Source organism: Cygnus atratus, chromosome Z, assembly GCF_013377495.2.
Source record: "Cygnus atratus isolate AKBS03 ecotype Queensland, Australia chromosome Z, CAtr_DNAZoo_HiC_assembly, whole genome shotgun sequence".
Classification (NCBI taxonomy): domain Eukaryota; kingdom Metazoa; phylum Chordata; class Aves; order Anseriformes; family Anatidae; genus Cygnus; species Cygnus atratus.
The window spans coordinates 51,475,292-51,547,380 of NC_066396.1; the positions used below are offsets into that span (position 1 = coordinate 51,475,292).

The window sequence follows — 72,089 nt, forward strand, 5'->3', positions numbered from 1 at the left end:
CATTACTAGGGCATAGTAAGGCTTATTAAGGCATAATAAGGCATTCTAAAGACACCACAAACTGCAGTAGTGCAGCAACACAAACTACAGCACCAGTGTCTTCAAACCAAAATCTGAATACAAAGAACAAGGCACAATTCTACCTATGCACTCATCAAACCTATTTTTTTTTTCTTGCTAAAGTAGCTTCCAACAATGTATTTCTTGGTTGCTCTTTTTTGTTTCTTCCTAGGTCACGTCAAAAAGGACATCCAGCCTGTGTTCCACCAAGAGCCAGCATTAGAAGTAACTAGATCATGTAACCTCTACTAACATGTGCTCGCAACGCTTTCATGAGGAAAACTTCACAAAAGGACACTTTTTTTAAACACAAACTTGAGTAGCAGGATTTTTCTCCTAGCTAACCTGCTGTGATTAAAGAGGATCCATGACTAGTGCTTTGGAAGCAATTTGCCTTCTCTTCCCTCAAACTGTACTCTGCAAACTCTAAAAACACCACCTTATCTCTCCCACTTGATGGCATGAACACAAGATACACTGTCTCAAATGCATGAATTCAATTGAACCATAGAAATGTAAAGTGAGGCTGGAGTACTGTGACTCTTTCCAAAAAAAAAAAAAAAGGCTAAGCTCTTAACACATCATGAAGAAGTCAGTGACCTTCTCAATTCTCCTCACTTGCATTCTCAGCTTTCAATTAGAATCCCCTTTAAGCAGTGTAGGATATACAACTCAACTGATGAAGCTGACTCTTCGGTAAGCTTGCAAAGCAACATATCCTTTCCAACAGCTTTGGAGTGCAGCAACTTCTAAACAGAATTCAGAAATACAGGTTAAGCCTCATTGCTAGCAGCAGCATACAAAGACACTATTAAATGTTATTTATGTTCCTCTCTTACAGATTGTCATACCGAACAGTTGTATCCAGCAATTTCATCCCCCCATTCAGCTATCCTGCAAGTGAGTGAAGTCATCACTCTTGTTCAAGGCCAACTAAGGTTACACGTTTACAGATGTCAATTAGTCACTGATTTTGAACAGTAACTTAGACACTGCACGCACTCTTTAAACAGGTGTAAAAAAGATCTTTCATTTATTTTACCTTGTTAGTATTTGTGAACCAGTGAGCCAGTTGCTTCCAATTCTGAGAAATGAGGAAGAAAAACCAATATAGCTATGTCCTCATTTAACAACAATTCATTTTCTTACAGCAGTTGTAAAAAATGATATGGCCCTCTTGATTTATAACCCTTTTTCATATACCCTGATAGCTTCTCATCTTGACCTTGCTGCTCTGCTGAGATTCAGTATTCCGAGTTTCTGCTGCAACTTCCTACAATTTAACACATGTACTGGTGGATCGTGAATTACATTCACACTTTCATGGCGTAATCCCATCAGAATTAGTTGTCCAAATGAACTTTGCAGCACTGGTCCATTGGTATGCTACATAATCCTACCCTTTACCAACAGGAAATTTGATATCTTATGAGGAGGTTGTGGTGGTTTTTCTCAGGTGGGCAGCTGAGCTCCTGTCACTCTCCCTCCTCAAAGGGAATGGGGGAGAAAATATGATGCAAAGGGCTCAAGGTTTGACATAAGGACGGGGAGATCATTCAGCAATTATCGTGACAGGAAAAACAGACTCAGCATAGGGAGATTAATATAATTTATTGCCTATCACTAGTAGACTACAGCATTTAGAACTAAAAATAAACTAAAAACACCCTCTTCTACCTCCTCCCACCAAGCAGTGCAGGGGAATGGGAAATGGGGGCTGCAGTCAGTCTCTGTCGCTCCCTCACGGCCCCTCCCTGCCCCTGCTCCACGCGGGGTCCCTCCCACGGGATGCCGTCCTTCCCGAACTGAGCCTGCGGGGGCTGCCCGCGGGCAGCAGCTCTTCAAGACCTGCTCCCACACGGCTCCGTACCGCGGGGTCCATCCATCCCCCAGGAGCAAACTGCTCCAGCACGGGTCCCCCACGGGTGGGCGGCAGCTCCCCCCAGACCCCCTGCTCCTGCTGCGTGGGCTCCTCTCCACGGGCTGCAGCTCCGGCCCGGGGCCTGCTCCTGCGGGGGCTCTCCATGGGCCGCAGCCTCCTCCAGGCCACATCCACCTGCTCCAGCGGGGGCTCCTCCACGGGGGGGCTGCAGCGTGGAGATCTGCTCCGTGTGGGACCCGTGTGGGACCCGTGGGCTGCAGGGGGACAGCCTGCTCCACCAGGGGCCTCTCCCTGCACAGGCTGCAGGGGAACTGCTGCTGCCTGCCTGGAGCACCTCCTGCCCTCCTGCTGCACTCACCTGGGGGGCTGCAGCGCTGGTTCTCTCACACTGTCTCACTCCTCTCTCCCAGCTGCTGCTGCACAGCAGGTTTATTTCTTCCCTTCCTTAAATCTGCTCTCACAGAGGTGCAAACAACAACTCTTACTGGCCTGGCTCTGGCCGGCAGCAGGCCCCTTATCTGACACAGGGCAGCTGCTGAGCTCTGCTCATAGAGGCCACCCCTGCAGCCCCCCACTACCACAGCCTTGCCACATACACCCACTACAGAGGTACACATAAACCAAACAGTAATCTTACTGTGAAATGTACCGTTTAGGTGGATCACCCATTTCTCTCATCTTGAGCAACAAAAGCTTCTGAAGAGACCCAAAGAGCACATCAGATCATAATAACGTAATATGTAGCTAGTAATAAAAATCATATTACTACTTTTTTCTGCAGCTTTAACCAAGAGCACCTCAGTGGGGTTGGACTGTCCAAGACTGTATGTTGGCAGAGTTCTCACAAACATGTAAACTGATTTGCTTCCCTTTATTGAACTCTTTCTTTTGTAACCTCTTTATCACCTCTCAGAACCAGCTTTAGAAGCAACCTGTTAGACGAAGAGCTAGCAGCCAAAAAGGAGCCTTTCATTTCTTTGCCTCTGATGTCTCCTTGAACAAGTTAATTCCCTTCCTGCTTTCTCTATCAATCTGAATATTCCTTATTTATATATACACGCAGAGTCCCATCAAAAGTTCACTCGTTAGCTGACTCTCCACTCAGTACTGCTGCATCACGCCACTCCTCTCAACCTTCAATACACTTTTTAACTCTTCCAGGAATGCCCTTTCACAAACACTACTGCTCTCCAACCAGATGCAGGCTCTACTCTTCAGCCTAACCTCTCTACAGAGAAAACCTCTACTGTCCAAGCGATTCAGTATTCACTGTTTTGTTTAATATGCAACTCAGAACGAAGACTGACCATTTCCTTATCCAACTCCTTAACCTCTGCTTCTGAATTTTTCTTCTTCCATTCTCTAACATGAGCTGACGGCATCTCCTTTGCAGCTCACGTTTTCTCCAATAGGGAAGAGAGAATTTTAAGAGAGAGATTTAGGGTAAAGACATGGGTGCATGAACGGAAGGGGGATGCAAGTTTAATTCAAAGATATCACTAAAAATATATAACTGATTTTAAAAGATTCTTTGCCAATTCTACAGAAACGGACACACAAGAACTTTGAAGATGCTGCCCCATTTTTTCAACTTTGTCTGCTGCACATTTTAAGAGTTAAATGCTTCACATTACAAGGGTAGCTGTGAAACCATCCCCTGGGATAGCAAACAGCTGCCTGCTGTAACATGTGGTTATTCCTGGTCTACCACATCTCAAATCCCTATCTCAGGCAACAAGAATCTCAAGGATGTTGCTCCTTGCCCTTTGTGTCATACAGTATTTGCATTAATGCTTCGAGCCTTATCAAAATAGAAAGGTACCTATTTTGCAAGCAGAAGAAACTTTTCATTCTAGGTCTCTAGACACAGCTGCAGAAGTATATACAACAGTATAACTATCCCAAATGCCTAAGAGATCTTCAGTGAACAAGCTGAAAAGCACTCCATGTAGACAATTCCTGGCAGTCATTGGTAAGAAGCAGGGAGCAGTGTGCTCACACAGCTTGTTCAGGTCACACTTACCTTCTCAACGCTGTAAGTTCCATATATTCTTCCTTTTCAGCTGCAGCTAGAGATACTGGTTCTCCTTGGCAAGTGTTCCAGTATTCATAGAACCATATCATAGAACAGCTTGGGTTGGAAAGGACCTTAAAGCTCACCTAGTTCCACCCCCCAACCCCATCCCATGGGCAGGAACACCTCCCAGTAAACCAGGTTGCCCAAAATCCCATCCAACCTGGCCTTGAACACTTCCAGGGAGGGGGAATCCACAGCTTCTCGAGTGCCTTACCACCCTCTAAGTGAAGAATTTCCTCCTTATATCTAATCTAAATCTCCCTTCTTTTAGCTTAAAACCATTCCCCCTTGTCCTGTCATTGTCTGCCCAGGCAAAAAGTCACTCTATCTTTTTGTAAGCCCCCTTTAAGTATTGAAAAGCTGCAATAAGGTCACCCTTGAGCCATCCCCCTTCTGGCTGAACATCCCCAGCTCCCTCAGCCCTTCTTCATAGGAGAGGTGCTCCAACCCTCTTATCAACTCTGTAGCCCTCCCACGGACCCTTTCCGACAGAAAAACATCCTTCTTGTGCTGGGGGTCCCACAGAACAGGTACATTTTTTGCTAGCGTATAAAAATCAGACAACGGGTCATCAGAAGTTGTATGAACACCATTCCACTTCTGGAAAATGGGAACATAACTACTAGTAAGGCTTCAATCATAGCCACTACAAACCCATCAGTCAGTCTGCATACAGAGTTACAAATGACCAGCTCCTTTACAAAGACAAAGCTGAACAGTCTTTAATTCAAATGCTTTTATGAGTCAGCATTTCAGAATCGTAACTGAAGGGAGCAGACTGACACACCCACAGACATTCTTCATTTCCTCTCCATCTTCCTGAGAAGGAATGGTTATTTCTGATAGCAAACAATTTCATCAGTACAAAAGACTCCCACAAACTAAAAGCTTTTCTTTTATTTATGTATCAGCTATGTAGTAAAGTACATTCAGGAAATACTTGAATCTATCTGGCATTTTTCAAGCATCTGGCAGCTGCTCCTTTTACAGATAACAATTATCCCCTTTTTAACGGCAGAGTGTTACATCATTAAAATCAACCTCTTGAAATCCATAAATATACTGATATTTCTGCCTAGTTAAAACCTACTGGATGATTCAGGTCTTAATGTTAACTTCTGCAAAATGAAGCATTATGAAAGATTTATTTTCTGTTTAGCAGTATCACTTCTACCGATACAATTTTGGTTGCATCACCGATAAACAATATGCACCTATGAAGTCTTAAAAGAATAAAATCTGAATAACTACCATACACACTATCTGGAAAAATATCACAGATGTTTAAGGATAAAAAGAAAAAGGTTTTAATACATTTAATTATTTGATTCAGATAATTATTTACAGACTATGGCCAAGCAACGAGGAAACAAAATACAAATGCTTCAGTGTTTCTTGCACCTTTTTCCTCAGACACTTGACTTGTATTTTTAGCTTAAGTAGTTGTTAAACCCACTGCTATGCAATCTAAGCAGAAAATCCTTCTTTGGTTATACCACTAAATCATTAATACCATTAGTGGTACAACAGCTCACTGCTGTACCACTAATGATACTAATATCTTCTTGGTTACTATAGAGATAAATTTGTAATCCAGCTAATTGGAGTACAACAGTAAAAAGTCAAAAGATCCCCAAGTTGTGATCACACATAAAGAATGAACAAAATAACTTTAGTTAAAAATGGTATTTGTTTTCACCACTAGTACTGCAATGATGGGCAAAATTGTCTCTAAAAGTCAATGTATGTTAAAAGAAGACATTACATTTTGTGATGACTAAATGAAGTAAATGGTAAGTAGGTACAAGAAGTAAAATTCAAAACTATATAATCAGAGCTTATTTTCAATATAAAGGAAGTTATGTCTGCAGACTCTTTCTGGACTGCAGTAACTTGATTGTTTGCTTGACAACGCAAGTTCTAAACTCTTTTCCTCATAAAGTAAATGCATCCAAAAAAAAGTCCTTACTGGTCAGAAATAGCTTGATCATTACAATCTACTCAAGATCAGATTGCCAGTATCTTCAGATGCTTACAACTGTATTTTTATTTTCTTTTGTAAAAGTTGGTCCAACAAAAGTATGAAAGTGAAATTTGATTTGATGGTAAATGAAGTCTCTCTGCTGCGGACAAAACTGAAGCTTGCATTTTGTTTGTTGGCAGAAAAAGAATATTCAATTCACAGGAGCGCATATAACAAAACCAAACATGCAATCTATTGCTTTTAAAACCTTTACAGCAACATAACATTAAAGTGAACAGTAATTAGTTATCTATCAATTCTCCCCAAAAGAAAAGTTGTAAACAGAAGAATAATTTTACCTGTCTGTATATAGCTTCTCAGATTATGGGGGGGGTGGAGGGATTTCTCAATTAATGATCAAGATGATTAACTGAAATAGGTTTTCATTTGAAGAAAACCTTTTTTAATCCAGCATTAAACAAAATTAACGGGCTTCTTGCATTAATTGAGCTAATCTGAAACAGGAAAATAACTACCCATATTTTGGCATTCATGTTTACATTTGCCCAGATCGTTTAGATTTTGCAAAGCTGCTATCCAGTGTTGCCATGAAATACAGATTGTAGAATCTAGGTAGTATAGGCTATTTCCAATACCAATATTAAGTAGAAAGGAGCACGAAGTAGGGCATTACACTACATTTCTGGAACTAACACAGTAAGAATGAAACCCTAGGAAAAAAAAAAAGTTAAACTACAGTTTATAGAAGGAACTAAATACCTGCAGAAGCTGATTTTTGGTTGAATATTATTTTACATTGTGTAATTTGCTGCATCTGCTAATTTAAAGCAGACATACTTACTTACTTACTTTTCTCTTTGTTTCCTACATTTTCTTCTCCCCCACCCTTATACCATACACCAAGCATTATGAATATAAGCCCAAATATCCCAGACAATCCAGTGAACAAAGTTAGTGTAATGCACTGGTGTGAGGTGTGAGATTTAAAAAAAAAAAAGAAAAGTCTCTCAATCTTCATCAAAGTTCTGTTGTAGAAGAAAATTGGCAGCCAAGTTTTCATTCTTCTCACAAGCAAAATATGCTTGTATCACAAGTCCTTCAGGAAATCCTAATGCCTTTAACTGAAGAAAAGAAACATGTTTAGAAAGCACAGTTTGTACAATAAGCTTCTTTGTATGTCTAGTATCTTCAGATGCCACTTAAGCAATTAATGCTTTACTTAAACAACACTGCTGTCTAGCTCAATATAACCTCTAGTGAGCAGAGTTAGAAGGTGTTGCCTCTGTCTTTACTAACCAAAACTAAGTTCTTATTTGAAAAAGTGATTTATGTGAGTCTAAGGAAGCACCATGAATTATATCACTTTTCTTTCACTACCACAGTAAGTCGCTAAAACAGACTTGGGTCACAGTAATGTCAGGAAGTAACCCACTTTGCATTGCTGTTGAAAAAACATTGAAACAATGCTCATTTTAAGCTACTAATTATACAAAGCTCAGCAATTTTAACAAAACTTGCCTATAGCAAGATCTCCCAGCCTCTCATTTGTGCATCACTGGCAGACAGCACAACATACCACATTATGCCATACTTTCAGTTGTTTTAACTGGCTTTCACTTTTTTAAAAAAATGACTAAAAATTTCAGCTATGAGAAGACAGTTGAGCGTAATCTGTTCTTCAAAAGTCAGTGGACTGATGTCTGGGACACACTGACAAACAGGCATTAGAGTACTAGAGGAGAGATTGTTACAGTGGAAATGGGTGTAGCTTGCACTTAGAAAAAACTCAGCAAAACAATCTTTGTTTTAGCCAAAGGCAAGTAAATACTGTCATTTAGGGATTTTCTTAAAATCCTCAGAGCACCGGCAAGACATTTTACATATAGGACAGATCAAATCTCTGCAAGAAACTACTTCCTTTTATCACTTATAAACCATTCTTAGATTTTTGTGCCTACAAACAGCATCAAGGTGTCAGCTATAGCACTATGACACCTAAGTTTTAAGGTGTGTTTTTCATGGAAAAAGGAAGAGGCACACATCCCCACTTTGTTGGATTTTGCAACAGGTTGTAGAGGTAATATTCTACTGCATAAAATGGTTTTAAAAGGAAATACAGCAGACTAGAGACGATCTGTCAAGAGGTAAGCGAGCAGTTTTATTATACTAATTTTGTCTAATGTCCATTTTCTTGACATTTAGGAAGTTGACACCTATGTTAAAGGGTTTTTCTGATAATCCTTACAAAACCTTTCGCTTTGTCAGTTAAAAAAAATCTCTGATAAACAACAGAAATGTTACTACACTATGACGTAATTCTTCACAGTTTGATCTTAAAAAAAAAAAACATCTCAGAGGCGTTGCCATCTATGTAAATCCATATTTAGTGAGTGCTACACATGGTATTTATGAATGCAGTACACCCTCAAAAGTGTATTTTTATAGACGTTATTTACCTGTGTAAAAAGCTGTAATTAACTAATTCTAATGGACAGACAAATAACTTGGTTAAGAAGTGACTTTAACTAGTCTACTTAACTATGAGAGCTTTAACTATCCCAATAGTTTGCAAAGAATGACCATGCAGACACTCCTTTGTACCTGGAAATCCATCATAGTTACCACTACCTTAAATAGTACTGTCTGAGACTTTTGCATGAGGGTCCCTTTCCTCTGGGAAATTCATTCAGTCATCAATTATTAGAGATGGCATCTGATCACTTACAAGGCTCTGCATCTTTCAAGTAAGGACTCAAGAGATTTTATACTCATTGGCTATAGAGCAAGAAGAGATGTGATTTGATAAACTAGGCTACACCAACTATGAAATATCAAAAATCATTCAAAACCACTGAACATAAAATAATAAACATAGCATAAGTTAAAGCATGTTGTAAGCATACAAAAAACATAGTGAACACCATAAAAAAAAGCCAAATAACACTTAAAAGCAGAAAGACTTACCCTTTCTATAGCTTCTTTTTCCTGAGGTGTTACTTGAATGTAGTTCATATGACCATTTCCAGCTTCTGCTACTCCTCCAGTGCTGGCACCATCATCACTGCCACTTAAGCCCTGGCGGGACTCTGTAACTGGCTCATTCAACATATGAATAAAATGCTCCTGGTGTTGGCTTATTTGCTGTGATGCATAGGAGAATAAAAGGAAGAAATATATTGAAATAAAGCATTTTTAGTTCTGCCGACAAGCAAGTAAGAATACTTATTATTTTCAGTAAATTATAAAGCCAAAAGCAAGCGTAAAAATGTGTAGTAAAACATGATTAAATCCAAACAAAAGAAATTCAATTTCATGTTTAAGTTCAGTTGCAGTGACCCTCCCCTCTTGGGCTGGCAGCCCAGAAAGCCAACCGTATCCTGGCTGCATCAAAAGCAGCGTGGCCAGCAGGGCTGGGGAGGCGACTGTCCCCCTCTGCTCTGCTCTCGTGAGACCCCACCTGGAGCACTGCGTTCTGCTCTGGGGACCCCAGCACAAGAAGGACATGGACATATTAGTAGAAGTCCAGAGGAGAGCCATGAGGATGATCAAAGTCCTGGAGCACCTCTTCTATGAAGACAGGCTGAGGGAGTTGGGGTTGTTCAGCCTGGAGAAGAGAAGGCTCTGGGCAGACCTTACAGCAGCCTTCCAGTACCTAAAGGGGGCCTACAGGAAAGCTGAGGAGGGACTCATTGTCAGGGAGTGTCGTGATAGAACAAGGGGTAATGGCTTGAACCTAAAAGAGGGCAGATTTAGATTAGATATAAGGAGGAAATTCTTCACTCAGAAGGTGGCAAGGCAGTGGAGCAGGTTGCCCAGAGAAGCTGTGGATGCTCTATCCCCAGAGGTGTTCAAGGCCAGGCTGGATGGGGCTTTGGGCAACCTGGTCTGGTGGGAGGTGTCCCTGCCCATGGCAGGGAGGTTGGAGGTAGGTGATTTTTAAGGTCCCTTCCAACCCAAACCATTCTATGATTCGATGTTCCATACAGCGACAATTGATGAAAAGCCAACAACAGCATGATGGAACTGCTATTAACATGTTATCTTATGTAACATTAACATCTCCCTTTTTTCTAAGTCTAAATCAAAATTAGTAGCATTATTTTGTTATTTAAAGATTCACCTGTAGTAGCTGAGGGTTTTCCCGTCCAATCTGTTGTAGCAATGCCGGTAACAAAGAAGGATTTTGCTGGATGATTTGTCTCATCTGCTGGAATTGAGGCTGATTTCGCAAGAACTCAAGTGGATGTCCTGACAAACAGTGAATTAACATGCTTTTAAAAAGTTAGCAAGACTGTTATAAAATGCATACCTACGTTATAATTGTAGACAGAAACAGAACACAAACGTGGACAATATACCCCCCACTGAAAAATAAAAGAGCTTATTTCCTCACTGTCCTGGTTTCAGGTAGGACAGAGTTAATTTTCCTCCTAGTAGCTGGCAGGGTGCTATGTTTTGGATTAGGATGAGAAGAGCGCTGATAACACGCTGATGTTTTAATTGTTGTAGAGCAGTGCTTACACCAAGCCAAGGACTTTTCAGCTTCTCGCTCTGTCCTGCTAGCGAGCAGGCTGGGGGTGCAGCAGGAGCTGGGAGGGGACAGACCCAGGACAGCTGACCCAAACTGGCCAAAGAGGTATTCCATACCATCTGACGTCATGCTGAACAATATATATAGGGGTGGCTAGCCGGGGTGGGGGGGCGGCTGCTCGGGGATAGGCTGGGCATCGGTCAACGGGTGGTGAGCAATTGCATTGTGCATCACTTGTTTCGTACACATTATTACTATTAATACTATTATTATTATTATTATTGTTATTGTTATTATTTTTCCTGTCTCAACAAACTGTCTTTATCTCAACTCACAGGCTTCACTTTCCCGTTTCTCTCCCCCATCCTGGAGAGGGAGGGGGGAGGGTGAGCGAACGGCTGTGTGGTGTTTGGCTGCCAGCCGGGCTAAACCACAACACTCACACTAACTCTATAGCTTTAACCGAGAATTCTTTCTACTAAAGTTAAACGAAGCCTTTTCTTCTCACCCAGCCTTCTCTGAAGATCCAACAGGCTTCTGTCCCTGATCTCCATCAGATTTCTCTTTATGTCTTATCTCTGAGTAACCTCACTCTGAGACATGTAGCCAGCTAATGTCTGGTCTCTACATCTACAACTGAGTACCACCTCCTGCAATCAGTCACTTCTTTCCTTCTCAAGTGAGTCTTAGCATCCCATATACCTTGTGCTATTAGGTATTGCCTTGAATTTGTAACAGTCAGAAGTGCTCTGAAACATCCCATTCCCCCACTCTCTCTTTACAGATGATGCCATGACTACCTGTCAGTCCTACCTGCGTGTTTAATACCCTGTCCTCTAACAAGGCTTACACCTTGGACATTGTCTCTGCCACAGACCAAGACAGACTTTTCCTACTCACTGACTATACTCCTTTCATGTATTTATTTCCCCTTCAGACAGTTCTCTGCAGCAGGCCCTAAACCCTCTGTCCACATGGCGCACTGCAGCGCAAGGAGTCCCAGCTCATGGTAGGTCTCACAGGCGCTACATTTGACTGCCTTATTGTATGTTTCCTCCGTGATATTCCAACTTCCAAGTGGTAAATGTATTAGAATAGTCACACTCAACAGTGCACAGGGAAACACAAAAGTAGGAAGCTAGAACTTCTAGTTAGAAGCTAGTGGGAGAAAGTACAACTGCCCCCACATTTGTGGTCTTACATTTAAACCTAAGATACTGAATTGAAGGAACGGTGCAAGATCACTGCACTATTAGACATTTCATGTGTTATTCCAGATATGTTCACATATAAAAAAGCCATCTGTTCTAAGCAAGTACCACACTTACGAAATTTTCATGTTACAGTTCTTATCCAATTCACTTTAATCAGCCCATGGAACTTAAATTCACTGAAACACAAAGTGCTTAAATGCATATGTTTATCACATCTTCTCAGATATAATCTTTCTTACCTCCTAATGAACTAGCAGTTGTAGGTATAGTTGCTACGGCTGCTGCCACAGCTGGAGACTGAGAGGAACCAGTGCTCGCTGCTTGAGGGGGTTCAGCCACAGCCTGATTATCTCCAGGTATACCCTAAAGCCACAGTTGACATTATTACCTACAGAACGCTAAAAAATATTTGGTTTACTGCATGTATTATTTACTCTTTAGAACAAAGCGAAAATGTTAACGTTTTCACTGCAAATACAACGCAAGATGCTGTGACAGGTGCATTTACAGGTGGAAGAGGATACCGTGACAAGAATGATTTATTTTTGACAATGAAAACATGTGGTTTGTATAGCTAGCTGGTAAAGCATGTAATGCATCAGTTTAAAAGCACATGCAAGACAGTAAACAAATACTTGCTTTGAATTGTGTTCCGAAGTATTTGACATAAGTAGAAAAGTTTATTTTCATAACACCATAGCATATTATAACACTGCATTTAGTTAGAGTTACATTACAGCAACAGAATCATAGTACACAATGCTAGCTGAGATTATAGCCATATAGTTGATCCATTTTTCTGGCAAGATATTAAGCAGAGATAAGATCATAGCTCTCTGGACCTCTTTTTTCAACTGAACAGCTTGACGATTGTCATTTACTCTATCTTATGTGTGAAAAGGACGTCAAGTTATCAAACTTTCAGCAGTAAAGAGAAATAGTTAATTTGTATTTTGTTTAGTTTGCTGTACGCAAACAGCATTACCTATTTATGAATTGCTCAAGGCAATGAACCTAACAAATCTAGAAATGACAAATTATACTATATTAGAATGCAGGTTATGCAGCCCAGACAGACCTTACCCTACCACCTTTGTCCTACAAGGAAACCCTTACCACCCTAACCATGCTCTTTGACACTGAATTCCTGCACCAAATTTGCCCTTTCCATCCTCCTCCCTGCAGCCTACAAACTACCTCTGTGCCCTTCTTCAGAGCAACCTCTTGCACCTTAGCGTGGGATAGACACGAAGAAAGATTCCTATATGACTACAGCCTTGTTGTACAGGTAAGGGGAATTGCCAGAGAGGAACCCAAAAGAGGCACACTCCAAAGAGCAGTAAACCTCCTTACACACAGAGAGAATCAACTGGTGAAGCTATGTAAACCCAACCCCAAAGGGACAAGACTACACAAGATCTTTTACCTCAAAGCACTGAATTTCCAGGGCACAAAAAATTGAGAACAGTCTGGGAAGACAACAGCACTGGTGTAACAGAATATATTTCACCCAATGCAAAGGAAAAAAAAGCACCCTTCCATTTGGGAACAGCTAGACATAAGGAACAGGGAGGGTTGAAAAAAAACACAGAATATTAGTGGTACTGTTTTTGACTGGGATGGAGTTAATTTCTTCACTGTAGTTGTATGAGTCTATGTTTTGGATCTGTAAATACTGTTGATAACACACTGATGTTTTTAGTTGCTGCAGAGCAGTGTTTGCACTGAGCTAAGGACTTTTCAGCTTCTCACACCACCCTGCCGGCGAGGAGGCTGGGGGTGCACAAGGATCTGCGAGGGGACACAGCCAGGACATCTGACTCTGCCTGCCCAAAAGGATATTCCATACCACATAGTGCTATGCTCAATAATAAAAGATTTGGGAGAAGACTAAGAAAGAGAAGATGTTCACAGTTACAGCATATGTCTTCCCAAATAAACTTTATACGTAATGAAGCTTTCCTGGAAACAAATAAACATCTGCCTGTCGATGGGAAGTGGTGAATGAATTCCTAGTTTTGTTTCACTTGTGCAAGCAGCTTTTGGTGCAAGCAGCTTTTGGTTCACCTGTTAAACTGTCTTTATCTCATCCCACAAGTGTTCTCATTTTTACTACTCTGATTCTCTTCTCCATCCCACTGTGGGGAAGTGAGCAAGCGAACCCATGGTGCTTAGCTGCCTCCCAGGGTTAAACCACCACATCACTGTAACCAGACAAGTAAGAGGTTAGGTAAACCTACCATAGAAGTCAGTGGTAGGTAATGTAGATTGAAAATTCTGCTGTAATATGTGTTCTTCACATGATACGTTCATTGCTGTAGCTGAACAAAAGGGACAAATATGCAGATAATATAAAGGCCATATCTAAACAGGTAGAACTGCACAGTGTTCCAGGAAAAACCTTGCCTTATCTAAAGAAGCACATCAAGATATAAGCCAACTAACACACTGAGTCCGTATTTAAGCCACTTGGTGTAATAAATACATTTTTTCCAGTCACACACTTTATTACCTTTATCTGTCTTGATCAGCTTGCTACACTTTCATCCTTCCACAGAGGGAGGAGAAAATTACATTCATGACATGATTTGTAACTCTCTTTTAGCACGGCTTTACAGAGCACTGCATAAATACCTTTTCACATCAAATCAGTTACTTCTGGGAATCCAAACATAATGTATGAACTATTGTATGATGGAGTATGTAGTGATAGGACAAGGGGTAACGTTTTTAAACTAAAAGAGGGCAGATTTAGATTAGACATTAGGAAGAAATTCTTTGCTATGAAGATGGTAAGGCAGTGGAACAGATTGCCCTGAGAACTGGTGGATGCTCCATCTCTGGAAGTGGAAGTGTTGAAATCCAAGTTGGATGTGGAAGTTAGGCAACCTGGTCTAGTGGGAGGTGTCCTAGCCCATGGCAGAGGGTGTGGAACCATATAATCTCTGAGGTCCCTTCCAACCCAAACCATTCTATGGCTCCATGATTCTATGAATTTGGGATCAATCTCCTGAAACTGCAGGTTCACTTCATGTATTCACAGGCTTATGTAGTCATTGCAATCTGTATCCATACCAAACAGCAGATGTTTGTTTAAACTTTAAGGCTGCTCTGAAATAGAAGCACTATGGAAACTAGTGTAACCAAATTTACTTTGAGAATTTATCATTTTGAACATTGTCTCAACTCTTTAATACAATCTTGAAGTCTAACTATCCAAAAAAAACAAGACTATGTATGATGGTACTCAGATGAGACTAGTGAGATGTATGCACCTGGTTTATTCAGCTATACAAAACATAATAAATCATGGTATCAATTCATATAAAATTAATTTGGAATGTAAACAGTGCTTGGATTGTGAGAAGGGCATTTTTGCCTTATGGTGGATTAAATCTGTTTACAGTTTAACTAAGCACTGGAGCAGTTTTTTAGCTGTCATTTTTCACCACAGGGGCACATAATAACCACATCAGGCCCAGCCCAAGGAATATACACATTCCCAAACAAAGAGGTTGCAAGCAATGGTCTGATGGTTGGATGAAAGACAGAACTCCTTCCTAATTAAGGATTAGGAAATCCTTGGGTCAAAACCAGATTTGAATCTAAACGCCTCCCAAAGACGCGTCTGAGGCATAAGAAACAGTGTTTTGGAACTGGAACTTCCAACAAACACAGCTGAGGCATACAGGATTACAGAGAATCTAGATCCTCAGCCATGAAAACTGAACAGCTTGTCATCTGAATTACTGACAGCAAGTGGAATCTTCAGTGCTGATCTAGGGAACAGCTACAGTTTAAGCACTGATACTCTCTTGACCTTTTCTTTCCAACAGTTCACAGGCACAGCTTTCATACCGACTCTTTAAAGCAGGATAGTGGAATACACTTAAGAGCTCAAATTCCTAACACTACTCTGCAAAGTATCTAAAAGATAACACTGATGATTGTTTGGAGTCTGATAAAATAGGAGATCAAAGAACTGTGCAATCAGTGGACCAGTACCAACTAAAGAAAAGCCTTCTTGATGCAGGAGGATGGTAAGGAGTATGTTTAGATCAGACTAAGAACAATCTAAAAGACTTTTTGCAGCAACAGTGTTTTTCTAGGAGGAAAAGAGAAGTATGTCCACTAATATGTTCTCTAAGAGCAAAACTCCTTCTCCCTACTCCTTTTTCCAACTGCTAGAAGAAGAATGAAGAGAACATATTTTCAGTAAGGGATAACATGAAACAGGAAGGGATCAGCTTGTGTTAACAGGAAGACTCATTTTAAACATAAGGACCTACTGAAAAAGAGATGAACTGCTGAGTACAAACAGACCTAATCAGTTTGGTAGACATGCCATGCATTGAAATTCATTGCAAGGATGCTCTGTTTCTGTTCAGTGCTTTCTGAACAGGAATAAGCTAGAGCAGGGAAATACCATTCTGACTGTAAAGGCACTACAGCATACACGACTGGGGCATGCACAGCAAATGCAACACTTCTAGGAGGCACTGGATTTATGCACAGACCAAATACACAATGAACGTACAGTAAAACCAACACTTGTAAAGCATGAAGAACAAATATTTGAGATATTCAGGCGAACAGCAGCTGGACTGGTATTTGCCCTTAGGGCAACACAATATTCATCACCTTTGTTTGGCCCAATACCTCATGAGAACTTGACTGTCTACAACCACGTATTCAAAATGTTTGTTGCCCGTTTAAAAACTGTGGGTTACAAAGTCTTGGCATCATTAATGTGAGTAGCAGCCATGCTGGTGATGTGTAGTTATAACTATTCAAGAAAAAAATTAATTTACAAAATAGAAGCTTTACAAGAGGTCAGGATATCAGCTTTCCTATCAGTCTATCTCATATTCTGTTCAAGGTATTTGAAGGGTTCATTTCACCCTTGAAACTATGTCTGTAAAACAAGAAATTGTTTCTTGTCCAGAATGCTGCTTAAATTAAAACACCAGTTAAAAATTGAGCACACTTTAAAAAAAAAAAGAAAAAAAAAGGAGAAAAAAACACCTCGTGAATCTTTCTATTTGCAGAATACGTTAATATAAACATTGTGCATGATTAGTAAGAATGATAAACAGGAATTTTTAAGATGCCCTTGTGAAGTTACATATACTAATACAAAAATACAGCTATAGTACTGTCACTAATATGCTGCAACAATCACTTCTTGAGCCAGTCATTAGCAGTTACAACTATCACTGAAATTGGGCATACTTTACGGATATAACCACAACAATCAACACAGAATAAAAAGAAGTAGTGATAGATGTAGCTAAAGACAACTTCATTATTTCCTATAGCAGCACATTATGATCCTGAAAAACAATAATCAAAATAACAAGTACATCAAAGTTAAAATTCTCATTTAATGAGGACAAACTAAACAATGAAAGAGCAGAGTACACATGAAATAAATTACTCACCATTAAAAGGTACTCCACCGCTCTGTCAGGATTGTTGAAGCTGGCTCTCAATGCTGCAATTACTTGCTCTCGTTCATAGCCCATTGACATGATTTCAGTCACCATATTCTCATAGGACTGACCTGTCACTAGAAGTAACATGATTACCATTTTAAGGGAATAAGGCAAAAGAAAAGCACAAAAAAGTTTCAATGGAGAAATGTCACTTCTACCCAAATCTGAGTCACTCAATGAGGAGTAAAGAACACCTTGTATTAACCTTGCCATGGCTCTGTGGCTTTAACTCCAAATATATTCTGGTGGTTTCATTATGCATTTGATTGGAACAGTAGACTTCCAAGGTAATGAACACACTGTGAAATTCTATTAAAAAAAAGCAGAACTTTTTACACTTTTGTGTTCATAGTTGAGATTATATTCCCTTTCTATGCTGTTCAATCCTTACAGCTACCATTCCATTCATTCCTGATGTAATTAAGAAAAGTCTCCTTCAGCGTAAGCCTGGAAATCAGGCTTTCTAGCCAGAAAGCTACTTGTCAAACTCTAGCCATTGAGAGATTCCCAGACAAAGTCTTTACACTAAGCTATGATTAGAAAGATGACAAAAACTTACAACCAAGTTATAACAGCCTATTGTCTATGTGCTGGTGACAACAAGCAAAGTAATTTAATCAACTTAACATGAACCAAATCAAGTCAGGCAGAAGACTGGAAGTTATGTATAGGAGAATCTCTCAACCTAGTGAGGATTAAGGAGAACAAACTATCTAAGCTAATGTATATTTGACTAGATATCCATTACACCAAATTCCCCACCTTCTGGTTATAAACGGACTAAAACTGGACCATACCTGCAGACATCAAGAAAAAAAGGTACACATATTATATATGAATGATTCGAGGGGAGATGATTACTGTACTAATGGTATCATAGGTAAAATGAGTTTTTAATAAAACACATTATTTTCTTCTGTTAAAAGCAGACGGCAGGTTTTTAAAAAAATCAAAAACACCAATGAAAAATTACCATATTCTGAATTGCAGCTGAGCAACATTTTAAAGGCTACTTCCCACGCAAAGCTGAAAAAAATGAAAGGAAAAAAAAAAAGAAAAAAAAAAAAGAAATCCAGGAACTAAAATACCAGTTCCTTCCCCAGCTAAAAATATTACTGATTTTAGTGGAACACTACTATTGACTTTGTAAACTTACTGAGTTATTTGGAGGAAAAGGGTACAATTAACAGTAACCATAAAAAACAACAGATTATAAAAATGTAGAGGAAACAAATGCTACTCTACTAAGACCACTAAGTCGCAATTAGAAGAACCAAAGAATATCTCATGTTTTATACCATGAGGGAGAAGTTGTTCAACTCAACCCATGAGTAGCACAAGCACATTGCTTGTTTTCATTTAAGAATACTTCTGAATAATCAGTGGATGTATGACTGAGGGCAATATACTCAAGAACAAATAATAAAACAGCTCTAGCTTAAAGATACTTGTGCATTACCCATTAAGATAAATAAGGAATTGACATCCCTTGGCTAATCTGAGTTCTTACTGCTCAGACTTCAAAATAGTAGTATCAATCTGAGTTTAAGGAATGGTATGTACTTGTGTTTACACAAAACTACAAGTTCAGACATTTTACACCTTCACTTTTTCAAAGAAATAAGCAGTTATGCAAACTTTGCTCTAAAGATACATATTACTGCACGTATCTTCAGGGAAGGAAAAAAAATCAAAATCACTGTACTGGAACAATAGTTGCTTTGACTAACATTCTGCTCATGTTTTCTAGCATACTACCAGTTTATCCTTACTGTTGATAATGAACTTATGAAGGTCACACAGATTATCTTTTGATCTAATTAGTCACTTCTTAAACATTTCTGTTTCTGTAGTGCTTTTTCAATACAGGCTATGTAGAGACCAGAACAGTATGATAATTTTGTACAGAAAAAAAAAAAAGAAGCAAAAAGCAAACAGAAGTACTGTGTATATAGACACGTGTACTCCATACACAGTCTACTTACACAAGTGCTAAAGATCAAGAATAATTCAGGAATTGCACATCAGCCGTATCATGATATAGTCACATCTCTTTCTACATAGTGTTAACCAAGAATGTTTGTGAGGTCAGTGCTGAACTGTTTCTGCTCTTTGCTTCTGTTTTTCATATAACATGTTAAAGTTGGATTAACTTAGAAATCCAATTCATTATGCTCCCCAAAATAATTCTTGTTCAATGCCCTAAAGAAAACTCAGGCTGCTCCTGTAAAAGAGATGGTTGCACAGAACTGCAAGACATGCAGATCTTTCTGTAACACACAAAGCCACACTGATTTCCCGTCAGCCTTTATGTCTGAAAACAAAAGCAATTCAATAGAAAACAATCCCTGTTTTTAAAGTGAAGTCAATTATGTTCAGACAATGTAACTGAGAAGTGACAGTAAGAACACATGTAGGATTCCACTTAGGATGCAAAAACATACTACAGGAACTTGTGCAAGCAAGTTCCTTTTAAAACAGTTTCTAAAGAAAAGGAAGCAGAGAGCTCATGCCTATTGCCTTTGAAAATGTTTTGGCATATAACCCTTCCAGTACACTCAGCCAGAAAATTACACACAATGCCCGGTATTTCCAAAATGTTAGGGACACGGGTTAACTACACTAGAAACTAAGCAAAGAACTTGCACATAAATTAGGTAAGTGAGGTGTTCTCCTTCCGCTACACTAAAAAAAAAAAAAAATTGGTCAACTCTGAAGATAACTGAATGAAGACCATCGGTTTAATTTAACTTGTTGGTCATTATTGTTTATATGAATATTTATGATGACCACATCTCTGCCATTAAGGTAAAATGAATGTTTAAAGAAGCCTGCAGCACCTTTGGTACCGGTAGTAACTCTTAGAATGTAACAAAACTCAAGTGCTTGTTTCCTATTTCAGCTCATACAGTTCTTCAGTCTTGAACAGCCATAACACAAGACTCTAAGCTGCAGTTAGACAGACTAAATCTGGTGGCTACCACCAGTACAGGTTAAACAATACTTGCTCCTAAATCAACTCTTTTTTACAACATCTGCCTACACAGCATCCACACTGCTACACAAAAATGTAAGTGAAACTTTCTTTGATTAATTTAACTCTTTGTAGTAGGATGCCGCTTAATGTTTACAGTGAAAGACAAAATGAAAAAAAAAATCCACCCTCCTCTTTATTTCTGTGTCTTAACTTGATACACTCTAAAAAAGATCTCTAAAAATTTAAGTAAGTAGTAAGGAGCGTGTGGGTTTGTCTAGAAATTTCCTATCTACCAAAGTAAGCATAAGTGAGCTGCAGAAATTTCTTTTGTTTTTATGCTGTTTATTCCACTAAGAAACAAAGACATTTAAACTGTCAAAGAAAAGTGAACTAAATATAAGTATACAGAGACATTCACTCCTCAGCCCACAGAGAGGCAGATAAATTCGTCTAGTGTAAATGTATCAAAGTATAGACTTTGAAAATACTGTCAAAGCTAAAACAAGCAAATTATAAAGGCAGCCATTTTATCAGCCATTTTATCAGACCTGCTCAATGGGAAGCAAAGGTAAAAAGAAAAGCATATACATATTTACGTCCACTGTTTTACCCATGCCACTTCAAACTGAATAGTTAGAAGAGAAATTAAGGAAAAAAAAAAGGAATGGTAAGGATCTTCCTCTTACACAATAAAAATATATGAAGTGAAATATTCTTCAGTAAAGAATTCTTGATGCTGGTTCTAAGATATCAACTTCAATTCTTAAAGAAGCGTACTTCGATTATAACTTTAACAATGACAGATACAGAAGAGAATGTCAATATCTGCTAATCCGTCATTTGTTTCTGCTGCACCAAAATAATGTCTACATTAAAAAAACACTCCACTTACCAAGTGCACTTATAGCATCCTCAAAAAGATTTGATCGAGATGTATCACCTGTTGTACTGTAAGATGAAGACAAGTGCAATGGTAATTACAAAACTTTGGAAAACTTCCTATTTTTCAAAAATAGCAGCAGCAGCTGTAACTCTAAGTGGCCCCTTTTGTTTTTTCTTTAAAAAAACAACCAAAGAAAAAAAAACAGGCTTTCCAAAGATCTCTCTTTTGGACTTATAGTGAGACAAGATTTTGCAAACTTACAATACTACCATTTTTAACACTTAAAGACCAACCTCCCCCCTCTATTCCCCAATATTTTGGCTCTTACCCATCTGTTCAGGGACTAGCCATCTGTTTGCTTGAATACTTCAAAGGCTGGGAGAACACTGTGGATTTTTCAAAAGTACACAGCAGTCTCGTTAACTGCTTCCCCTTAGTCACTGGTGTAATTCAGTCTGCCCTCAATGAGTACCCAAGGAGGTCAGCGGGAAGCATTAATTAAAATCTCAGTATCCCACTTTTCCAATAAAATAAACTGCTAATATTTGCAATCATTCTTTTTCAGGTTATCAAAGTTGTTATGTTACAGGATAAAAGACTCACCAAGGAGCACAGAGGCACAACAGAAGGCTGAGGAACCCAATAGCCCAGTCAGAGCCAAGGGAGCCCCTGTCCTGGCTCCTGACAGGGCTACAAGCTGAAGCTGATCAGCCCCATGGACTGAGGGTGACACCCTCAACGGGTCAACAGGAGAGGAGAGGCTCTCCAGGTCTCCTTACAGGGTGATGGGACACACGGATTGCCAGGAAAAGGGTTTGGAGATTGTGCAAGACTTATTATGGATTATCCAGGAGAAGAGCAAAAGGCAGGGGAAGGGAAGTATCAAGGCACTCTGTGGATGAGAAGTATGTGGGGGAAAAAAGAGGGAAGAAAGGATTAAAAATGGTCAGTCACATGTAAACAGCACTTGACTGGCCATGCCCTGCACCTGATCACCAGTCTGTTCTACCTTCTAATTAAACTCTATTTTCAACATTTTGTCATGATTAGGAGTGTCTGTCCTTTGTGCATGTGTGTGTATGGAGGTCTAAATGCCAGTCACTGAAGAAGGAGCCACAGGGGCCCACATGCCTGGGATGTTGGCGACTGAAGAGACTGAAGTGCATCCATACTGTGTGGATGCCTACGCACATCTCTGTGCATTCACCAGTGAATGTCAAGCCCGATCAGCTCGTGGGCCGGCTAAGAGGCTTGAGAGCTAGGTATGGAAGGGCTGCGAGTCAGAGTCAGCTGCTGAAGGGCCTGTAATGTCCGGGGGTCAGCTACAGGTACAGTCACAGGCCTCAACCAGGCAGTGGAGAGATCTATTTGTTCATGTCTTTATGCATGAGGCAACTGGGCAACCAGGGGATCTAGGGACCAGCTACATGGTATAACACATGTCTACAGACAGTTCCTGCATGGACACACCATGCACACGTGTGCATGTGTACATGTGTACAAAGAGAGCATGAATATCAGCAGCTGGAGTTGGGTTGCAGACCTCAGGTGGTTGCATGCACAAATGCTAACTGGGGAGGCTGGGAGACCTAGGGTCCAGCTACTGGAATAGACTGAGGCCAGTTACTGGATGGATTCGTATTTTACATATGTATGCATGCTTGTATTTTCCACTAGTGAGCTTCACCCTTGAGCAGCCAGATGGGAACAGCATACCTCTACTGGGACTATGTGCTTGATCTCAATACTTCATGGACCTGGGGACATGGAGCTGCAGCAGCCTCACATCTATCAGGCTGCCAGAGCTGGCAACTCCTAACAACAGCTAGTGAAAGATCATCAGATTAACCTGAATCAGTCTGCAGAAGATGCCATTAAAAATCTGACAAGACACATAGATGCATTTTTTCGGTGAGAAAAAATCATTCTAGCAAGAATGCTTAACGAGTATCTATCACCAGTAAGACTTATGACAACTAAAAAAGATCAAAGGCAAAAGAAGACACCAGCTTGCCCAGCCAAGGGTCAAAAAAAAACTTCACCAGTGTAGGTAATTTAACTTCTAAAGCAAATCAAAAACAAAAAGTAGTCAGAAAAATCCAGGGAGGTGATAACTACAGTGTATTAGTCAGATTACTCTGTTGCTTTCTTTTATGTCTTTACACTGAGACTGCCTTACCGCTTGCAGGTTTTACAACACTGCAGTCTCTACATGAAAAATCTGGAAAGGTGTTCCAGTTCTAAAGATTTAATTTAATCTTTGAACCCACTGAACAAACTGAGCAGCAAAAATCCCACTTCTTAACATTAAATCTTTTAAGTTATTCTATTGACAACTGAAGTTTCATTTGTATCCCACATTAAAAAGATGTCCATTTCTCAGAATTACAAAATTAAACCAACAGTTAATATATTTAGTGCAAGAAATCTGTGCTGAGATTTTCAAGATACTTGCCAATTGCAAATTTTGTTTCCTCATCACCAAATCAAATAAATATTTGATGGTATTTAAATACCACCATTTCAAAAATTAATGTCTTGTGCAATAGCACTCACATAAATAATATACAAATAATTGCAAGCCAGTGTATGAAAAATGAAGACCTGATGTTATGCAGTAATTTGAGGGCCATTAGGTTATAGTTAACAACATTTTTATCTCATGCAATGCTTAAGCAATTTTAGGTGAGCAAAGCCAGAAGTATAGGACACGAACGTAACCTCTAACTCACACTTGATTTTCTTGAATGTTGAGAATTGAGGTTAAAAGCTATTCCAACTCCCACAACTATCTGCAGATGGGCCAAGTATTGTTCAGAATGAATGAGTTTGTGGATTTAATATATTACATGATCAAGAGCAATACTATAGCCTACATTTTAGAAGAAAAAGCTCTTTCCAAAAATTAAGAGTCCTACAGCAACACAGAACTTAGTAGCATGGTTCAAAGCTAACCAGTATGATTGAAAACACAGCCAGAGGTCTATGAACAAGACAGGACACACCTCTTTTAAGAGCTTTGCTAACAGTAGCTCCCCACACTGGGGACTATCAATCTGAAAGAAAATCTGGGCCACAGTAAGTCTGAAATGCCTAAAGGGAGCATAAGCCCTGTGTCATTAAACTCCCCACTCCATAGATTTAGTCAAAAGTCCACATTCCCACACAAAAATGTACAAGGGGAAAGGGGTACACACTACAGTCAGTAATATTGTACTTTAGTCAGAGACTGGAGTTAAAAAGAAAAAAATATGCAGAACAGAAAAAATGACTGGACTAACACTGCAATGGAAAATTCAACTTTAAGCCAAAACTAGAAGCAACAGAAATGGACACAGAAGCCAAACTGAAAGCTCATTCATACCTGTCATTTGATGATGGGCTGACAGCAGCTGGTGCCTCAGGTGGTTTTTCTGCTGGCTTCTCGTCTTTAGGAGTACTCACAGGTGCAGATTCACAAGCAACTGCAGCTGGTGCTGGAGTGGTAGGGACAGGAGCTGGCACAGGAGCAGCTACAGGGGTTGGTGCAGGGACTGGTGTGGGAGCTGCACTTGTCAAGCTGACAGTGGCAGTAGAATTTGACTGCTGAGTTGCTGTTGCTGCTGCTTTGGGCTATTGGAGGACAACAGAATTCAGACACAGCACAAAACTCCTAAACCAATGCTTTCTATAGTCAATACATTGATTTAAGTTCTGTTAAGACCATTTGTGCTTGACATTGCTGCCTCAACAACAAGTATAACGTTAAAATATTCCAACATATCAACTATAGTGCCCCTTAATTGTGTTTAAACAGGCAACTGGTAGTGTCACCCAAGTGCTTATTCAGATACCTAAGTATTCACACTGTTTGCATATGATGTGAAATTCAAAGATAAGGTCTAAATATTTATAGACTGCAATACTCCAAATATGAAAACAATATTGTGTTTTATAAAAGTGCATTTTCAGATGAAACTAAAACAGTTGTCAAGAGACTCTGACAAGTGTAACAAGCGTAAGGTTTTCTCACCACTCACATTTGGAAAGAAGTGATAAAGGCAGAAATCACTTTTCATTATAAATACTATTTTCTGGAACATGAGATGGTAAGAATTAAGGCTAACAGATTTAAACTTAACTTGAAACAAGTTTTACTTATGCTGTCTTTACATTTAAAGCATTACATAAATAACATTTCACATGCTTGAGTTCAGTAGTGACCACCAAAAATCCAGCAGAAGCAAGGGTTACTAGATCTACAGCAACAAATTTAGATTTGCAAAAGCTCACATATAACTGTGATTTAATCTTCATGCCTCACTACTGGAAATATGTAATAAGCATATTAGATATAAATGATTGCAGCCCCTGGCTAAGTTATGGAATTAAGCTTTTGAAAACTGTATCACTGTAGTCCCTTACCTACAAATACCCTTATGGACTGACACGGCTGAGCCATGCTCCTGCCTGACCAAGAGGAACCGTTGACCTTTAGCGTAACACAACTATTTATTCAAGACAAATCACTTGCAGATAATGTTTTCTTAAACTAGGAAAAATGTATTTCCTCCTTATGTCTGAAAGGAGAGTTTGAGAATGAATAGCTTCCAACACGGCAGACATGGTAAACATGATTTTAACAAGTATGCATAGAAAAAAAGAAAAAAAGCTCAAATGTAAATAGTTCTGAGCATCCAAAAAGGTTTGCAGTTGTGCTTATGCAAGAGACATCTCTTGCACAGAACAGACTCAAAAGTAGGAAAAATGAACTTAAAGACTTAACAAAAGGACCATAATACTGAAAAACTGTCCAAGTCCAAAATACAGGTCCTTTGATATGACAAGGTATTGGATTTAGCAATTTTTCATGGGATCTTTGTTTCTTATGCTATAAATAAAATGAAAGATGAACTCTGAAATCTTATCAATACCTCTTCGCTTCCACTGATAAATGCCTCTTCTCCAAGCAAACCACAGACTAGAGCATTTGTTTGCTCAGGAACAGTGCAACAATAATTGCATTCAAATTGAGAAGATAATGAGCCAGCACTGGACAGGAGTGAAGTGTTTTCACTTCAGAGGAACGTGGGTTTTCTTTGTCAGGAAGAAGACTTCCAACTCCAAAATTAACTTCGTATCTCAAGACTTAGATGAAGCCGGTTTTATTCAAATTCCAAATGTCTGGAGTGCCTAGAAAATCAGTGGCTTGAGTAGAAATGCTTCAAATATGTGTCAGAATCATTCACTTCAACTTGCCATTGAGGTCCTTCAAAACTCCAAGATTTTTTGACATATGTTTTCTGTTAAGCCACTAGGTTTAAGCTGCTGAAAAGCAACAGGGCAAGACTGAAGGAAATTCTGTACATTCAATTTAGTAACAATCTAGCTTCCAGTCTTCCTTTTAAGCAAATCCCTGGAGGGATATCCCAGAGACAAGAAAGAAGGAATAGCAAAATCAAAGTCTGTCAGTGGAAAATATTTTCTCCAGTATAAACATTCAGAACAGAGCAGCAACAACAATCAACTTGGTTGCACAAGGTCTGAGAAGTACTATTTCAAATCTATTCACACAGTCATTTTACTGCTGACCAAAATTCTCAGATAACCACTATCCATTGGTTTCAAGGCATGTATAATCAATCACTCATCATAATGAAAAAAAAAAGTGAATGCAATTCTGTTTTCAAAAATAAAGATTACTCACTTTTGTCACCATAACCACCACAAAGTTCTTCTCATCTATTTTGTATTCTTTAAGAGCAGTATCATCATTAAGAATTTTACCTGGCAAATAAATCAGATGCAAGTTTGTAACAGGTCATTCAACAGATTGTTATATGAGCTTGGTTTTCCCTTATAAAAACACACTTCCAAAAACACAGAAAAACAAGTCTTATGCAGGCTTACGAACACTAATAACTGTACAAAGTCTTCTAGCCATTAAGTTTTGGTAGTATAGCTCCTACTAATTTTCCTCCTATGATGTCCCCAGTACTAGTTAGCTGGGAGACAGTCTTTCTGTTTTGGTGGAAAGCCTGACACTTGCTCAAAGTGTTGAATATGCTTCAAGTCATTTGAAACAGAAGTGTAAAATCTAGATTTATTTAACTTTTAATACAGAGATACAAGTAATGCAAAGGAAAGATTTTAGCATACAATAAGCTGAACTGAGTAACTTATGCCTGCTTATGTACTCTAGACATAATGAGAAAATTCCTGTCTGTTCTCTTCTGTTAGCACTTAAATTTAGAGAACTATTTATGGTTCCCTGCCACAGTGTAAGTTTATCTACTTGAGATAAGTTCATGACTTTACAACTTTAAATATGTATTCTTAAAAGAAGGCTAAAGCATTTGAAAAAGCTATGACTGTTCCACATCCTGCTACTTTGATAGAAGGATGAAAGGCAATGATCAGATAAAACTACAAATCTTTTCTTCTTATACTACCACTTCTTACGCTTTATAAACAGAGATGGCACTGTGGCTATTTACCTCACTTCTACAAGAACTTAAGAATATATTAAACCACACAGGCATTTTGTAGAATAAGTTACTTCAAAGGAAATCCCACAAATCATAAAATGAAGTCTGTACTGCAGTGAGTTTTAGAGCAGCTTATTCTACTACAACGTTTTCAGAAAATATTTTATAGTTTTAATTGATTCATTTTCTGAGGAAGATTCCAAATTTTCCGAATTGATTCATTTTCCAAAGAAGTGCCAAAGATCACTTCCCATTTCAAGACTAAAATACACACTTTCAAAACCATCCTCAGACATGGTGGAATACATCATTTAACCGTAACTAGTAGGAGACATCCTTATACTGATCATTGCAAGGAAAACAAGAAATGTACACAAATATTATGGCACTTACAACATAAATTAGGTGGTATTGTCCTAGTCCCCACTGGTTTTATCTTGGCCTTTCAGGTCAGATAATCAAGAATGTATTATGTATACTGTAGTAGTAATAATGCATGTAGCAGGTGGTGTGGCATCTGACTCACAACCTACACAGGCTTATTTCCACTTTTCTGCTGTATAAGCACTTTGGGGAAGGAGCTTGCGCAACACATATTTGCAGACATCCTATCTTCTCTGGACACGCTGCTCTCAGGGTTTCTAGACTGATATAGATGACAACACAAGAGATTACTAATCACTGCTGACTAGCAGTAACTTTTTCTTCCTTTTTTTTTAATAAGAAACCATTTTAGTTAAAAATGGGGTATTTCTTATCAGGTTCAGCTGGGATATCACTTTACCAACGTACAAAACTTCTGAAGTTCGTTTTAATCCATGTAAAAATGTCACCATTGCACCCCTGTTGTATCTCTTGTCCAAGATAAAAAATAAAATTCATCTTTGAGGAGCAAAGACAGGGTTCTGAAAATATGAGAGAACCATTACTAAGAGTACACTTCAATTTTAAATCTTGTTTTTTATATTTTCTACTGCTTGTGGATTATACAATGCTGCAGATGAATTCTGGCTTTTGAAAATATGCAAACCACATTGTATTATCTTACGCAATCCCTGATTTTTTTTTAATCACAAAATATTAACAATGTCATACAATTATATATATCACATGAGGCCTTCTACCTTGTTCATGTGTCTTTATTACATATGGGACTGTCACGCTCATGTTCTTGATGTGCATTCTCTTCACTCAAGGCCAAGGGACAAAATTTGCTAAGAAACATAGTTGTGGGAAGTCCCTACAAACAAGTAGAGACTCTGGACTCATCTTGTGATTATCATCTTTCTACCATGATGAGTGTCTTTATCTTACTAAAAGTGGAAAGTCAGTACTGCTTACAAAGCAGAAAGCTGGAAAAGTAGACCACCAAAATTTCTTTCAACCATGACTTGAGAGGAAAAAGCAGTAGAAGCGTGAGTCGTGGGATGGATTGTTGATATGAAGTGAAAACAAAATCCGTCTCTATGTATTAGTAACAGAATAGACCAGTCAGGTAGAAGATGGTAGAAAAATATTACCACAAAATTTCACCAAACTGTATTAGTACAAACCTAGTAATTTCATGTCTTTATCTGACATTAGCCTGCTTTCTGCTATCACATAATACACGTTTTTAGTGACAATTTAGAACTATTACAAATTGCAGAAACAATTAAAAGACAAGGGTTTGGTAGTGGGTGTCTGTTGTCAATCTACAAGAAATAATCTATTAAACTGTCTGAGGTACAGGGAGGAATGCTTCAGGTATATACACAAAATAAATTGAATAAAAGAAAAGAGGTAACCCATAACAGAAAATGCTATCTGCTTAAATATGTTTTTTTACAGCACCCAAGACTAAAACTGTTAGTGTATTATGCTATGAGAACACATATAACAGAAACACAGAATTAAAACCCCAAAAAATCTGATATAAGATTGAGAGCTCCCCTTGACAATGAGGTTTGTTGCTGGTTTTCTTTTTGATTAAACTTCTTTGCCTTTCAGAATTTAACACATTTAGAAGACTTAACATTCAAATCAAAGTCAAAGAAGAACAGAAAAAATATGGTAGGTTCAGATACAACATCTTGAAAATATCTATTACCTGCATAAATTAGTTTTTGGCCAGCTACTGGAAAAGCATCTTTCCCCCTTTCTGATTCAATCTTCTCTTTCAGCGCCTTTACCTAAAGCACAGAAACAGTCTTGTTGAAAAAAAAAATTGCTTTACAACAAAAACTTTAAGTACACTTTGTTCTTAAGCTTTTACTACTAAATAGTAGTTTTCAGTCATATATTGATTATCCACTTGAAGTACATCAGTCTTTCAAAGATGTCAGCACAAAGCTTCCCAGTGCAATACGTACCCTCCACAAATACTCTTAATTCAAATACGAAGATGAGAGACAACTAATTTATACATAAAAATTCTTAAGTACAAGTCTACGACAGTAAGAAGTTGAGAAATCTGGGCAGAAAATGCTTTTATCTTCTGACCCGCTTCTCTTCCCTGTTCTTTCTCTGAATGTAGCGGTACACATACTATGCACAGCTAGAACTATTCTTTATCATAGCGACTCTTCATGGAATGTCTGCTTTATTTATTTAGTTAGTTAGTTAGTTAGTTTGTAAGGTCACCATGACATTTGATTTATCTTGCTGGAATCACGTGAAACCTTGATAAGCAACAACTTGTGCAAATTGTCCAGTTGTTCATTTTACAGACATTGTTTTCAATTATCTCCCCTTCCCGGTAATACGTGGAGCTTTGCCTAACAAATTTAAGCCTACCCCAAAATCATTTTGCCCTATTTACTTGTTTATGCAGACCACTGCCATACAGCCTACAGAGCACTGCAAACAACAGCTCAAATGACAGTTTTAGCTGCCATGAACCAGGGGGCCTGTGTTCTCCACAAAGACCATGTAACAACATCCTGAGGAGACAAAGGTTGTTCTTGTAGAAGAGCGTCTGTAGCAACACATTTGAAATCGTATTTTAATACCTATATCAAAACATTCACTGTTGCTTCTTGACAGACAGATGCAGCCAATCTATTATGAACTTAGTGATCCAAACTAACTCCACCTTCCAGAGCTTTCTTTTTCCTGCATATTCATAAGCTTTTTTTCATGCAATGCTTTGCTGTTGATAAGCATGTATCTAGCAATTCCACCAACTAAGCATGAGAAAATGTATTTGTCCTGTCAGCTGAGCTGGACTGGGAATTATTTGTACCACAGGTAGCTTCAGTATTATCGTTGCCCTTAATTTTTAAAGCAGTAGCTCACTACTAGGATTGCTTACATAGTAAATACACTGAAACAACATTTTAAGACGTTAAATGATAAGTATTTACTGAGACTCAAAAAGGCCAGCTTTTCAGCACAATTAAAACCTGTTATCCACTCGACATGCCAGCCGTATTTCCTGGTTTCCTATCAGTCCTCTGTAAATGCTGTAAATAACCTGTTTTATATCTTCTTTTCCTTCATTGGTCTCCTCTCTTCTTCTCCCTCTTCCTCTCAGATTTTACTTCTGAAGTTTATTAATGGGTTAATTCTTTCACATTTTGGGTGTTTGGTCCAACAGGGATTGACAAAACTCGAACACGGACAAGAAGCTGCATCTTTTCAACAGTAACAAGAAAATAAGAGCTTGCTTACTTTACTATACTTCTTAACCCATCAAATGAGACCTGCAGAATATAAACCATTCTGTAATCCTGCACCTAGGTGATACAGGTGACTGAACCACTAGCCACACAAGGATACAGAACACAAGCTAGACATTTGCTTTTCCACAGCAAAACAGCAGCCCACTGCTATTCATTAGTATTCGAGAAGGTCAAAGCATTAACTACTGTAATACTACTGATTTGCTGATAGCATCACCATTCTCTTGCACTTACTTGTACAAAAGTAGTTCTGTCCCTGGACTTACATTTGTTTAATGGCTTAAGAAGATCATTTCCTTGAAAACTAAAAATATAAGTTGTGAATTCATTCCCAATTGTCATTTAAAGCTGACAGTCACTCACCTTACAACATAACAATCTGCTTAGGCCGTGGATAAGCAATCAAGCATCTTTTCTAAATATTTTAAACTATTAGGTTCTTTAGGCAATGCCAATTAAGTTTCCTGCTCCCATCAGGGAAAACTAACTCCAAAACCATGCTGAAGACATGTTGTTTTAAATGCCTATGTTTTAACATACTGCTTAACTATTCAAGTATTTAGGTACTTTTACGAATGACTCAAAGATGATATCTCAAAGCATTTAACTCAGTCACTATGTCTGCTACGGATATATAACAAATATTGTAACGTGATCAGCAAGTACTATCTATTTTGACAGAGAAAACTAAGGCTTTTTTCAAGTCCTCTGCACTCTATCAAGCTACTGTTTTCAGACGTCTCTGGCTTTCTGGAAGTTTTTATTATTATTAATGTCATGGCTATGGTCAGGACAAACTAAACACATTAACACACAATAATTGCACTGTGTTAAGGAGTTTGGGTATTTATTGCCTTTGTGAAATAGTGACTGTTAATACAACTAACAATAAAAAGTTACACACAAGCAGTTACCACTGCTTCCCCCTTGCTGTCTGACAGGCGTGGGGCTGTCAGTGGTCAGAAGGAGCCCAGCACCGAGTAGGGTGATGCCACCTGCATGAGGCTGGAGTGTGGTAACTCCAGCTGTGCAAGCTTAGCCTCAAGCATCCCTAGAGGTCCTCCACAGCCAGCTCTCACAGAATCACAGTGGTACACTGGGTAGGACAAAACAACGTGTTTGCTCCCCAAGTACAGAGGCACTCTGGCTAGAACCTGCCAATACAGTGGCTATGACTGGCTTCTTACAGGAATTTAAAAAAAAAAAAAAAAAAAAGAAATCGAAGAGAGAAGGCTGTTACTGTTTCCTATACAGGTCTCCTGTATTTTCTGTACTTGCTAAATATGTCAATCATTCCAGGAACACATAATATACTAAATTCAAACACGAATTACTTCAGACCTCTGACATTTCTCCAGCTGACAAACAGTTTACACAGACCTAAAACAAATTTAAGCTTAACATAGCTCAACTAATTTACAGTAATTTACTAACTATATGCATACACACTGCCATTTGCGAAGGCAAAGAACATTAACTTAAGCTTCTCATTTAACAGGACATGCACTCTAGTCTAAACGAAAACTTTTGCCATGCAAAGATATCTCATGTGGTACGTTGATTCACTGTAACTTGACACATCATGAGCTCCACATTATAAATTAAGAAATTCTGGAATGTGGTTCAGGTTGTTTCTATTAAATTGGAAATATATACAATTAACTTCCAGATGATACATTTCCAAACACGGCAACTGTTTATATAGAAGAGTAATTTATATAAGGGAAACCCTATTATATCTCAGATGAATTGACTTAAGTGATCATATCTTTTAAACGGAAAAAAATAAATGAACTTTTATATTTAAGCCAGCTCCTAACTACCAGCTTGAATCGTAGAGTGATTTGCGTTGGATGGGACCTTTAAGGATCATCTAGTCAAAACTCCTGCCACAGGCAGGAATATCTTCCATTAGATCAGGCGGCCCAAAGGCCCATCCAACCTGACTCTGAACGCTTCTGGTGATGGGGTGTCCACAACCTCTCTGGGCTACTGCCCACTGTCCTGTTCCAGAGCCTCACCACCCTCATAGTGAAATGTTTCTTCCATATGTCCAGTCTAAAACTACCCTCTTTCAGCTTAAAACTCTTACCCCTTGTCCTGTTGCTACAGGCCTGGGTAAAAAGTCTTTCTTGGTCTTTGTTAGAAGCCTTTAAGTATTGAAAGGCTGCAACAAGGTGTCCCTGGAGCCTTCTCTTCTCCATGAAGGAGAAACCCAACCCTCTCCACCTTTATTCACAGCAGAGGTGCTCCACTACTGTGAATGTTTTCATGGCCCCCCTCTGGACCCACACAAACATGAATTGTTTTCAGTGATGCTCAGTGCCAAGACAAGACACAAGTGGCACAAACCAAAACACAGGAGGCTCCCTCCGAACATCAGGAAGGAATTTACTGTGTGGGTGGTGGAGTATACCTCCTTGGAGATCTTCAAAAGCTGCCTGGACATGGTCCTGGGCAACCTGTTCTGGATGTCCCTGCTTGAGCAGGGTGGTTGGACCAGATGACCTCCAGAGACACGTTCCAACCTTAAGCATTCTTTGAATTGATGCTTATTCTTAAAGATGTTTTCATAGAATATGGGTTCTGTTTATTCTGCAGCACTGTGACTGCTGTATAGTCCCAGCAGAGGTGCTCTGGGGACCCCAGCACAAGAAGGACCACAAAGATATCAAGGGGCTGGAGCACTTCTCCTTCTGAAGACAGGCTGAGGGAGCCAGGGCTGTTCAGCCTGGAGAAAAGAAGGTTCCAGGGAAACCAGAAGTGGCTGGGTGGAAAATGGATTGCGAGCAGCTCTGAGTAGAAGAACCTGGGGGTGTTGGTTGATGAGAAGCTCAACATGAAGCATTTAAGGCCAGGCTGCATGGGGCTTTGAGAAACATGGCCTAGTGGAAGGTGTCCCTGTCCATGGCAGAGGCCTGGAATTAGATAATCTTTCGGGTCCCTTCCAATCCAAACCATTCTATGAGTCCATGATTCTATGTTCCAGTCCCTTGAGCATAGCGGTAGCCCTGCACTGGACTCTCCAGTGTGTCCAGGTCTCTCTTGTACTGGGGGGCCCACAACTGGACACAGTACAACAGGTGTGGCCTCACCATTGCTGAGTAGAGGGGGAGGATCTCCTCTCTTGTCCTACTGTCCGTACTTTGCCTAATGCAGCCAAGAAAAACAATAGCTTTCTTAGTGGCGAGGGCACATTGCTGACTCATGCTCAACTTGGTGCCCAGCAGTTCCCCCAGGTCCATTTATGCAGAGCTGCTTTCCAGCTGGGTGACCCCCAGCATGTCCTGGTGCCTGGGGCTGTTCCTACCCAGGGGCAGGACTGCAATTCTCCATGTTGAACTGCATGAGATTCAGCCAGCTAGGCCATTTCTCCCGCCTAAGGTCCCTCTGGATGGCTATGAGGCCCTCTAGTGAGTCAACCACCTCCCCAAGCTTCGTGTCATCAATGAATTTACTGACGGTGCACTCCTCCCCACCATCCAGGTTGTTAATGAAGATGCTAAACAATACTGTCCCAGTACTGACCCTTAGGGTACTCCACTTGTTACTGGCCTACATCTACACTTTGCACCACTGACTACAACCTGCTGGTACTGGCCCTTCAGCCAGTTTTTGAACCACCTCGGTGTGCTCATCCAGCCTGTACCTCCAACAGCTTCTCTACGAGGGACAGTGTAAAAGGCCTTACTGAAGCCCAGGCAGGCAACATCCATTGCCTCCCCCCAATCTATCACATTGGAGATTTCATTACAGAAGCTTGTCGGGTCAGTCCATGTTCTGGTTTAACTCCAGCAGGCAGCTCAGTGCCACACAGCTGCTCGCTCACTCTCCCAGGTTGGATGAGGGAGAGAATCAGAAAGGTGAAAGTGCAATAACTCATGGCTTGAGAAAAAGACAGTTTACTAGGTAAAGCAAAAGCCACATGTGCAAGCAAAGCAAAACAAATAATTAACTTGCTGCTTCCCATCGGCAGGCGTTTGGCCACCTGTAAGCGAAGCAGGGCTCATCACGCATAGCAGTTTCTTGGGAAGACAAACACCATCAGTATAAACAACCCCCCCTTCCTCCTTCTACACCCCAGCTTTTACTGCTGAGCACGGCACCACATGGCATGGGACATCACTTTGCAAATTTGGGCCAGCTGTACTGGCTGTGTCACCTACCAATTTCTTCTCATGCACCCTCAGCCTCCTCGCTGGCAGGAAAGCATGAGAAGCAGAAAAGTCCTTGGCTCTGTGTAAGCACTGCTCTGCAACAACTAAAACCAGCAGCGTGTTATCACCACTGTTTTTATTCACAAACCAAAACAGAGCATCATCTGAGCCTCTATACAGAAAATTAACTCTGTCCCAACCAAAACCATGACAGTCATGAATTCCCCTTGGTGAATCCATGCTGACTGGTCTTGATTTTCTGCTCCTTCATGTGCCTGAAATTTGTTTCCAGAATTAGTTGTTCCATCACCTTGCCAGGGATCAAGGTATGGCTGAACAACCAGTAGTTGCCTGGGTCCTCTCTCTCGCACTTTCTGAAGATAGGGCAAGGCATTTGCTTTCCTCCAGTCTTCAGGCACTTCTCCCAGTTACTGTGATCAAGCAGTTACAGAAAGCAGCCTCACAATCACATCTGCCAGCTCCTTCAGCACTCATGGGTGCAACCCATCGGGGCTCATGGTCTTAGGAATGGTCAGTCTGCCGAAGTATTCCCTGGCCTTGAGTACCATGATAACATTGCCTGTCTGCACTGCAAGCAGCATGGAGTACCTTGGCCTTTGCACTGCCCCAGGTAACCAGGTCTCCTGTTTCCTTCAGGAGAGGGCCCATATTTTCCCTTGTGTTCCTTCTGTCATTGAGGTACTTGCAGAAGCCTTTCTTGTTGCCCTTGCTGTCCTTGGCCAGATTAAATTCCATCTGGGCTTTAGCTTTCCTAACTTGATCCCTGGCTGTTCAGACAATGGGTCTGTATTCCTCTCAGGCTACATGTCCTTGCTTCCACTCTCTGTAGTTTCCTTCTTGTGTCTGAGTTTGGCCAGGAGCTCCTTGTTCATCCATGCAGGCCTCCTGGTATTTTTACCTGACTTCCTCTTTGTGAGGATGCATCACTCCTGAGCTTGCAGGTGATCCCTGAATGTTAGACAGTTTTCTTGGGCCCCTTTCCCCTCCAGGGCTTTATCTCATGGTACTCTACCAAGTAGACACTTTGAGAAAAAAAAAAAAAAAATAAAGAAACAGTGCTCTTAATGGTGGAAGTCCCCCATGAGGGGCAGTGAATGTGAGGCTGCTCCTGTTTGTCTGTAGAGGGTCTCATGCACCATCTCCCATTCTTCCTGGTCAGGTGGCCTGCAGCAGACCCCCACTATAATGCCACCTAGCCCTGTCTTCCCTCTAATGCTAACCCATGAACATCTGGTCATCCATCCCCTGGTGGGGCTCCATGCAATCCATCTGGTCACTGACAACATCATCTCATCTCCTCCGCCTGTACTTCCTAAAGATCACCTACCTTTCCATTACAACACTTCAGTCATGGGAGCCATCCCACCACATCTCCATGATGCCCATAAGACCACACACAGCCCTGCAAGCAGACATGCTTCTCTAATTCATCTTGTTTATTCCCCGTACCATGCGTGTTACTATACAGGCACTTACTTAAGAGTAAGGGTGAAAAGGGTGCCTGACACTCCTTAATCAGAGGGCAGAGGCAGCACAGGCCCCTGGCATCCTAGTTCAAGGGCTGGCTACTCACACTTGTTAGAATCCCATGAGCTTGTCAGAGGCCACTAGAGGTTCCCTGGGCTCACACCTTTACTGGTCTCCCTCACCTCTGTACTGGCCTAACAGCAGCAGGCACCCTCAAGTTCCTCAGAGGGCTGCCAGGCTTTCCTCAGTGTTCCTGGACCTTGAGCCCAGAAGGTCCTGAAGTTTCCTGACATTTCCCAAAGCAGAGCCAAAGACTGTAGCACCCGTTGGCTGCTTCTGGGAGCTGCGCTGGAAACCATACCCTAAAGATCTGGAAACAGAACACTTTTTAAACTATGATGGCCAATCTACAAATGAGCTGATTTTTTTTCCGCCCCCTATGAATTTCAGATGTGTGACTATCCCTACTAGTCAGAGAATACTGAACACAATGCCCTTAAGAATAGCTGCCATGCAATCTGTTTAATTAAGAGTCACAGCTGATGAACTAACTGTAAAACAGGTCTTCCAAAGAAATACCAGTGCCTGAGTGCATCCCAGATGGGCGTCCTAAAAACAGGTTACGTGAAACTGATAGTGCTAAGATGCCCAGCTGTTCCCTACAGTTATTTTAGCCAGCTAACTAAGTGGGACATGCTGGGTTCCTTCTAGGCAAGTATTTCACGTAATTCAAGTGTACTGAACACTCACTCCCTTTTCTCTCACACAGCAATTTCAACTTCTCTTACCTTATACACTATGCCAAAACAGACAAGGAAAAAATCAGGTGAGATAAAATCACATTTCTTAATTTCCAATAAAAAAGCCACCAGTATACGTGTCATTTTTAACTACACAGCCAAAATAAAACTTCTGAATTTCTTGAGATCAATAGAGAAACTGGACATAGAACCAAAATGGACACCTTCCTGCATCAAGTCATATACTCTCCTCCTTCCACACCACAATCTTCATCAGGAATCCAATCCACAGGTTAGTGGATCTAAAGACAAGTAAGGTTTTTTTGCTACCTCTTGCACTACAGGGTTGCTACGAAGTTTCTTCTGATGTTCAAAACCTTTTTCCTGATTTCCAGCCCAAATTAATTCACTGACTATTAATTATTATGATTATTAATTCACTATTAATACTCTTCTGTTTCTATGCCAGTGTTACAATTTAAGCATGAATAACCCTTCCACCTCCCTTGGTGCGTACCACTGTAGTTAGCTCTATCAAACCCTCCTCCCAGCTCATAACCTAAGCTAGCCTGGGCCCTTTAGCTTACTTTCACTTAATAGTCTCAGTCTTCCACACCATCACTGCACCTCTTTGCTGTACCAGTGGAAATTCATTCCTCCTGGGAATGGGTGGCCAGCAAACACGTAGAACAGTGGCACTGCTACTCTTGCTGGAAATTCCAGGATTTATAAGCTTGAGGGCTTCATCTTTTGGACAAACATTTCCAAACAACAGGCCCTCCAATCAGATAGCCAAGCACAAGCTTTGAGTCCTTTAATTCCATCATGTTTCTATTGCTTCTGTACTCGTGTATTATTCTTATCAAATTAATAAAAATACTATAAATAGATGGATCCCAAGACTAACCCCTAGAGACCTTCACTACCCACCTGCCTACAATTCAACTGTTTCGAGAAGGAACTCAAACAGAGGGGAGTCTTTAATCCCTTTGCAATTCCTCTACCAATCTTCACCTGTTCTGCAATAGACTAACAAGTTTATCCCAGACTGGAGAAACAGTCATCTTTTAGACATGGTCAAAAGCTTTCAGTCCAAAGGGCTTTACTCTTCTCCCCAGCTCCTGAGCTAAGACATGTGGAGGCTCCTCTGAACACTTCTGTTCGAAGCTTGGGCTAACGTTTCCAAGTTTTCCCTCCCACTGAAAACACATATACCACACGCTGCATTGCCATATGGATGCTGCTCAATCAGTTGAGGATAACATTGTTGTATCCAACAATAATCCAGATAATGAAGCAACAAACTCATCTGTGTCACAAATTTTAAAACCCTTAAACTCCATGATCACACATTAATGGCAAACATTTTGCCTGTTATTGAAATGTCCAGTGCATAAGATGATTCATATCTAGTAACTAAAGGTTTTATAGCAGCTTCATTGGTAAGACCACGTTTGGTCCTAACTTTTCCTATGAATAATAAAAGCAGGTTTTGTTGTTGCAAACCTACACTTAAAGAAATCTCTCATATGTTTTTCCTTAATGGGACATTCAATAGTGAGGAAACCACCCTGAGAGTTGCAAGAACAGATTACTGCCCTGCATTGGGTTCCAGAGGTATAACAGATGCAGTAATTGAGAAGGACCATAGGAGAGGAAGAGTCCTGTGAATCTGTTCAATTCATCTTTTAATGACTGGTTGAAAAAAAAAATAGTATGTACTCAAGAAAAAAGGCACTTAAAGAATTATGCCAATATTTTAAAACAGCCTCACAGGCAACATAAAGCATTCATAAACTACCATATTTGCCATTCGCATGTGTGATGTTAAAGCCTGTATACAAAGAAAGCATGGCCTAGTAGATGAATAGCCTGGAACTGGCAAAGTAAAAATCCAAATTTAGCTTTGCCATTTACTTCTTAAGCAATTACCTCTGCCTTTCTAATTTCCTTTCCAAAACTGAGTTCATTTACACCTAGGTGAAGTTTATCAGTAGAGTAGTTGCTGTTACGCACTGCCTGGAGATCAACAAAATGAATTTCTAATCTCAAAAGTTGGCCTCTAGGCACTTCTATCCTGCATTTCAAAATTGACTTGAACATTTTAAAAAAAGGAGACATTAGGGTCAAGATTCTGATGCTAAATGATGACTGAAATGTCTGTACACATGAAGTTTTGTAGTGATACATGAATAGATTTCAACATAAAGCTGAGCTTTAAGCAACAGAAAAAATGCTCAGCTGTCAGTACATTGCAAAAACAGTAGAAAGATGTGGCTTTTGACAGCTTTCGGTGCTCCCTATAAACTCACAGGGGCTTGCCTTAAGGAGAAAGCTTACATTCTGTAAGTGTTGACTCTTCCATGGTCATGCTGATTAGCATGAACAAGTATATTCTCCTCATACTGGTTCTATTGCTTTTACTCTATTTGAACAGTTTCTAATATGAGAAAAACTGGTAAGACATTTTAAGTAATAAGATAATTTTTTTAAAAACAAAACTTTTAATTCTGCATACTGACAAACCAATTGGAAGAGTAAAACAAGCTTTATTTAGGTACGCTCTAATGGCCTTCATTTTGGACACCAAAAAAACAGGTAGAAATACGAGGTATGAAGCGCAGGCATTCAAGCTGGGGGGATGGAAGAAAAGTATTTCAGCCGTACTTCCCTTCCTGAGTCTACTCTACCCCTGGGACAAGGAATGACAAGAGACAGGAGAGATGTTAGCATTTATACTACACTTTGACTCGGTACACCTATAGCAGCCACCAGCCCTTTCCTCTGCTTTCCACGTTCACTTGGTGCTTCCTGCAGAGCAGCATGCAAAAAGGAGAGCCTGCGAAGCCTCTGTCTGGTTCTGACAGGGCCCAGATGAGACATGCTGCACCTCACCATGTCCTGTAAGATAAAAACACATTTGTTTCAATGAGTCTGCTCAATCCGAGTATCCTGTCACCCATGGCAGGAGAAGACATTGGCAGCCATATTCTTTAGTCCTGTGTTTAAATAGATATATACATTTCCCTTCAGGAAAGCATTTTACTGTGCTTCAGAAACACAATGAAAATACTTCCGAAAGACCTGCTAGTATGTATGCACGAGGGCAGCAATAATGTTGTAGAATGTAGCACGACTGCTTGCTTATACTATCCTTTAATTAACCTACACATGTCCACCCCTCCACCGACCATAGATTACAAAGGGAACACTTTCTAGCCTGTTGTTATCCATATCAAGTGCAGACACCTTGGCTTACCAATCATATTTAAAGCCTGTTTTGCAGTTACATGCATAATTATCTATACAACCTGTATATTTAACTTGTCAGTTCACTCACTTGCCATCTTGGAAATAGCGCTCGAAGAAAGTTTGAACTGTTGAGAGATATAGCACATAATATTGACAAATTATTATTAAAGTACCAAAGTAATTTTTTCTTGCTGGCAGTTAAACTGGAGGAGAACATTCCAAAATAAAACTGTAAACTTATGACCACAGAGGTAACACATACAAAAAATAGTTAACAGAGAAAAACACATTCTAATATGAATAAACTTAGTTGTATTCATAATTTATGCCACCATAACTTATTCTTCATTACATTTTAAAGAATGTATGCCATCCTATCCAAAGTTCTTTGGAAATTATACCAGAACCATAAGAAAATATATTCTTGAAGATGTGACAGCCTAGATCTTCTTCAGCCAAGAACTAGAACTTCCTTTGCTTGAAAGGTCTAACTCCAGCCATGAAACATGGAATGAAAGAGATTAGCCACAGAAGAGAAGCAATTGCAGAAAAAAGAACACTTAAAATAAACGTATTATGAGAACATAACTTTAAAATGCTATCATCTGTAAAGAAAGTATTGAAATAATGAAAAAATTTGCAGGTAATCCCTAACACTTACTCTGGTAATCTCTGAAGCTACTCTTTTTGCAGAGTCATCTATCAAACCTCAAGCAGCAAGTACAATCCCTTCAAATTCACACTTTCTGCAACTGCATATAAAATACAAGTAGACAAGAGCAACACAACAATCTTCAAGAAGAAGAGAAGGATACCTGCTGTAAAATCAAAGAGGAATTAAAGAAAAAATATCAGGACTTGGGCAGATAGAAAGACATCTCTATTCTGGATGGATATTTCTGGATTTTGAAAAAGATCATGAGAGCACTTTTCCTCTAACCAACCACTAAGATTATAAACTGTCAGGGAAATATAAAAATCCTCTCATCAGAGATGTCTGCAGGATTAAGCAACACTGAAACACATGTAGAAAGGGGTTGTCAGAATAAATTCACATTTCTTCAAGGTTTACAGTCCTCATACAGTCTGATTTTACCGTTTCACCCTGAAATACTCTCTTGCTGTTGCAGAGTTCTTTCTAAAGATAATAAATACAGGAAACTGCATATTCAGCAAAACTAAATCTATTATTTCTGTATGACAGAAAAAAACACTTTATGAGAAAAATTAATTCTACTTAAAATTAATTGACTCATATACTCAACACTGTTAACCTTTATTCTTCATTCAAGGCTGCTACAACAGGCGTATTTCTAACAGAAGCCCACAGGTTACCAGGAAAGCTCCAAGAAACATAATCAATACCCAGAATCGGACAATATCCCAAGTTGGAAGGGACCCTCAAGAATCATCAACTCCTGGTGCCACACAGGACCACCCAAAACTCAGCCCCTATGTCTGAAAGCGCTGTCCAAACGCTGCTTGACCTCCGGCAAGCTCGGTGCTGTGACCACTGCCCTGAGGAGCCCGTCCCAGTGCCCGACCACCCTCTGGGTGCAGAACCTTTCCCTAACACCCAGCCTGACCCTCCCCTGTCCCAGCTCCCTGCCGTTCCCTCGGGTCCTGTCACTGTCCCCAGAGAGCAGAGCTCAGCGCCTGCCCCTCCACTCCCCTCGTGAGGGAGCTGCAGGCCGCCATGAGGCCTCCCCTCGGCCTGCTCTGCTCTGGGCTGAACAAACCCAGGGACTTCAGTCACTCTTTGTATGACTTGCCCACACATTTTACAACACCACCGTCTTTGTTTCCAAGTACCTTTCCTTGTCCCAGAGAGAATAAAAATGAATGCAAAGTATGTTTCAAAATCGCACAGGGTTTTGATATATATATTTTTTAAAAGATGCTTTAGTATAACTCTCAATATACTGAATAGATACAATCAGATGAAACTAATCAAACTTATTTTTTTGTGCAGGTTCAGGAAGAGTATTCACTTTTGTATGAGTTCAGAAATCATGCTTTACCTATTCAGATGACAGTTTCTGCAGTAGTTCAGAAATTTATCATTGTACTCTCTGAAGAGAATTAAAGCAGCTTGTCCTTTACCATAGATGTACCCCACAAATGTACTTAAAAGTACCTCCTTTTTATGTACCACCTTGTTGTCGTTGTTACATAACCAGAATGTTTTCTAAACCCCCCACAAATGAGAAAATTCTCTGCTAAAACATTTTATTTTGAAAAATCTCCCTAAAAGCAGTATCTATTTTTCCTCTGAAGAATGCCTTTTTAATCCATAGAATGGAAACGTATGTCACACCTCACATTTTCTCTACATGTTGCTTGGATCCTGATTCATTTGTAATTCATTTTTGCTGGAGCACACTCCCCAGACAGTTAACATGGCTTACAGTAGCACCTACCCTACATTTCTAAACTTAAATAACAGGACCTTCCAGCACAGGGAGGGTATTATGTGTGTATCCAGAGGTCCACACACATGTTTAACAATAAAGTATAAGCATATTAAGGATATATCAGAACACACAGAAGGTCAAACTTCCATAACTAAGCATACTGTTGACACTGTGTTAAACAGGCAGGCATTTCACTGTGGCAGAACAGTGAAATGTGAAAGACCGTATTACATGAAGTAGAGAATGTCAAAGGACTCCTGACATCCTGAACGCTCCTTCGACTCCTCTGCATTTTGACAATGAGGATGTTAGTGTTAACAGCACAGGGAAACTGAAAAAGTAATAGGACAGTCTTACTTAAAACTGTTATCTCACTTTATAACAGAAGTTAAAACCGTAGAGTTTTTTTAAGCCTATTTCTCACCTACTTAGTGATACCTACAAACCAAGCACTAGATTTAGAAGCCTACAGCGTCAGTGGCATGACCTCAGACAAGAGACTGACCTCAGACAAGAGACGTAGCTATACAGGTCTGCATCACTATTTGCTTCTAACACGTAGCTTAATGTGCTTACTCTCTCACAAACAATTAACAGACATGAGAATGAGCTTGTGTAGATAAATGCACCCTTTCATTTACCCTGGATAAGTCTGAATGCTAGAGTACTGAACTGTTTGGTGCAGAACACTAGAACGATTACAGCTGGTAAATCCATCTTCTGTACAGAGCATGATGAGTACAACATTTATTTTTACACACTACAGAGTCTTTTGCCTAGCACTAGCACTTCCACCAGCAAGAATAATTCACTCTTTGAGTCTATTTTTTATTCAGTAAAAATCCTCAGTGGGCTAACACTTTCAAACACATTTAAACAGAAAACAAAGTCACAATATTAAAAATATGTTTTGAACTATAAAAACTGTCTGATAAAGCAGAAAATAATCATCTGCTTCTGTAGAAGCTGTAACAAGTCTAATTGGTTATTATGAAGTGTCTTTCTTCATATTCCCTCCAGAAGGTGTATTTAAATATTTTCCTTACTATTAATGAGAGCTCTCAGTTACAAGCATAAATTCTTGTTATAATACTACCTTGTAGTGTAACATCAAGTCTCTTTAGATTCATTTTTGATTGAGAATAAAGGGAGAAAGTGCGAGAAACAGAAGCCAATTTTAGAGCAACAAGTTTCCTGGGCCTATTACAACTAGATCATTTTTGGCCTTGTCACAGTATAGGGCAAAGCTCCAAGTAAACAAGACTACCTCTAGCAGTGAAACATGTACGTGTAGTTTGAACACTAAAAGCAACGTCTCCCGAACTCCCCACAACACACATTTGTTTCACAATGATAGAAAATTAATCTAAGAAACCAGTGCAATAATCAAAAATTAGTATTTTTCAAAAATCTGACCAAGAACTTCCAAACATCTGGTTAACAAAGTATACTTGAAAGAGTTTTCCTCACTTAACTGAGGGCTCAAAATTGTTCTTCCCTTTAAGATCTAATATTTACAACAGTTTCTACAGTAATTTAATTTTCCAAAAATTTGTCCAAGAAAGTTTAAATACATTTTCACCCCCACACCTCTAGAGTTAATAGAGTCAAGGCTTCATACTACACACTTTAACACGAAGTTCTCCTCAAATCTTAACCACATTTCTTCTATTCCTAGCCAAGACCTAAACTATTACGCTCATGAGAGGCATTCTTGTGTCGGATACTGAACTACTGTAGCAACTACATCTACAACCAGAGTGCATGGTAGTTTCCCACAATCCAACTTTTGGCTAATGCATTTTGCTGTCTCACAGGCTGGCAACCGTGTTTGACTGGCAACATTCTTTTGGTCCTCCCCCTGCTTTATTTTCCAGGACCTTACTTAAAACAGAGAACAGAAGATTAAAAGAGAACTTTTCTCAGTAATAAGCAAAGAATGATGTTTTAAATCCTTGGAGGTTTCTAACACATGTTCCAGCGAGACACTTTGTCATCTCCCTCTGTCACGCTGTTCGACCAAATGAGCTCTTAGTCCAGTTTTAGCTACCCTGCTTGATTGTTTTAAACGGAGGTGGAAGAGGGTAAGCTTCATAAAAGCAGGCACACTGTCCCAGAGTTTTCCACAGCTTTGCTGCCCAGCTGCCACGTGCAAGGCTGCTGCAGGCACCTCCAGAAGCTGAACTCGCCACGCCACTGGAAAGAAGGCCACGAGGATGTCCGTACTTGGCTATGCGAGGCAGCTATCCACTCAGACTACTGACAAGGTGCCCTCAGAGCCCCCCCCCTCCTCCTCCACCTCTCAGAGCCCCCCCCCCCTCCTCCTCCTCCTCTCAGAGCCCCCCCCCTCCTCCTCCTCCCAGAGCCCCCCCCCTCCTCCTCCTCCCAGAGCCCCCCCCTCCTCCTCCTCCCCCTCCTCCTCCTCCTCCCAGAGCCCCCCCCTCCTCCTCCTCCTCCTCCTCCTCCCAGAGCCCCCCCCCCCTCCTCCTCCTCCTCCTCCTCCCAGAGCCCCCCCCTCCTCCTCCTCCTCCTCCTCCCAGAGCCCCCCCCTCCTCCTCCTCCTCCTCCTCCTCCCAGAGCCCCCCCCTCCTCCTCCTCCTCCTCCTCCTCCTCCCAGAGCCCCCCCCTCCTCCTCCTCCTCCTCCTCCTCCCAGAGCCCCCCCCTCCTCCTCCTCCTCCTCCTCCCAGAGCCCCCCCCTCCTCCTCCTCCTCCTCCCAGAGCCCCCCCCTCCTCCTCCTCCCAGAGCCCCCCCCTCCTCCTCCTCCTCCTCCCAGAGCCCCCCCTCCTCCTCCTCCTCCTCCCAGAGCCCCCCCTCCTCCTCCTCCTCCTCCCAGAGCCCCCCCTCCTCCTCCTCCTCCCAGAGCCCCCCCTCCTCCTCCTCCTCCCAGAGCCCCCCCTCCTCCTCCTCCTCCTCCTCCCAGAGCCCCCCCCTCCTCCTCCTCCTCTCAGAGCCCCCCCCTCCTCCTCCTCCTCTCAGAGCCCCCCCCTCCTCCTCCTCTCAGAGCCCCCCCCTCCTCCTCCTCTCAGAGCCCCCCCTCCTCCTCCTCTCAGAGCCCCCCCCCTCCTCCTCCTCTCAGAGCCCCCCCCCTCCTCCTCTCAGAGCCCCCCCCTCCTCCTCCTCCTCTCAGAGCCCCCCCTCCCCCTCCTCCTCCTCTCAGAGCCCCCCCTCCCCCTCCCCCTCCTCTCAGAGCCCCCCCCTCCCCCTCCTCTCAGAGCCCCCCCCCCCCTCCTCTCAGAGCCCTACACTTGCCTGAAGACTCCTCAGCAAAGCCCCATGGGCGGCCAAAGCGCCCGCTCGCCCCCTCCCCCAGCCTCGCAGGCAGGGAAGAACCGTACAGCCAGTGCCACCTGCCAACTCGGGAGGCCAGTTTGTAACAGAACCCCCCCCAGTCACCCAGAGGTCAGCCTGCAGGAGACACAACACCGGCCCGGCGGTGATGCGCAGGGCCCCCGGAGAGCTCACCCGCGCTCTCCCCGCGGCCACAGCCCGCCTCACGCCGCCGGCAGGGCCACCAAGCCCCCCCTGCGCCCACCCCCTTTCACCACACACCGCACCCCCCCGCCCCCCGCCGCGGCTTCGCCCCCAACAGCCGCCACCACAACTCCCCGGCCGGCGGCGGGCGCTCGGGCCCGGTCCCCGCCGCTCCTCGCCGTGCCAGGTACGGCCCCTCGCCCCCCCCGCCAAAGCCCTCGCCTCGCCGTGAGGGGAGCGAGCCCCGACACCCCACCCCCGACACACACCGCCCCCCGCTCCCTTACCGTCTCCTCGGGGTCGATGTCGATGCGGAAGGTCTGCTGCTGCAGCGTCTTCAGCGTGATCTGCATGGCGGCGGCGGGCCGCCCGGCAGGCGAGCCGAGCCGAGCCGAGCCTTCCCCCGGGGTCCCCCCCCCTTGCGGAGGAGCAGCGTGAGGCGGCGCTAACGGCTCGGAGCGGCGGTTGAACGCCGTTGGGGGGGGGGGGGGGGAGGCGGTGTGAGGGGTAACGGGGGCGGGGGGCGCCGCAGCCGAGGCGGGAGGGAGGGAGGGCGGAGTGCGCCTGCGCAGTGTGTTGCTGGGGAGAGAGGGGAGGGGGAGGGCGGCGCGCATGCGCAGCCGGCCCGGCTGGGTGGTGCCGGAGTTTGCCCGCCACAAGGCTGCGCATGCGCAGTGGGGGAGTGGTGGCAGTCAGCGGAGGGACGTCGTCGGTTGGCGTGAGGGGGTGGGAGGTGCCGTATGCCTGCGCGTGTGTGACAAATTTTTTTAAAGACCGATGTCTTTTCTGCGTGTTTAAATTGAAGTGTGTACATTCGTGACGAGCCGTACCGTGTGCTCTCTTCAGAAAAGTAGGCTGGTTCTTCTTATCACAGGTTTTACAGCTGGTGTTTGTGAGGTGTTAGTGAGGCTTTCCAGAAGTTTCCATCGTCCTGTCAGCGTTAGCATCCCACATTAACTTAATCCAGGCGCACAGACACCCAGCCCAGGTGAGTTGTTCCCTCAAAATGGTGAAAAGAAAGGGACAGTGTAGCACGTGAACTCTGCTAGCACCACTTTTAATAGTTACTGCTCCCATGTGATGAGTTATTAACCTCTGTTTCCCTAATATTCCTCAGGCAGTGAAGAGAACCCAGCCACAAGGAACACTTAAAGTTGAGGCAGCTATACAGGTGAACAGAGGTAATGGCCCCGATCTCAACGAGGCGATCGGCCCCGGGGCAGACGCGTTCTGCAGCGGACCGGGGGATCGAGGCGGGCAGGGCTTTTTCTCGGCACCGAGGCCGGCCACTCGAAGCAGCTGAGGGAGCCGCCGGGACCCGGCAGCCGTCGTGAGGGAGCCTGACGAGGCGCGGGCGGAGCCAGCAGCGCACTCCCCCCTCCCCCCCCTCCCCCTTTTCCCCCCCCCCCGCGGCGTCCAAAGGCAGCCCCTAGGGAAGGCGGTGAGCAGGGCGGGGCGCGGCAGGGCGAGCAGGGGGGGCCCCTCGCCGCTCTTTTGCAGCGGTGTTTTTCATCGGTGCCTGTAACCTGCTCGTGAAGAGCCCAGCCGTGGTATCAACCAGGCAGAAAACCATGGCCTCTGCATCTCTTGCGGCCTCTCCAGCCACAGCTACCGATGTGGCTACTCAGATGGAGGGCTCGGGGACGGCGGCTCGGGGAAACACGCAGCCGTCCAGGTCTTGGGCTGCAGGGTGTGCCCGAGTCTTCTGTCGGTATCTGACAGCAGCAGCGATGGGTATGCCTGTGGGAGGCTTCGGAAGGAGGTGAGTAGGCTCAGGAGCATCAGGGAGTCAGAGAGGGAAATTGACTGGTGGAAGGGTACTCTACCCTCTCTGAGACAGACTCAGGAGCCAGCCACAGCACAAATGTCTCCTGCTACACCAAAGACAAAAATTCCCTCATCCCGCCAGGCAGCAGGAGGGGACGTAGGCCAAGGGGGGGAATGGAGTCAGGTTCCTGCTCGGGGTGGTAGGTGAACCCTGTCCCTGCCCACCTCACCTTCCCATCTACCCTTACATAACAGGTATGAGGCTCTAGAACACGACAGTCAGAACAACGATGTAGACGAAAGCCCGTCCCAGTTGGAGTGGGTGCCTAAGACAAGGCAGTCTACCCCCCGCATTGCTACATCTGCTGTCAAGAAAGAAAGAAGGGTTATTGTCATGGGGGACTCCCTTCTGAAAGGGACAGAAGGCCCAATATGCCGACCGGACCCAACCCACAGGGAAGTCTGTTGCCTCCCTGTGGCTCGGGTGAGAGACATTGCTAAGAAAGTCACTTGCCTGGTACATTCCACCGACTACTACCCGCTACCGGTTTTTCAGGCTGGTAATGACGAGGTAGCAAGGAGAAGTCCGAGAGTGATCAAAAGGGACTTCAGGGCTTTAGGGCTACTAGTTAAAGGATCAGGGGCACAGGTCATGTTTGCCTCTGTCCTTCTGATAGGAGGGATCAATGTTGACAGGCACATCTGGCGCATCAAAACGTGACTTTGAGACTGGTGCCACCGGCAGAACTTTCGGCTTGTTGATCACGGGAAGGTCTCCGTGACACCAGGCCTGCTGGCACCAGATGGGATGCGCCTCTCTCAGAGGGGGAAAAGGATTTTTGCCCAGAAGTTAGTGGGGCTGACAGATAGGGCTTTAAACTAGAGTTGAAGGGGGAAGGGGGAAAGGGTTAAAACTGGGCCCACTGGTGATAAGCTAAAGGATGGTGCCCTAGAATCAGAGGGACCGTGGGCTAGTGAGGTCCTTTGGTCTGCTCCACGAGGTGCTGCGTCCAATGAAGCACATTTGAAGTGCTTCTACGCAAACGCACGCAGTATGAGGGATAAAGTGGATGAGCTAGAAGTCTTGGCCCAGTCCCACAGCTACGACATCATCGGCATAAGCGAAACCTGTTGGGATGAGTCCTGTGACTGGTGTGTTGCAATGGACGGTTACAGGGTCCTCAGGTGGGACAGGCAGGGCAGGCGAGGCGGTGGGGTGGTGCTGTACATAAAGGAGGGGCTGGACTGTGTGCAGCTTGCCGTTGGTGATGGCAAAGTTGAGAGCCTCCGGGTAAGGATAAAGTGACACGCAAATAAAGGGGATGTCGTCGTGGGAGTCTGTTACAGACCACTTAGCCAGGACGACCATGCCGATAAATTATTCTTTGAGGAACTAAGAAATACCTTGAGATCAACTCTCCTTGTCCTTATGGGGGACTTCAACTTGCCAGACGTCAACTGGGATCAACACATGGCTGACACGAGCAAGTCCAGGAGGTTCCTAAAGCACCTCTATGATAACTTCTTGGTGCAGGTGCTAAGGGAGCCAACTAGGAAAGATGCCCTCCTAGATCTGGTGCTGGAGAACAGAGAGGGTCTTGTGGGAGAAGTGGCAATTGGCGGCCGTCTTGGTCATAGTGACCATGAAGTGGTTGAGTGTAAAATTTTTGGTGACAGGAAGAAAACTGCCACCAAAATTTCAGCCCAGCATATGGGGAGAGCAGACTTCAGGCTGTTCAGGGAACTAGTTAGCAAGGTCCCCTGGGAAACTGCTTTTGAAGGCATTGGCATCCATCAGGGCTGGTCAGTCTTTAAGCCCTGCCTCCTAAAAGCACAGGATCAGGCAATTCCAAAATATCGCAAGTCAAGCAGGCGGCGCAGTAGGCTGGCTTGGATGACCACGGATCTTCTTCTGGAGCTTAGGCGAAAAAAGAAACTACGGCTGCTGGAAGCAGGGTTAGGCAACATGGAAGGACTACAGGGATGCTGTTCACATTTGTAGGGAGAAAATTCGTGCGGCCAAAGCCCAACTAGAGTTGAAGCTGGCCAATTCTGTGGGAGACAATAAAAAGTTTTTTTTTAGATATGTGAACAGAAAAAGAACCAAAGAAAACATAGATCCGCTACTTGTTGGGGATGGTCACGTCACAGCCAAGGACATAGGCAAAGCAGAGACGTTTAATGCCTTCTTTGCCTCTGTCCTCAATGCCGATGATGGGCTTCGGGACCCAGGGTACCCTGAGCTGGAGGACCATGACAGTGGGAAGTATAAACTCCCAACCCACCCCGAACGTGTGCGGGATTTGCTGCTCCACCTGGATCCATATAAGTCCACGGGTCCGGATGGGATTCATCCCAGGGTGCTTAGAGAGCTGGCTGACATCATCGTGGGACCTCTCTCAATTATTTTTCAACGGTGTTGGGAATCTGGAAAGGTCCCACTTGAGTAGAAGCTGGCAAATGTTATACCAATTTTCAAGAAGGGCAGGAAAGAGGACCCTGGTAACTACAGGTCTGTCAGTCTCACATCAGTGCCTGGTAAAATTATGGAGCAGTTTTATGCTGGGAGTTATTGAAGTGCACTGGGGGACAATGCAGTCATCGGTCCCAGGCAACATGGGTTCACGAGGGGTAGGTCCTGTTTGACAGATTTTATTTCCTTTTATGATAACATCACCCATCTAGTCATCAAGGAGAACCAGCAGATGTGATCTTTTTGGACTTCAGCAAAGCTTTTGACACGGTCTCCCATAGGATCCTACTGGACAAAATGTCCAGCATACAGCTAAACAAAAACATCATCCGATGGGTGAGCAATTGGATGACGGGCAGGGCTCAAATGTAAATGTGGTAAATGGGGCCACATCGGGCTGGCGGATGGTCACTAGTGGGATCCCTCAAGGCTCCATTTTAGGGCCAGTCCTCTTCAATATTTCTATAAATTATTTGGATGTAGGACTAGAAGGTGTTTTGAGCAAATTTGCTGACGACACCAAACTTGGAGGAGTTGTGGACTCGGCTGAGCGTGGAAAGGCCTTGCAGAGAGATCTGGACAGATTGGAGAGCTGGGCGATCACCAACCACATGAAGTTTAACAAAAGCAAGTGCCGGGTCCTGCACCTGGGATGGGGAAACCCCGGCTATACGTACAGACTGGGCAATGAGACGCTGGAGAGCAGCCCCGCAGAGAGGGATCTGGGGGTTGTGGTTGACAGCAAGTTGAATATGAGCCAGCAGTGTGCCCTGGCAGCCAGGAGGGCCAACCGTATCCTGGGGTGCATCAAGCACGGCATCGCTACTCAGTCGAGGGGAGTGATTGTCCCGCTCTACTCTGCGCTGGCACGGCCTCACCTCGAGTACTGTGTGCAGTTCTGGGCACCACAGTACAAAAAGGACATTAAACTGTTGGAGAGTGTCCAGAGGAGGGCGACGAAGATGGTGAAGGGCCTAGAGGGGAAGACGTATGAGGAGCGGCTGAGGTCACTGGGCCTGTTCAGCCTGGAGAAGAGGAGGCTGAGGGGGGACCTCATTGCGGTCTACAACTTCCTTGCGAGGGGGAGTGGAGGGGCAGGCGCTGACCTATTCTCCTTAATCACCCGTGATAGGACCCGCGGGAACGGTGTTAAGCTGTGACGGGAGATTCAGGCTGGACATCAGGAAGAGGTTCTTCACCAAGAAGGTGGTCGCACACTGGAACAGGCTCCCCAGGGATGGAGTCACTGCACCAAGCCTGTTGGAGTTTAAGAAGAGTTTGGACTGTGCACTTAGTCACATGGTCTAAAATTTTGGGTAGACCTGTGCGGTGCCAGGAGTTGGACTTGATGATCCTTATGGGTCCCTTCCAACTCGGGATATTCTATGATTTCTTACAGCTGTTTTCATCACTATTTATGGGGCATTACAAAGCATTTCCTTGGTAACCATGGCTGTCTTTTTCTGGCCAAAGAGGATGCAAATACTTGGTGAACATGGTAGTGTAATGTAATTGAACCCCAAATTTCTGATTGTCATATAATGCTTTGAGAAGTTCTAGTTGGCTGCTTTGTTAGTGTAATTTTTTCAACAAAAATCGTGCTTTAATTCTTTACTACAGTAAACTTGGCTTCACAGTAATTTCTTACTGGAAGCACAGCCGAGCAGAGGCCAGCCAGGCTGCGTTGCAGTGCAAAGGAAAAGGGGAAGACACCTCTCCCTCCTCTGGAGTATGAATGTGTACATGTGTTACACGCACAGGTGGTGGTGCTGCTGCTGTCATCATCCACCTCAGGCCCTGACATGCAGCTGCTAGCCAGCCAAAGCCTCTTAGGGCTTTCGCAATCAAAAAGAAACTGCTGACTGTTGCTAGTAGAATCCAGTATTCTTTGCAGCACAGAGTAACTTGCTTGCATTGCAAGGAGAGCCATTCAGAAGTAGAGGCATGAGATAAAATACCACTTGCTATTTTTTGCATGGCTGTTTACAACCGAAAATACACTGGGTGCTCACTTTCACTATTGCCTTGACTCCAGATCTAGTTTAGTACTTTGCTGATAAAATAAAAGGGATTTTTAGTTTCAACTTCTCATTCAGCAGCTCAACCTACGTTGTGCTGAGCTTCATGAGAAAATGTACCTTGTGCTGCGGAGTTGTATTGGTTTCACTACTCTTTTCTACTCAGAATATAATGAAAGTAAACTACTCATATTTTCATTTTTGTGGTTGCTGGTTGTAGTGTGAAACAGTTCTGCGCAGTTTGTGGTGGGGCAAGGGTTCCTTTATACATGGGCTGTTCACTTGTGCTCTGACAGTTTGTGAGAGCCTTAACATTACTGTGAAGCAGCTCCAAAGGCTGTGAACTGCTAAGGATGAAGTTTTTCATGACTGTTTATTTGAGTTTTGAGCAAAGAGAATGAAGAAAAAAAGCTGTGATTTTAGTCCCCCTGCTGAATCATACAGGGACTTAGGACGACTCATTCTGTGGTGGATAATTGTCCTGTGTTCAAACTGGCATATCACACTTACCAAATTTTTTGTGCTGACTTGGTTGGCATGCGAGCCTCTTCTTTGCAAATAACAAAACTCATGTTGATTAGAAAGAGATGTACAATGGAGCCTAAAAGTTAGAAAGAGTTTTTGGTGGCAAATGCACACAGTGATTATTTTTTGTTTTTCAAAACTGGATTTTCTTTTCCAAGTAACTTGATCTCCACCATATGGTTTTGTCCTTCTCAGTTCTCTTCTGTTGCCGTTGATTCCCTAGTAACTACTTTGATGTTACTCTTTCATGTCTCCCAAATGGAGGTATATTGTTTTCATGTCTTACAAGTTACTAAGTGAAACCAAAATATGTTAGGGGAGATAATTGGAAAGTATTTGTGTCTCTATTATACCTTTACCTACAGTCCAATTTTATTTACGTAACCCCATCGCATCTGGAAGCTGAAAAGATATGTACATGTAAGCCCCTGCAGAGACAGGGATGTTAGTCACCACTGTCCCTTTTTGACTGGAACAGCTATCCAAAGCTTAGGGTCTTGCTGGTAGTTTATCTGACCGCATACACATGATGTGGAGCCTGAATTAGCTAGCAGCTGGCGTCTGTGATTTCCCAGGTCTTTCTCCATTGTGTTACATTTAATGGAAAAAGAATTTGGCAGCTGAGACAGTAAACAGGACTGATGCAAACCTGCCTACTTACAGAGAGTGTGCAAGGTCCTGATTCTCTGAGCTACTGGTGGCCCAGTAAAAATAGTATCACCATTGCTGGTAACAGACCACAGTCCTGCTAGCTTTGTCAGGCCTAAGGAGCAGGGCCTGTTAGGCTTGGCAACTTATCAGAACGTGCTTTGGGAAAAGAAGCTTTGTAATGAGTGTCTCATGTTACGGTGTGGAGTGTAAGGCAGTAGGAAAGGCCTTGAAAACATGGATGTAGTCTGAAAGAGTATGCCCAAGGATCTATAAAAGTCACTTAAATGCAGTTACCAGTCAGGAAGTATAGCCTTGAGCTAAGAAAAACTGCTGTAAGTATCATAAAGAGGAAAAAAAATAAAAAAGAAGGAAGAAGCTAAGCAGGAGAAAGGCTGAGCAACAGGATAACACACCTGGCAACCTGGGGAAGTAACACCTTCAAACAGTGCACAGCATGAGGTCCAGCAGGCAGAGGCCTAAGGCTAAGAACTTGCTTAGAGAGTCAAAAATCTTAGGGTAAGATCTCACCACAGGGTGTGCTACGCACTCCAGTCCTAAGCTGTCAGCATACTCCTGGCTTCAAGGACCCTGACTGTTACAGATCTTTAGGCCCAACAGCATTATCCAGCACTGTGCAAATTGAGACCAGTGTGAGTACCACTGTATGTTTTCACCTCAAATTCTGTGTATTTCACCTTTTTAACCGCGAAAAAGTCCCTATTACATGTTACTGCAGTCTAGTTGGTTACTCTTGGTAAAAGGCACTGTGTTTCCTCTTGGACACATATGAACAGATACTTTTATCAGTCGCCACTGCCTGGTAAATCAGTGCATTCAGTCTCTGCAATGATTTGCATTAAGTACCTAGACCCTGTTGCCTGGGTCATCACACTGTCATAGATAACTGTATTTTATTAAGGCTGTCAATCATTATTTACATTACCATAATTTTTACAAGTCCTGGAGTAGGTGAACCATTACTTAGATTCCAGTTTGCAGGAATTGATACACCATAAATTAATTTACCCTTAATCTAATTTTACATGTGCTCTGGAGGTTTATCTGTCTCCTGATGGCAGCGTATTTCTTTTGCAACAGCAATGATTTTGATGTTTCCTTGAGAGGCCTGTACCCATGAAGCTGCTTCTAACCTTCCACAGTCACTCATTTCCACTCATTTATTCTAAAGACAACACTAAACCTGCTTCAGTGTTTGTCACAGTAGTGAAGCGCAGCTGTTCAGGTTAACCCAAGTTATTAGACCATGAGGTAATAGGCAGTGGCTGTGGGAGCACTGGTAACTCTCAGCAAGGTGGCAGCAACCTCTTCAGTTGCTACCAGCCGCAGCCAGAAGAGGATCTGAATGTGACTTGGTTGGCCTTATCAGTGCCCTCTCACACATGGGTGCCTCAAGGTCTGAAAACGCTATCAAAAGGGACTGTAGCCTTCAGACTGAGAAATCCCACTCCAAAGCAGTGGTACTGCTTGAATGAGAGAATTGATTCGTGTGTGTTTTCAGCACCACACCCACAACCATGGAAATTCCCATTAGAGTTTCCATCAGCGCGGGGATACCCCAGATGTTAGCACTGGAGCGTGCACAGAAGCAGCTGTAGTTCATACATGCTAACGTGTGGGATGTATGAGATCAAAAGGAAGCCTAGTCTTTAGTATTAAATGGGAATTTAAATTTCGTATAAGTAGTGATTCATACTTGGGGGTCTTTTAATTTGAAAGCAATTGCTTTTTTGTTGTTAACCTTTTAGCTTGATGGGTGCTCAAATAGCTGACAAGAATATTGGGAATTCACTGTAAAATAATAGCATGGCAAGTGCATTAGTCTATCTCCATGACAGGCTTATATATTTATTACACTAATTATGTGGGTGTAATAATTGCATTAGGAATATCTCAATGATATTTTCCATCGATAAAATCACTACCTAGCACGTGGAAACTGACAAAAGACTTCTCAGCTGATTCAAATCCACAAGTTTGCCTTAAACATAACAATTTTTCTCACTCAATACGAAAACCTGTGATTATTTTTTTCTTTATTGAGTTTCAGCTGCAGTAAATACAGCAAGTATATTAACTTCCAAATTTGAAATCATTGTTAATTCATCCTACCCCATTTATTCAGGATGCAAAGGGTGAGAGGAGAAGTCACTTCAGGGAGTGTCTGCAAGGCATGCTGCCTCTGAAAGCTATTCCTAGGGCATTGCTTCCAACAGTCCAGCTTCACGCCAGCACTGTGCCTGCAGTTAGAATGTAATCTCTTCATATATAGTATTTGGGTTTGTTTATAGGCTCTCCTGTGGTCATATCAGTGTCACTTTGCTACTCCTGGATATGAGGTTTGCCAAGAAAGGCTGTGTGGGAGCTTGCAGTTGAATTCCAGGCTGCATACCACTTGATGCCCAAAGCATTTTAAAGCAAGTATCGTCTTCCTGGCTTGTAACAACCACAGCTAGTGGCTGTGGAAGCTTATACCACCAGTATCAGTGCCCAGAAGAGACTATTGACTGGGCATCAGAATTAAACTCTGGGCATCTTTGTATGCACAAAGACTACTTGTCAATAAAGAGAGGGAGGCTTTGGATTCTACATTCTTTAAGAATATGGGGAAGTAAATGAAACCTTTTATCCATTAAAAGTTTATTATTTAATCACTGGTTTATTTTGGAGCACTAGGCAACTGGAAGGGAAGGAAATAAGAATTATTTGGATATGACAAATGCCAGTGTGTGTCTCTGAGGACAGTTAGCTGATGGCTGAGCCTGTTAGGAGGAAGGGCTATTCTCGCTGTAGGGAGATTTTACAACACTTCAGAGTACAGACTCTTTGCCAGCTATTTCAGTATTTAGGCTTACTTTCAACTTCTGTCCCGTCTTTGTCCCTGTCTGTGCTGTAATAACAAGCACAAATGGAAGGCAGAAGCTGCATGTTGGCTTTCTGTAGTTCAGCAGAGCTGCTGTGAAAAGGCTAGACATCTGAATGCTTCCAAAGCAAGACCAATTATAGCATGAGACATTAGAATGCCAAATAATGTGTACACAAATAACGTGTACACAAATGCAGCCCATTGCTATTTCTGCAGTCGGACAATATCACAGTAAGGGTCTTCCCCGCTTCAGGGCTGGACTAAGCAGTTGTGGAATGGATTGCACTACAAAAAGCTCCCAGGGAAATGACATCAGAAATTGGCAACAATTAATCTAGAGTGTTGATTCCAAGAATAATATTTATCTGAAAAATAGTGAATCAAATCATGCCGGTCTAACTGGGCCTACTATGAATAAATTAGACCAGTTTATTTTTGTATGAGTCATTAATCATATTACAGTCATCACTGTGGTTATCTGAAAGTATTTTAATTTAATCAAAATACAGTTAAAACTCATTTAAACAAATTTGGCTTTAATTGTACTGCCTCACACACACATTAATCTTTTCTAGCATGGTGTGAAGAATTAGACACCAACATAGGTCTTTTTTTATGCATATCTGACTATGGATTTATGCATTTATTAGTTTTGAGCATGCACTTTACAACAATTTGCTTCTATCCTTACTTTAGGATAAAAGAGAACAATATGCCATGCTCTATGGCTTCCGTGACAGTGTTTGTAGCTTGTACGGGCCACCTGCTGTGGTGTAACATAACTGCTGCAGCGCATTGCTTTCCTGGCATATGCATAACCTAGCAGCTGGAGACTGTGAGCCCTCTGGACTCATCAGGAAATCGCTTTTATGTGTACCTACTCTGTACATTTCAAGCCATTTGTAAAATAATGCTAACTCCTAGGTCACAGAGACCACACTGTCACTGTTGTTTGCAGGGGCATGTGTGGTTTCTCTTCTGAACTTCTGATCAGAGTGCGGTCAAGAACGAATTCAGACCCTAATGCACTGAGCTTTGTTCAGCCAGGATTTGAAAACCTCCAAGGACAGAGACCCCACAGCCTCTCTGACTCCTGCTACTGTGCTTAATTATTCCCACAGTCATTTTTTCTTCTTTCTGTCTATGCTGAACCTCTCTAGTTTCAGGCAATATCAGTGTCTCTTGCCCTCCTAACAGGCACTGCTGGGAAGAGCCCATCCCCATCTCCTTGATCCTTGATCATCCGTAGGCATGCGGATTTTGTTTGGTGCCCCGAAGCCTTCTCTGCTGCAGAAGGGCTGGACCTCATAGGGTTTGCAGAGCCCGGTTAAGGCCTCATGGGTGCTGAGCAAAAGAGGGATCATTCCTGCCGCCCCCAGGGAGAAATATAGGGGAAAATTCTTGAGAGCAGGATTAGGGCTGCCTTTGAACTGGCATGGGAAAAACCATGGGAGCCCAGAGGGCTGGCCAGTAGAGCTAGAGTGTGGGGAGAGCTTGTGGGACTGTCACGCTGCCTGAAAGGCAGGTGTGAGGTTTTGTTGAACTCTTGCTGAATGGATTTGGAGATGTGTCATGGTTGGGGTGACCAGACAGAGCTCACGGAAAATACGGCCAAGGTTGCAGTGACTGGTGGGAAACCAATGCAGAGCACAAGATTAATGATGCTGGGGACGGAGTGGTCAGTGGCCCAAGACCGGGGCCAGAGCGCTGCCAGAGCGAGCGCTGCGGGGCAGGACGGCCCATTGTGATGGCTCCGAGCGATGCACTGTGAGAGCCTGGAGCGACGGATTGTGACTGCGTGGCCCTCGCTGCTCATATGCGGGCGCAGAGTCCCACCCCGCCGGCTAGTGCCCGCACTCCGGCTGAGCGTTTACGCGAGGTCTGGAGTGAGGAGCAAGGTTGGCCTTGGTGCTGGTGTCGTGCTCTGGGAGTTGCTGCAGCAGCTCTCAGTGCCCTTCCCAGAGCCATCGGGGATTCTTCCGCGGCCCTGCCTCGTTCAGGCCGTCGGGAGACCCAAGAGGAGCGCTCGCAGCAGCAGAGGTGAGCATGGTGGGGACACCTTCCCCTGGGCCCTGGGCAGCTGGAAGGTTTTCCTGCTTGGGGGGCCTGCACAACTCTTCCAGCCGCCCCCGGCTCAGCCGATGACCATGGCCTCTTCTCTGCCTTTTGCAGCGTGACACCTGCTGCTGCAGCGCCGGTGAGAGGGAGCGGCTCGTCATCGCCAGTTCTCCCCAGCTCACCTCAGCAGGCGGAGAGCATGGCCACGGCGCTGGACACCCGCTGTCCCATCTGTCTGGACAGCTGGGTGAACCCCAGCTATGTGATGCCATGCCTCCACCGCTTCTGCTTTGCCTGTATCCGGCAGTGGGCTGAGAGCAAGCCCGAGTGCCCCCTGTGCAAGGGGAGGGTGAGCTCCGTCGTGCACTCGGTGCAAGCCGATGACAGCTTCAAGGAAATCGTCATCCAACCACCTGTGGAGGCACCGATCATCATCCGCCTTAGAGGGAGAGTTTTCATCCGGTATCACACTGCAGCATTAGAAACACAGGCTGCAAGCCTGCTGCCCAGGCCTCTTGTGGGTGGTCTCCAGCCCCACATCTGGGCGTCCCTCTTCAGGGAGCACCCAGCTCTGTTTCAGCCCCTGCTGCCCTGGCTGCGCCAGGAGCTGGGGCAGATGTTTGGGGATAATCACTGGGAAGCATCTGTGGTAGAGAACCTTGTTGTGTCTAACTTGAGCCTCTTTGGTTTGGATGAGGAGCCCCTGGTGCAGCTGCTGCAGCCTTTCCTGGAAAGGCGCACAGCAGAGTTTGTTCACCAGCTTATTATCATTGCTGTGGAGCAGTGCAACGAGGAGGCCCACCGTCTGCTGGACAACCGTGCTGCTAGGGGACAGGTGGGCAGCTCTGCTGCCTCCCTGGAAGGGACTCCTGGCCTCAGAGTGGAGCAATCCAGCAGCTCTGCTGTGTCCAGCCCAGGGGAGCTCATCATCAGCTTCTCAGATGCCTTTCCTGAGGGTCCTAGCCATCTCCCCTCCCCTCCCATTCCCACCTCCAGAGAGCAGGAAGAACCCCAAGAGATGTCAGAAGGTCCCTCCACTTCCAGCCAGCGCAGTGAACCTGCCCCTGCGAGGCCCCGTCGTGGGCAGAAGAGGAGGACCAGCAGCAGAGCCTCATCACCACCCAACAAGAGGCCACGTCGTCATCTGTACTAGAAGGGTCCTCCAGAAGCTAGTGAAACCAGCTGGTCCAAGGGGACCAGGAGGCTTTCCTTAGTAATCTAGAAGTAATGGGCACATAAAACAAAGGCATTAAAATTACCGTATCAGTATATGGCTGCCAAGAGGACTTGCTTCATTCTTTCCCCAGGGACAGAAGTGAAGATGAGTGTCCTACAGTTCCACAGATCATCCCCTAGCCTTCTTTAAAGATGGGTGCAACACTTGGCCATCTCTAGTCTTTGGTGCCTCCCCCATGCTTCACAACCTTCCAAAGACAAGTGGCCTCACAGTGATATCAGGCAGCCCACTCGGCACCGTCAGACACATTCCATCAGTGCCAATGGATTTGTATGGCTTAAGTTTTGCTGTTGGAGCAAATAAAGCTCTACCTTGAGTTCCCAGTTTAGCCATGCCAGTCCTCTAATACATCTGTTTGTTTGGTTGTTTTCCTGAACATCAGGATGCACTGTTCTTGTTGTTGGAGAAGATCGTAAGTCATGATAGTCCTTTTGATCTTTACCCTTCAGAGTTGGCTCCCCAAGAGCTGTTCCCCAGCTACCTCTTACATGAAGAAGCCAAAGCTGTCCCTCATGAGGTCCAGGGACTGTTTTGCTACTGCTGCAACTCACCTTCCTCACTCTCTACAGGATTTTGAGTTCCTCTGTATCAGGGTTACTACAAAGCTGCTATTGACAATCACAGGTCTGGCCAGTTCCTCCATGCTCATGAGTTACAGATCCAAGACGGCATCACCGCAGGTTGGTGGATCCAGCATCTGTTACCCCTACTCTCCAGAAATCAGCCTGATATCCTTTCCCTTGCAGCAGATGCCAGGCAGGTTGAAGATCGCCAGGAGAACTAATGTCAGTGACTGGAGACCAAGTCACGCCAGCCATATTGTAGTTCTGTGTCAAGCACAGGTGTTCTAGCTCAAACTTAGCAACTGGGAATATAAGAAGGCAGTACCAGGAGAATCTTTCTCAGGTGTCAGATATACTCCCTTAAAATATCTGAAAACAAAGTAAAGTGGGATGTTTTGATGTTTGGTTCATTGGTTGGTTTTTGGTTTTTACTGTTTGTCATTATTGTTCAAGCAATAAAATATGTTCAGTCAGAAACTCTCGTCCTGTCTTACAGGTGAAGGTATTTTGGTGATCAATTTAAACCGATTTGCTGTTGGGCTAGCATGGCCTTCCAGCATTTCAGCATTCATACAGTATTCATGTACAGTAAGTACATGTAAATACACTAAGTACTTAAAGAGATGTAAGTGTACCACTTCCCTTGGCTTTCATTTTGTGACTCTAAATATGCTGAACTTTTGTAGCTTTGCCTTCATTCCTCTGATTAGTTGTCCTTTCCCACACCTGCTCAAAATTGATTTAATCTTCCTTGGACTTGAACTGTACCTCACACAAAACCTCATTCACAATTCGTGTCTTTTGTGGTGGTTTCAGCTGGGCAGCTGAGCTCCATTGCAACTGCTCTCTCACTCCCCCTCCTCAAAGGGAATGGGGGAGAAAATATGAAAAGGACTCAGAGGTTGAGATAAGGACCCAGAGGTCACTCAACAGTTATTGTCATGGGCAAAACAGACTCAGCACAGGGAGATTAGAGAAATTCATTACCTATTACTAACAATCCAGAGAAGTGAGAAACAAAATAAACTAAAAACACCTGCCCACCATCCACCCTCTTCTACCTCCTCCCCCCTGAACAGAGTAGGGGAATGGGGGCTGTGGTCAGTCCCTGACACTTCATCTCTGCCGCTCCCTCACGGCCCCTCCCTGCCCCTGCTCCACGCGGGGTCCCTCCCACGGGATGCCGTCCTGCCCGAACTGAGCCTGCGGGGGCTGCCCGCGGGCAGCAGCTCTTCAAGACCTGCTCCCACACGGCTCCGTACCGCGGGGTCCATCCATCCCCCAGGAGCAAACTGCTCCAGCACGGGTCCCCCACGGGTGGGCGGCAGCTCCCCCCAGACCCCCTGCTCCTGCGTGGGCTCCTCTCCACGGGCTGCAGCTCCGGCCCGGGGCCTGCTCCTGCGGGGGCTCTCCATGGGCCGCAGCCTCCTCCAGGCCACATCCACCTGCTCCAGCGGGGGCTCCTCCACGGGGGGGCTGCAGCGTGGAGATCTGCTCCGTGTGGGACCCGTGGGCTGCAGGGGGACAGCCTGCTCCACCAGGGGCCTCTCCCTGCACAGGCCGCAGGGGAACTGCTGCTGCCTGCCTGGAGCACCTCCTGCCCTCCTGCTGCACTCACCTGGGGGGCTGCAGGGCTGCTGCTCACTCCTCGCTCTCCCGGCTGCTGCTGCACAGCAGTGTTTTGTTTTGTTTTTGTTTTTGTTTCTTTTTAAATCTGCTTTCACAGGAATGCAAAGACCATCGCTTATTGGCCTGGCTCTGGCCAGCAGCAGGTCCATTTTGGAGTGGCTGGAGCTGGCTCTGCCCTGACATGGGGCAGCTGCTGGACTCTGCTCACAGAGACCACCCCTGCAGCCCCCCTGCTACTAAGCACTTCCCACAAAAACCCAGTACAATTGCTTACATTTATTTACTTTACTCCAGTTCTTGAAATCAGGTCTTTTTCCATGTGGACAGTGCCTATAAACTTTGAGCTAGCCACAAAGTTTCTGCATGGTGTTTCCAGTTTTTGCAACACAGTCCTTAAAGGAAATTTTCAGTAAAATAGGTCCGAACAACAGTCCCTGAAGTATTTCTCTAATAACTTACTTCTGAGCTAATTGATGCTCTGTCATTACAGACCTCTCTGCAGCTCTTCTCCCTATAATCAGATTCTTACCTGCTGTACCATGGTAGTACTAATCACCATTTTCTCCAGAGTCACTAATTGTTTCTGAGATGACACCAAGTCACATGAATACTGTTTCTGCAGTGCTAAGAGGGTCAGCGTAACATCCATTAGCTTGTGGTGACTCCTGGTACTCAAGACTATTTTTATGCAAATATGATGGAAGGTGGTATATCCTTGGATGTGATTGGAAGCACAGATTTTAGATTCCTTCACATGACTTGGGCTGAGTGATACTGTTGTGTCCAGGCACCCCCCTCACGTATAGATGGGTACACACACACACGTCCCTGCTCTGCATTTCTACTGTCCTTTGTAAATTGTCATTTTTATTAACGCAGTCACAGAGATCCACATGTAAACTGTCACAGCAAGTGTTTAAATGCTAATGGGGCAGCAGGCTCACTAGGAGTGTGCCTTGCTTCATTAGGTGACTGAGAAGCATGCTCAGCACTGATTTTTTAGAAGAGATCTGTATGGCTTCTTAGCTGGCTGTAGTACACATTCCAGTTGAGCACTACTTACCAGCCAAATTTCAAGGTTCAGCAAGCAATTCTGCTGGGGCAGAAGGAGTAATTACACAATTGTGAAAGGCTGAAATGTGAAACAGATGGACAGATTGTTCCTTCTCCCTGCCAACCTTGGAGAGGAAAAAAAAAATCAGCCTCTAGTTAAAAGCGAGCTCTCTTAGCTCGAAAGGACCTTTCCTCCCTCCTGAAGCCATGAACAGCAGTCCGGCACAGAAGACAACATTGAACACTTTAGTGTCAAACCTTTAGTTAATGCATTGTGATTCTGATATTCAGCTTATCATCAGGATTCCTGGCCTCACTGGGGCCAGCGCCAACACCAGGTAACGGTTCCTGTCCTAGGGTGCTGCTACAAACCTGAGTTATGCAAAGCACTCAGCACTCAGCGGATTGCCTGCTCAGCTGATGCTCAGGGTTGTGTCACTACCAAACTCCTCAGGTAAAGCCTTCTTCTAGTGCTAACTGAAGTAGGAATATGTAACATTTAATTCATGTGCCCTTTCCCATTACAGGTTTGGCTCTATTTCACATGACTGCTGGTACAATGAAATATGAAAAAAAAAAAAAAAAAAGTTTCTGGGGAATTCACAGCATGTTTTTCCTTGTTTACTCTCAGACAATTAGTTTCTCTTCCACCACTGTGTCCCCAGACTTCCCACTGCAAGCATAAGAGGTGGTTTAGACCAGTGAGTCAGTGAGTGGATAGGGCATCTGAGTGGAAATCAGGGAGCTTGCCTGTTAATCCTGCCCAACATAACTGGTCATGTACCAATTTTCATTTGAGCTCTGTCCTCTCTGTGGGGAAAACTCAATAGATCTTCAAAGTGCAGACTTAAACATTAACTTAAAAAAATATATAATTAAATTGAAGAAGCAAATTAAATCACCAGCATTGAGAACAACAAATAACAATCATCCACTAATTGTTTGTCGGAAGACAAGTTCAATGAAGGGGAAAATCAAATTAGATAGGTATTGCTGTGTTTGTCTCTCTACTTTTTTGGCTAAATGGTATTTTCTAAGATTAAGGAGAAGACAGAACAACCAGGGCAATTCCATTTCAGGATTTAAGGCAGTATTCACTTCTTGCATGTCCGGTTACAAATATTGGTGGTTACAGTAACGCTTACTTTCTGCTAAAATAGTCACACACAAATAAGATAACTGGGGGAGCAAAATGACTGAAAGGGATAATTGGTTTGGTCTGAGCGAAAGAGAAGATGATGAGTAGGTCTTCAGAGCTACAAAGCTGACAAGAAACTGTTAGAAGTTAGGCATAAGGGGCAAACTTGAAAACAGGGAAAGCAAGCAGAGCTGAACCAAGCTTCAGTGAGAAGCAGCAGAGATGTCATGTTGTCCAAGTGAGCCTGCACTGGGGAGAGAAGTTGAAACTTTCGCAGATAGCAGTAGTTACGAATTATTCTTTCTTCTGCTCACTGCTGTTGCACGGCTGCTGTGAGAGGATTCACAGATGTTCACACATATACAAAGGAGCAATGGTGGGTGGATAAGGGTAAATGGAGTGAAGCTGGTAGTGTAGCAATACTAGTGCATGGTCAATAGCACTTTACAATGAGAAGCAAAAGAACAAAACTGGCAATAACCCTCAGCATTGTGCTTCTTACAAGAGACAGGGCTTACATGTTTTCACCTGAGGCATCACAGAGGGTACATGTGAATTACACCCTTCTGCATGTACACAGGCTGTCTGATGCACTCCACATGCAGCAAACCACCTATACCGGCTGAGGAGACAGGACAGACTATGTGCCCTCTGCATGGACGTGCAACAATTTTTAGTGGTAGCTGTTCATCACAGCAGCCACAGAGAGTACCTGCAGTTGGTTGCCATGGCTCAAGCAATGCTGTGGTCTCATCAGAGACTTCCAGCAGGGCAGATGCCACTCTTAATTTCCAACTGGGAAAAAAAAAAAAAAAAGAGCAAGGGACAATCCAAAAGAGCCACTGATCTCCACAACCAGGACTGCAACAAAGATGAATTCGATCAGCTGGAAGAATGATGTCTGCATTCCCTGCAGAAAACAATGGTGAAAGTCAATGATGGCCACCTCTACAGTAAGAATGTAATTTTAATATGGTAAGCGATGATTTTGTCCATTTTAATACGCAAATATTTATTGGGTTTGAAAAAATAGTTAGGTTATGCCATAAGATACATTCCTCAAGTATCTTGATTGTTGCTTTAGGAGGAAGAGTCCCAAATTTTACTGCTCATTTATTGCACTGTTTCATTTTTCTTCCCCAAATGATGCTGCATTTAGTTTTTTAAGAGGGAGTATCGTGAAAGGCTTATTGCTTTTGCATATATTGAAGCATTTAAAGCTCATCACTGCAAAAGTCCAAATTTGCAGAGAGTGGAAATCTGTAGTCCAGTTAAATAAAGTAAAATACATGCACTTTTTTTGTCTTCAAATGACATAAACTCCTTCAGAAATCTTTTATCTCTGAAGAATGATTTGTCAATCATCCCATACTTTACAACTAAAACATGAATCTTAGATCATCTGTCCTTGTAGTTTTCCTCTAGTTTCTTCTTTATATGTCTCACCTTCAAGGAGTAAGCTCTCTTGCACAAAGCAAAGCTTAAGTGCTAGGTTTAGGGCCCAAAATTCACTGTCTTGAAAGGAGTCTTGCTGGATAAATTCTTTTTCAAAAGATTTGAATTTGGTACCCATTTTCCTCTTTCCTGAAATGGGTGCTCCCGCTCTGAATGGAAGCAGAATGTCACTTTGCAGTTTTACATCTTCTTGTATTCATTTTTTTCCATTCCCTAGTGAGCTGCCCAGTCCCAAGAAGGATTTTTTTTTCCTAATTCTGATGTTATAATGTTAGGAACCAGCAGTTCTGGGGACAGTCCATCCTCAGATTTCCATGTGACAGAATTATCACTTAGAAGTGTCAGGCTCATTGCATTCTTTTTACCCATCCAGCAGATGGCATCTGAGCTTTAGAAAAGGTCATCTTTCTTCATACTTTCAGATACTGCACAGATTCTTTTTTTGATTGATATATTCCATTAAAAAGATGCTAAAGGAATTATTTTAGAAAACTTTAGTCTGCTATTAATTTAGAAACTTATGATGGTAGTGTATTTGTATGATTTTATAAGTTGGTGATCTTTTCCTGAAGCCTATCAAAATGGGAATTTAAATTTCTTCTTCAGTCTATTTATAATAAATTTAAGAAGAATTTGTCTTATATTGCTTTTATGTGCAGTTACGTTTTATTCCTCCATTTGAGTCTCATTTCTCAAGTTCATTGTTAAATGAATGTCCATACTCCAAATATATTCAGTATTCTAGCTATTATGAATACTGACAAGGTAACATAGCAGCTGTTAATCACATGTTTTGAAACTGCTAACTCATATTGCTTCCTGATGTTAGAGTTCCCAGTGATGACCAGCTTATATATAGAATACAATAACTTATAAATACCCAGTTCAATATTACTGCTTATACTCATCAATAATAATAATAATATTAATAATAATAATAATAATAATAATAATAAAGGTGATACAAAAGCCTATTTTGACCATGTAGGCTCTAAAAAAAATGAATTTACACCATTATACGCTTATTTTAGCTGATTCTAATTCCTATACTTTGTTATGGGAAAGGAATTGTAGTTTTCACTTGAATTCTTATGCTCTTTCGTTTCCAGGATGTTAAAAGACAGCTGACTATCTGTGTCTAATGTTGCAGATACTAATCTTCACAGAAAGACCCTTATGCCAGTTTCTTGACTCTCCCTCTCCCTCTCCCTCTCCCTCTCCCTCTCCCTCTCCCTCTCCCTCTCCCTCTCCTTCTCCTTTTCAATAGAATTACTTCAACACCTCTAACCAAAGGAATATTAAGTTACATGTGAGGGGGGGCAGTTTTTTTTCAGTTCCATGGAACTCATTTTTGGTAGAAGATTTTTCTTCTGAACACAGCAATATGCAGTTGTAATAGTCCTTTAGTAGAAAGATACTGAAGTATGTTTCCTCATGTACCAATTAAATCATAAATGGGAAATTAAAGCTCATTCTTCAGTTTCAAATCTGAACACTGAAAGGTGTTATCTTCAGTTTATTTATTTTCAGTTTCGGTTTGAGTCAAACTCAACTTTCGGTCAGCTGTGCTATTTAAACAAGTCTGTTCGTGGTACTCAAATATCTTTTCGTGTCATCTCGACATTAACAGTGGACAATATTAAGAAGATAGCAGAGGTGAAAATCCACTGTCCCCATAAATCAGATAGCAACCTTTCTTTTCTGGCAGTGGGAGTCTGCCTGACTTTCTTACCCACAGATTTCTTAAACTGGACCTAGATAGTGGATAAGTCATTTTTACTTGTTCTCTGTTTATATGGATTGCAAATAGTATCCAGGTGACTAAGATATTAGTCAGATTACTATAGTAAATTTTCTTCAGCAATTGGGGAATTAGTGATTCAGGCACACAAACAGACTGGCAGAATATTTTAGACTTTGTTCATAAAGCCACCAGAACATTCTTGTTAAAGTCCTACTTACAAGGCAAGGGAGATGAAGTAGCAAACTCCAGTAATGATTTCACCCACCTGGACAGTGAGAATCAAAATGAATCCCAAGGATGGTGGGGTAGCTGTTACTAGAGATTCATATGCTATAAGTTCAGGACAGGCTTTGTCTTCTGCAAAGTGAAGGCAGGAAAGCAGCTGTCACCTGGGAAAGGAGAATGAAATTACACTTCAGGAATAATCATGCAAAATGTACAAAGGTTCTTTTGCTTCTGAGGAAACATCTCACCTTAAGGATTAACTTTGACTAAAAAAGTGTGGAGTCATTTGAGAAGTGATCTAAGTGACTCAATGATTACCCAGTGAACCTATAGAGTAAGTGCTTAACTAACTTAATACTACCTGGGAGAACGACTTATCCCTCTATGTAGTTTCAACAATCTTTATGTTTAATTATGTAAGATGCATGTGTTATTATGAAATCTGCACAGAGATGTAATGATTCCCACAATTACAGAAGGCTGTACTGTACTTTCTGTCCACTTATAGTTCAGGACACTGCCCTTTTATTTTCTCACTGGATCGGATCAATTGCTAATTAATTCTCTTTTTTCAAACATTGCTGTTAAGTAGGCAACTGGCTTTGCAGATGAACAGAGACATGCTAGTTTCAACTTAATTTGTTTTTTCCAGCAAGACCTTTTTATGTCTGTCAGTTATCAAGTGATCTGCCACAGACCTTTACTAGTGAAGAACTTCACTAAGAAAAATGGAATAGGACACATTAGGCGATGTGTCCTACATGATGCTGATCAAGCAGTTCCATTTTCATCACAAATTCAAATTTTCTTCTTTCAAAGACTTTTTGTGACACTTCTCTGGGGGATAAAAGTTGCCAAAGATGTTGATCAAACAACCTAGGACAGAATGATTCTGTAAGACTTCACCTCAAAGGATGACAGTCTGAGTGGCACCATGCTATAGTACTTTTTTTTTTTTTTTAAGGTTATCTTTTCTACACTTCTCACACTCTTACTCTTTCAGAGCTTTTCTAATTAGGGAAGTCTCTAGGGAATTTGACTGTAAATGACAACGCTGAAAACAATTTGTCCCTAGATGGAAACATGCTTTGAATGAATATACTGACTGTAAAGTTCAGTATCATTTCTTTTTGCTTGTGTCAACACAATTTTGTTTCAAAATATGGAAGAAAATTGTTTACCTATGGCCATAAAATGGCAATTTTTGGATCAACAACTTTTCTTTTTTTTCTTTTCTTTTCTTTTCTTTTCTTTTCTTTTCTTTTCTTTTCTTTTCTTTTCTTTTCTTTTCTTTTCTTTTTTTTCTTTTCTTTTTTCTCCTCTCCTCTCCTCTCCTCTCCTCTCCTCTCCTCTCCTCTCCTCTCCTCTCCTCTCCTCTCCTCTCCTCTCCTCTCCTCTCCTCTCCCCTTCCCTTCCCTTCCCTTCCCTCCCCTCCCCTCCCCTCCCCTCCCCTTCCCTTCCCTTCCCTTCCCTTCCCTTCCCTTCCCTTCCCTTCCCTTCCCTTCCCTTCCCTTCCCTTCCCTTCCCTTCCCTTCCCTTCCCTTCCCTTCCCTTCCCTTCCCTTCCCTTCCCTTCCCTTCCCTTCCCTTCCCTTCCCTTCCCTTCCCTTCCCTTCCCTTCCCTTCCCTTCCCTTCCCTTCCCTTCCCTTCCCTTCCCTTCCCTTCCCTTCCCTTCCCTTCCCTTCCCTTCCCTTCCTTTCCTTTCCTTTCCTTTCCTTTCCTTTCCTTTCCTTTCCTTTCCTTTCCTTTCCTTTCCTTTCCTTTCCTTTCCTTTCCTTTCCTTTCCTTTCCTTTCCTTTCCTTTCCTTTCCTTTCCTTTCCTTTCCTTTCCTTTCCTTTCCTTTCCTTTCCTTTCCTTTCCTTTCTTTAATCCCTCAGTGGAGTGTATTCTGATCAACATATGGCATTAAGCATTTATTGAAGAATTGCTTATGTCTTGGGCAGAGTTTATGCATTGCCTTCTTTAATTCAAGTAGATTTCTCTGATTTTTTTCTGCATTGTTAAATATTATATCTAACAACTCTTAATCTCTTTATTCTAAACTCTACTGTTTGTAATTATTCCAATTATTTACACTTATTTCAACTTCACTGGGATTATCCCTGTTGGTTAACCATAGGTTTTTCAGAAATGCAGAATGCATAACTTATCACATAGTTAGTAAACAAATAATATGTCGGTTACTAATAATATTCCCTTAATGCATATCTTCATTGTTGCATACTTGTGTAACTTTGCAAGAAGACAAATGATACTCATTCTTGAAGGACACTTCTAAAAGATTTTAAATTTTTTAATTACTTATTTCACCAACATATTTATTTTATTGATAGTCCACCACTGAAGTAAATAAAATAATAGTTGTGGGGGAAAAAAAAAAAAGTGGGAAATACCACCTGATAAGCATTTGATGTGTGCTGAAAATTGCCAGTCTAAACAACTGTGTGACTGACTCAATATGCTACTGGAAGCTAGCAGCCCATCCAAAACCTTCTCAGGGCCCCCATGGAGGGCAGCCCACTTCCCCAGTCTGCTGGCTTGCTCTGGGTGGCCAGCTTTTTGGGACAGGGAGTTTAACCACCTCAGAATGGGCAGACATCTCCACCTGAGCTCTCTGTTGCTGCTGCAGTGCATGTAACAATGTGTTTCCTTTTGTTCTGGCAGAATTCCTGCTCGGATGAATCTCCTACAGCTTGCATTTATGCGAGCTGGAGGGTTGTAATACCCAGATTGCCAATTCTGCTGCAGAACAAGATGAGTTTGCTAGCACATTTCAGCTGCAGGCTCTTTCTTTGCCATCATCAAAGTCAGCAAAATGGTAGGGAGGGTCAAACAGAGGCGAGGCTTGCTTGCAGCCAAATTGTACTGATGTCCCCAGCTTCTTTCTTTGTCATGGAGGCAGTGCAGCCTATGACTAAGCTTAGAAGGCAAGGTTCAGTCAGCTTTTATTGTCTCTTTCAGTGTCAGCTGTACAAAGTAAATGGCAAAGTAAATGGCTCTGATCCTTCAGCTGGTAGCTTTCATTCGGCATCCTACTCTCCTAACTTAATTGTAAGTGAAAATAGTATTTTTTCCTGCACGTTTCCATGTCCTGAGAGCTTACCTGCAGCTGTAGTTTTGGACTGGGTCTCTCTTTCTACAAATGATAGGTTTTCAAAAACATTTGGTGAATTCTTTGCCTCTTTATTTCAGCTTACTCAAGAAATTGCATGCAGGCTTGCAGCAAATCCTACACAGTCATCCAGGGCAGGCTCTGTTCCCATGCTTCTTTGTGTGGAAAACATCCTTTTATCAGAAGGTCCTTCATCTCATTATCAGCAGTTCACACATGTGGTACATGCAAGCAGATACACATCCTTCAGCTGTCCTGACATTTGCTGGGAAAGTAACGTAGTGTTGCACAAGCCATTTACACTTCTTTGTTCAGGACATAGTGTGTCTTCAGGCAATATAATGCATACACTATCTGGGAGTGTTGGTCTTCTGGACCTACCGTTCACAAATAATAAATACTTTTTGGCAGCTTGGTCTACAGCGATGATAAGATTGTGAAGTGTAATGTCCTAAGGGGCTTGAGGAAGACAAGTAGCAGAATAAAGACCCTGAGATCAAGAAAGGGAGATTTTAGCTTCCTCACAGAAGGGTTAAGGGAGATCCAATGAGAGACAGACTTTCTTGGAGGGCAAAGGAGTTCAGGAGTGCTAGAAGATTGTCAGAGATGGCCTCCTCAAAGCATAAGAGGGATCCACACCCTTAATCAGAAAAAGGAACAGTCATAACAAGAAAACAGACTCCTAAATAGTGAGCTACTTGGAGAGCCTCAGTGCAGAAGAGAAGTATGACAGGGATCGAAAAGGCAAGACTCCTGCAAAGACATGCACAAATACTGCGCTGGCACCAGGAGATGTGGTT

The 72,089-nt window shown here is 42.7% G+C and overlaps 1 protein-coding gene across 1 annotated transcript; it reads right to left on the reverse strand.

Moving 5' to 3' along the window:
* Positions 1 to 4,891: 4,891 nt before the first annotated feature.
* RAD23B (RAD23 homolog B, nucleotide excision repair protein) lies at positions 4,892 to 47,340 on the reverse strand. Its single transcript, XM_035570959.2, has 10 exons — positions 47,044 to 47,340; positions 29,660 to 29,741; positions 26,790 to 26,869; positions 24,468 to 24,715; positions 21,113 to 21,168; positions 17,190 to 17,317; positions 11,988 to 12,111; positions 10,124 to 10,251; positions 8,968 to 9,144; positions 4,892 to 7,124 (listed from the first exon to the last, which is right to left on the reverse strand). The coding sequence occupies exons 1-10, from the start codon at positions 47,107 to 47,109 to the stop codon at positions 7,011 to 7,013; spliced, it is 1,203 nt and encodes a 400-aa protein (XP_035426852.1). The 5' UTR covers positions 47,110 to 47,340; the 3' UTR covers positions 4,892 to 7,010.
* Between the last annotated feature and the right edge of the window lie 24,749 nt (positions 47,341 to 72,089).

Excerpts from the sequence above, each read along its gene's own strand:
- RAD23B (XM_035570959.2), bottom strand. The coding sequence starts at position 47,109 with ATGCAGATCACGCTGAAGACGCTGCAGCAGCAGACCTTCCGCATCGAC. Across the intron at positions 29,742-47,043 it reads ACATCGACCCCGAGGAGACG|GTAAAGGCGCTGAAAGAGAA; the intron begins GTAAGGGAGCGG and ends TCTGTGCTTTAG. Across the intron at positions 10,252-11,987 it reads AACTGCTAGTTCATTAGGAG|GACATCCACTTGAGTTCTTG; the intron begins GTAAGAAAGATT and ends ACTGTTTGTCAG.